We start from the raw sequence: 72,089 nt of genomic DNA on the forward strand, positions 1-72,089 counted from the left end.
GTCCAATATCCTGTCTAGGTTGGATGGTCCGTCTCGGTTCGCCTTGAATGGCTTTTTCCGCTGACCGGGTTTGTGATTGATGAATCCGGCGTTGACCGTTGTGTCGCGTGATCTTTCATTATCATTGCGACTATTGTGTTTGCTTCGTCGTGGCTTGCCATTACTGTCTCGGATTTCGGAAGTGCCCGAGTCGCTGGCGCTGTTGCTTCTACGAGCGAGCCAGCTGTCTTCTCCTGCTCAAAAGCGGGTCATTAGAGCGGTAAGGGCTGTCATGGATTTAGGTCCTTCTTGACCAAGGTGGCGTGCAAGCCATTCATCCCGGATGCTGTGTTTGAAGGCCGCGAGGGCTTCCACGTCCGAACAGTCGACGATTTGGTTCTTTTTAACTAAGAACCTAGTCCAGAGCTTCCTGGCTGACTCTCCAGGCTGTTGGACAATGTGACTTAAGTCATCGGCATCCGGTGGCCGGACATATGTTCCTTGGAAGTTGTCGCGAAAGGTGTCTTCCAAATCTTCCCAGCTGCCAATAGAATTTTCCAGTAGACTGCTTAACCAGTACCGAGCTGGTCCTTTGAGTTTTAGTGGTAGGTATTTGATGGCATGAAGGTCATCTCCGCGGGCCATGTGGATATGGAGGAGGAAGTCCTCGATCCATACCGCGGGATCCGTTGTTCCGTCGTATGATTCGATATTCATGGGTTTGAACCCGTCTGGGAATTCATGCTCCATTAATTCGTCTGTGAAGCAAAGAGGGTGTGCGGCGCCTCTATGTTGGGCCACACTGCGACGTACCTCCGATAGAGTCCATTTGCGGTTTTCGACCCAGGCGTGGCTAGGTTTGTCACGTCTGAATAGGTAGCCGTCGTCACGTGTCGAGGCACGTCCTCGTGATCCGTAGATCGATCATGCATGTCCTGCTCTACTGTCCCAGTCCTGTCAAAGGGCATATGTACAACCCCGAGCTGTTTTATTCTTGCCTTTACGGTGAGGTGGGGCGGACTGATGTTTGGCTTGAGTTGCCGCTTTATCCGGGCCAAGTTGTGGTCGGCCTGCCGCATTGTGCGATGATAGTACGGGCTCCAGTGCCTCGTCATCGAACTGAGGTAGCAATCTACGCTTCGGGTAGCTTTTGGATGGGCCACTAAGGCCATATTCTTCGGCGGCCGGGACTTCGGTCCATCTATCATTGAGCAGATCTTGGTCTGCTTGAAGCTGCAGCTGCTTCTTTTTCAGGCTTCTTGCAGTGGCTATTAGCCGGCGTTTGAAGCGCTCCTGCTCGAGAGGTTCCTCAGGCACGATGAAATCCTCATTGCCGAGGCTCTCCTCTTCCTCGGAGAGCGGAAGATAATTACTGTCCTCCGAGTCTCCGTGTATGGCCTGTTCATCAAGGCTAACTTGCCCATTTTCCCGTTCCTCCTGTTCGGAGGTTACCTTGACGGGGTCTTCATTGTTTTCGGCATCGTCCGGAATATTATTTTTTCCGGTGCCCGTATTGCAGTCTTTGGAACGACGTGACTTAGAGCGGCGTCGAGGAAGCTGGCGCTTGGGCTGTCTCTCAGGAGGTTTATCCTCAACTGGATCCTCTTTGTCATCGTCGTTAGTTTTTTCAAGAGTGTCCACCATGTATACATCGTAGGAAGGAGTGGCCGTCCATCGTCCAGTGAATGGCGGGTTTTGGACGTGCTCCTTGCCGGCATCATCGTCCGTACTGATGATGTCTTCGGAGCCGTAGTCAAGCATGTTGGTTAAGTCCTCGACAGTGGCTATGAAGTGGGTGGCGGGTGGGAAGCGAAATTCCCCATCATCAGCCTCTAGTTCGAATCGTACATAGTTCCGCTATGAGTCCCCCGCCAAGGACAAGTTCTTTAATGAGTTCAGCACATCGCCCAAGGGCGAGTGCTGGAAGATGTCTGCGGCGCTGAACTCGAAGATCGATAAGCGATCAAGTTCGGTATCCGCGGACTCACATGGTTCGGAACTTATACCCGGAGAAGAGTCCGTAGTTCCGGTGACACGAGTATTGCGTGAGGTTAAGTCTATGTGCGGCTCCAAAGTCGGGGAACCTGTGGCCTCCGTGGTGGGGTTGAGCCTCCAATCCTTGGGTGCCACAGTGTGCTCTGGATCTAAGGCCAGAGTGGTCACAGGAGCTATCTCCGGGGTGTGGTCCGACGACAGATTTAGGCATGTTCATCAAGGTGACCAGGAGCGATCGTTGTGGTCTCGAATCCGGCGAAGATCAAATCTCCACGGATGTCCACAACATAATTCAAGCTCCCAAATCTGACCTGATGGCCAGGGGCATAGCTATCGATCTGCTCCAGGTCGCCAAACGAGTTGGCCCATAGCGCGAAGCCGCCGAACACGAAGATCTGTCTGGGGAGGAAGGTTTCTCCTTGGACAACGTCATTGTCAATGATTGGAGGGGCCATCGAACCTCTCGTCGACGGCACAGTGGAACTCTCAATGAAAGCACCAATGTCGGTGTCAAAACCGGCGGATCTCGGGTAGGGGGTCCCGAACTATGCATCTAAGGTCGATGGTAACAGGAGATAGGGGACACGATGTTTACCCAGGTTCGGGCCCTCTCTATGGAGGTAATACCCTACTTCCTGCTTGATTGATCTTGATGGATATGAGTATTACAAGAGTTGATCTACCACGAGATCGTAATAGCTAAACCCTAGAAGTCTAGCCTGTATGACTATGGTAATGAGTCTCTCCGTTTCCAGACTAAGTCCTCCAGTTTATATAGACACCAGGAGGATCTAGGGTTACACAAGGTCAGTTACAAAGAAAGGAATCTACATATTTGGTCGCCAAGCTTGCCTTCCACGCCAAGGAGAGTCCCATCCGGACACGAGTGCAGTATTCGGTCTTCGTATCTTCACAGCCCATCAGTCCAGCCCATGACCCCTTAGTCCAGGACTCCCTCAGGGGGATGCACAACCAATCATTGTTTGGGAGGGTGGGGACAAATATAATGTTCAAATAATACAATCTAAACAATCCTAAACAGAGCTTCACAATTTTTCTCTACTCTTATAAAAAACAGAGTTGGTGATGATGGTGTGCCTGCCATCCTACAATATAGGCCGTCCGATTTATATCCGAAGGATAGGAAGGAAACTTGGCAATTTTGCAAAAAGATGCCCACACCCCTCTACACATTTGCAAATAAGGCCTTCCCTCATTCATCCTTTTCTCCCACAAGATAAACTACTCATACAAATGCATCTTGATGTTACGTGCAATGCATGGACATCTTGCTAGTAATGTTCAAATAGTACAATCTAAACAATCCTAAACAGAGCTTCATAATTTTAACTAAGGTCGAGGGTTTGACCCCCGACAATCTACATAGCTCCGCCTAAACACAACATTTGCATGTATGTAGTACTAGACTTAATATTCATGTTTCAGTTTCCTGTTCATTTTAAATATTGAATTGAGGACCATGCATGTCTTACATTTTACTCCCTTCATTCCTAAATATTAGTCTTTTCAGAGATTTCAAATGGACTGCCACATACAGATGTATATAGACATATTTTAGAGTGTCAATTCACTCATTTTGCTCCGTATGTAGTCACTTGTTGAAATCTCTAAAAGACAAATATTTAGGAACAGAAGGAGTATTTTTGAATTCGTGTCATACATGCATGGTTTGGAAAAAATAGATGCACTATACTTATTGGATTGTTGTTGTATTCGTGTGTGTGTGTGTGTGTGTGTGTGGTCATATGCTTGATACATACAAAGTTTTCTCACCACCATACCGTTCATCTTTTAAATTTGAATTTGCAATGAAAAACTTACTAGGGATACCATGAAATGTGAAATCCACGTTGAGATCACTATATCACAAACTCACTCTAATTCAAGAACTCGTCATAAATCAATTATCACGTTGAGATTACTATTTGCAAGGAAAATATGGGCATTGTAATACACATAGATTCGTTTGGCAATTTAAAAGATTCCTTTCGTATTCTCGAATGGTAGGACCCAACGGCGTACCAGCCAGACCCTGGCTCGTGTTGATCCTAAAAACAAACCGGCTTGAGTCCTTCTGGTGGCGTGCTGGTAGGCACATTAGCCAACCACAACCGGTCGAGCCTCCACATTTCGAGTCGAAATATCTGGCGGCCAGAATTCCAGCCCTAGGAAATTCCCCACATGTCCCCAGTCCATAATGACTACCCATGAACAATGGAGGGATGCTTTAGTAACTAGGCAACGTTACCTACCGTGCCGAGCATGGTTCAATTCCCTCAGTCACCGCTACCCAAGGTCACCCGTCAACTCCATTGCCTAGTACTAATAGGAGTACTACACCAGGATGAGCATAGAATTGAGCCGGTTTGTTCGTGCCTAGTACTTGAGTTAATATATCAGGAAATGCACTAGTACCGAGGGATTATCCTTTTACTCTGCATATATAACTTGTCTGAAGTCTAACTAAGCAAAATGTTTGACCAAATCCTTTCTTAAGAAATACAACAAGAAAGATGTATCGCTTGAAAATTTATTGCATGATGCAGGTTATGATATTGTTTCGAATCCTGAATTTTAAATTTCAAAAAATCCAAAAGTAACAGGAAATTCATGAAACTCAGCATGGTCTCATGATATGGCACAAATATTCCTACGTGTGCCAGAAACATGGAGAGAAAGAATGAACATGTGTCAGAAACTGATAGCTTCCTAAGGTGGTTAGGAGAGGAAGATTGACCGATATAGGAAGTATGTAGCATGTGTGCCGGGGGGTGGGGCTAAAAACTACATTTGAATGTAGATAGTACGAGACTTAATATCGATGTTTCAATTCGGTGTACATTGTAAGATTTGAACTAAGGACCATGCATATGGGTAATTATTTCGAATTCGTGCCATACTAGGTTTGGAAAAGTTGACATTGACTCGATTGTTGTGCTATTTTGTAGGTCATATGTTTGAATCCATCCAAAGTTTTCTCACTACCATGGTGTTCATCATATAAATATGAATTTGTATTAAAAAAGTAGCGTGGATACCGTGAAATGCGAAATCCACGTTACAATTGGAGATCTCTATGTGACACACACTCTAATTCAAATAACTAATTATGTGACACACACTCTAATCCACGTTAGCGTGGATACTGTCTCAAAAAAATCAAATAACTCCTCATTAATTAATTTATGGTATCTCGTTTCGAATGACTAATTATTTGCAAGGAAAACACGGGCATGGTAATACATACAGATTCGTTTTCAAATGAAAGAAGATTCGTTTGCATTCTCAAATGTAGGCGCACCAAGCAGACCAGGGTCGTGTTGTGGTGGTCGCGTGTGTCGTACAGACGCTTAGCACCCAGCCACCCACCCCCCTCCGCCCCCCCAAAAGAACGACGACAAAATAAGTTCGCGCTTCCATGTTTCGGATTGAAATATTTAGCGGTCCCAATTCCAGCCCTGCAAAATCTCCCTTCTCCACCGTCCCCTTTCGCACCCAGATTGCTCAAATCCCTAATTCGCCGCCAACCCAAGCAAAGTTCGAATAGCCCCTCATCTCGTCTCTTTCCCCATCTCTGTGCCGGACGACAACGACGATGACGACGGTCGCCCTTCACCACCGCAACGGAGCTACCTCATCTACGCCCTCATCCACCGCACTGGGTGGTCCACCGACAACGTCGGCCGCCGCAACCGACGTGCCTCACAGACACCGACTTCCACCGCATCAGGTGCGCTTCATCGAAGTCGTCTCGCACCTCAACGGGGCTACTTCACCGAGCACATCATCGCACCTCCGCCCCCCAAGGCCGTTGGGGCTTCACCAACGGTCTCGTCCACCACATCGTAGCGCTCTGCTGCCACTCAAGATCTGCATCCGTGCGCGGCCAGCCAGTGCATCACCCTAAACGGCTCTGAAGTGACCCGCACTCTAGCTAGGCGAGCATGCCCAAACGCCGGCCTGAACTAGGTATCCACACATCACTCCCTTGTGCACTGTTCCGACGATGTTTGGATATCCTTTCACTGCTCTCTTAGCTTATGCGCCTATGCAACTCTGACTTCAACTCTTATTTCTTCTGGAGATATCATCTGAAACAAGCAAGACCATTTTTTAGCGAAGCATGACGGCGCTACGGGATCTAGTACACATCATGCACACCCGTATAACCTTGTAAGTATCTGTCCTCTGGTACAACAACAAGGTCGATTCCTCTTATTTGATCAACCGTTCGCCATGTCAAAAATGCAGAGCGGGATGCAAGGAGCACAAGGCCTGCACATCCAAGCAAGTGGTAACATGGACTTGTACATGGAACATCCCAAGCGCAAGCAGAGCTGCAATGAGCCTGTACAACGAGCTAGTGTAAGTCCATGCATTTCATTTAATTTGTACTGGCCTGCGTGTATGATTTGTGTGCAGTGGCGGATCCACGAATTCAAGTTACCAGGGGCGAACATTTAACTTAAAAAATACGAAGGCACTTGCACTCCGGAAATCAACATAACTTGAGAAATGTGAAGCTACATGCACTTTGAAAACCAGCTAATGATCCAAAGTAGTTTAGATTATAAAACACTAAATGATGTAAGCACCAAAAAACACAAAATGCAACATGGTGTACAAGGACTACTAACATGGTATGTACCTGCTTGAATTATTCCTTCTCTGGCTGCAAATATCGAAGTGTAATTGCACCTATAACCAGTGCGCAAACTGCATATCAATATATCTATCCTGCGCAAGTATGCCAATAGTTTCAAACAACAGATTAGAAAAGTATTTATGCTACGTTGTCATGATACAGGGACTTTCTGGTAGATGGCCTCGACGTTTCCTCAAGCCATGAAAATGTACTATAATTTGCTTGTCATCAATGCCTGCAAATCTCTATGTCTCTCTCAACATAGCAGATCATCATTAGACACTAAATCCTTCAATGGGAGCTTGCAAAATGCTTGTGTTAGATCCCTTGTTAGACACTATATGTTCATCACCAGGAGCATGTAAAATGTGTGCATCAAATCCTTCATTAGCAGTCTATTCATTAGACACTTCAGGCACAAGAACAACATGAGCTTGTATGTTTGCACCGGAAACTTGATTAGATACATCAGGTTCAGCCAGTTCAGTATTGATTGGGGGAGTTATAAAATAAGCAGAAATTGGTTTCATTTTCTCATAGATTCCCTACATACAAGCAATTTTACAACACCGTCAGGTTTAACTATTGGCCAGAAATTGAATAGTTGAATTAGATATAATCAGGGATGTGATGTACCTGCTCGTTGCACATGCTTCCCTTGCAAGTTGTGACTGTCCGGTTACGCAAGCTCGATGCCATGCCCGTGTTGCCGCCGCTGCCTCCCATGCAGGCTACACCCAGGGTTGGATCTTCATCTTCTTGTCCTTCCGTTCGCTTGAAGACGGCGACCGCCTTCCAACGAGGGCGTGAGGAAGTGATGTGTCGGTCTGTCCAGCGGCGGCTAGGTTAGGAGCGAACCAGACTGGAGGCTGAAGCGAACGAATTGGGATTTTTCCTATTGTCGATCGATATGGGAGGCGCTCGTTTGGGCCGCGAGCCTGCTATAGGGCCTGCCTTGCACTTACGTTATTGGCCCATCCAAATTGAAACATTTTTATTCATTTTTTACATTCCCTGCTCGTGCGTTGGGACGAACAAAACTAGCCTGGGCCAACCTGGACGACTCAAACTAGGTGCACACTTTCCAGCCACCCGAGGCAGCCGCCCATACCAGCCCCTACGGTAGCGTCGCCCCTTTTTGCGTGTATGATTGGGGTAGTGAAAAATATTCTAGTGGCGCTTTTGATTTACCCACAGAATGGTTGAATTGCTTGTTTATATGAACTGAGTTCGCCAATAATGTGAAGGATGCCAGTCTTTTCATCCTATTGTAGATTGCTTATATCTCGATATGCCAAATGTAATCGCATGAATATACAGTAAAAGCCAGTGTGATGTGTGTGGCTACAACTAGTTTGACAACCCGTCCTCATATAACATATCAAGGACGCACCATCTTATCAGATTAACCATTCGACTTACCAATGCAGTGTGGGAAGAAAGAAGTATTGGGACTGCGTATCCAAGCAATTGATGCCATGGACTCCTTCGTAGAACCTTGTAAGCGAAAAAGAAGTTGTAGTGTGCCTCTACAAAGAGCTAGTGTAAGTTCAGTTACCTGCTTCTCGGAATTTTAGTTAGCTACTTATTGCAAAATTGTTCAATTACGTTGCTTGGCTTAATTTAGTTTGCTACTGATTACACAATCCCATAGCCTGTTAATCCTATTATAGACTGCGCCTATCTATGTGTTTGATACTTACTATTAAGAATTACCTGTTTGCCTGAACTTAAATAGCTACTTAAGCACGTAGATAACTGGTCATATGTACTTCTAGGGTGCAGCAGAATTCACGTGTAATTTACGTTCTGATACCCTGTTTGTTTAAATGGTTTGCTGTTATCACTTGTAGCACTAGTAATGTTTGCATGTTCATAGATAGACAACTGTCAGATTTATATGAGAGACACCGTCTTTTAAACTTATATATGTGTTGGAATCATTTTGCTTACATCAAAGAAATTTACAGATGTTTGTGTTGCTGGTAAACGGTACCGACTTGTTACTTTAATACGTTGCCAAGAACTTGTTAGTTTTACTAGTTCATGTGTAATTAAATACGTTGCCAAAACCGGTTAGTTTTACTAGTTTGATGTTAGCTTCTTGTGGCTCTTGCAACACTTTATTTATGATTGCTAACATTCAAGTTTGCAGGATCCAACTGAAACTCCATTGGCACAACAGGTATGTTTTCAGAAACTTCCTTGTTTACCTGTTTGCTGATGTAACTTGTTGCTGTAATCATCGTACCAACTTCAAGTTTTCAGGATCCAATTAGAAGTCCAATTGCACAGCAGGTACATTTTCAAAAATATATTTGTGTAACAGGTTTGCTGTTGTAACTTGTTGCTCTAATCAAGTTAATGACTACTCAACTTTTCAGGATCCAAGAGAAACTCCAATGCCACAACAGGTTCCTTTTGCAAAACTTGTTTGTTTAACTGCTTTGCTGCTGCAATAGTTTGCTCTAATCATGTTACTGGCTACTCAACTTTTCATGATCCAAGAGAAACTCCAATGCCACAACAGCTACCTTTTGCAAAACTTGTTTGTTTAACTGCTTTGCTGCTGCAACCGGTTACAATGATGTTAATAACTACTTTTCATCATCCAATTGAAACTCTTTAATTCCTTGTTTGTTTAACTGGTTTGTTGTTATAACTCCCAGTTGAGATGTTTTGTTAACTTCAACCTTTTGGAATCCAATCGGAACTTTAATGGCAAAACAGGTTAGCCCAAGATCAAAGAGCGAGGTCCCCATGGACGTTGTATCATCCCACAGCAGTGGCACCGGCCCAATCGTGCATCATGAATTGCCAACTGCGGATGCTCTAGAGGCTAAACTAGTGGTAGAAAGAGATTCTGCTTCTGCACTTAGAGATGAAGTTGACATGTTGAGGAAGCAAACGGCACAATCAGTAGCAGTACTCAAGACAACCATTAAATATTTGGTGGATTTCAAAACGAAGCAAGCTGAGACTGACCACATTGTTAAGGTCCTGAAGGAAAAAAGGAAATTAAATTCCCACTTGGTAAATCATAGGTGAAATGTTCTTTCCACCGTTGAATAACCTTTGTGTTGTTTGTTCATGTAATCAATCAAACCATTTTTTTAGAGATCATGTAATAATTGTTTTTTGTTTTTTGGTTTGTAATTTTTTTTAGCACAAGTCTGTATTAATTGATAAGACTCTGAGACATTTCATTTTGATTGTGGTGCCAGACCTACAAATATGCCAATCGGGTTGAATGTGCATTCAACAATAATGGTAGTATAGATGGACCGTAAGTGGCACGCATCGGAAAGGGCCAAGATGTTGTACTAGCTTCGCTAAAAAGAGGATGCTCTTCTAGCAAAAACAAGTACAGCGGCCTGGCTTATGTATGTTAGTTGATATTATTGATCCATATACTCTATAAGTGTTTATATGTCTGTTAATTTTGTACATTATTGGTTGATGGACTCGGTATTTGAATCTTGATACATCGCTTGTGTACATATCTAAATGGGAGTACACATTATGCTACGTGTGACACTTGAGTTGGACATAAAGTGGTTTCAAATATTTGTATTCACCTTAAATTGGATTCTAGCTTCTGAATTCGAGTATCGGCATTTGTAAATCATATTCATATATGACAGTGGAATACATCTTTGTCGTGCTTTTGAAGATATATAAAAACACATAGAATGATTTATAAAGATTCATATAGGAATACAAAATGAATTCGAATTTAGTTGCCAGGGTAAACGTGGATGCTTATTGTCCCAAAATTCGAAAGAAGCGGCAAAATGTCCACTCCCACGTTGGCTGCCCAAAGCCAAGTGTTTGGGAGATGGAAATTACTGTCTACCCCTTACACGGACAATCCATCGGCCCGATTTCCACTGCTCTCAATGGGGGTAGGTTAGTAACTTCAATTAGACGTGACACGACCGCCTCTGAGCCCATTCCGACACGGTGGGGGCCAAACGTGGGCGGCAAAACACATTTGATTCAAGCTCGTCCGAAAGACATGTGTCTCTCCCTCCATTTCCCCATTCATACACGATGGGAGGCAAAACAAACTCTCCTCGTCCGAAATCGACGTAGGCAAATGTTTTAAATAGGGGCAGATGTGTAACTTCCCTCAGACGTGACACAACCGCCCTACCTGTCAGCCCCGTTCATACACCGTGAGCACCAACCGTGGGCGGAAAAACACCCTCTCCTCGCCCGAAATCGCTACCGGCAAATATTTGGGAGATGCGAGATAACCGTCCTATCCCCAGCCGATGAGACGTCCAAATTTTAAAAGGGGGCTAAGTTCGTAAGTTTCCCATATTTTAGACAGGCGCATCCCAAAAACATGGTTCCCTGTACCTCTCCCTCCATTTTCCCATTCATACACCGTCCGCACTAGAACACCATCCCCACACCAGCCTCCTCCATCCGCCACCCCATCCATCGTCGCCGTCCTCCACCCCATCCATCACCGCCGTCCTCCACCATGCCGGAGCACCTACCAAGACCGTGTCGTCCACTGCTAGAGATGGACGTTTCTCATCCACGGCGACGGACCAAGAGCCTTGCATCGCGCCCTCTCGCTTCATCGGCGCCGTCGTCCTCTTTGCCGGGGCCTCTCACACGACCTTCTCGTCCACCGCAACGGGACTTATCCCCCGATGCACCCATCTACCATTGCAGATCTGCTTCAACGCACCGACAGCCATCGCACCCCCGATGCCTACACGGCGCCGCAAGAGAGGTGGTACTTCATATCTCCTCAACTTTTTGATCTCAACCAGAAAATAGATTGTAACTTGATTACTGTACTTTCTTTTCAGCTCTTAGAATTTAGTTCTTAGTTCGAAGCAAAGAATGGATGCTAAACAGCATTTCTCTGTTTGCAGCTTTAAATCTGCCATGGCACAGTCATAATAGGGTTTAATTGATCATGCTTAGGGTTTAATTGATCATGTTGGTTCTGTGGTGGTATCTTTAATAGAAATCGGAGGGGAAACCCTCTTTTGCTAAAAAATGCTTAGGGTTTCCCCCTTTTATGATCACTATATGATCAACATACGTGCTTTGTGTCATAATAGCACTGCTCCACCCATCAAGCTAAACAAGCTTAGTTGTTCAAATACGAATATGATATTATTAAAATAGAGTCGTTTAATTGGTCAGCTAAATGTTCCTAATTTAGTTTCGAAAATGCATGTTCGCCGCTCGGGTGTGTATCTCTAGAGGGTGCCCACGGTGGGCAGCAGCCCACCCTGGGATTTTGGGTCGGCCCAGGCCCCGATTCCCCTCTGTTCTGCTGCGCTTCCGATCTCTACTCGCCCCCAGCTGCCTGCCTCATCGGTGACTTGCCATCCCCGGACGGCATGACTCTAGGAGGAGATGCCGAACTAACATGAGGTCAGGAGCCGCTCGCCCAACAGCGTCACCGCTGCCCGGGCACGCCGCCGTGCCTACCTTCCCAGTCCGTTCAGGGCTCAGGCGTGCAGCAGCCACTAAGCCAACCCGATTTATCCTGAGATACATCCTCAACACTCAGCAGCCACTCCTCATCACCCATTCTCTAATTGATTCATTACTCATTGGGCAGGACTGTCATTAGGGTTTGTTGTGTGCTGAGTGCTACCTACACTTAATGGTTCAGATGTATTTCAGTAATCTTTAGTACCTGTAAAATTCACAGGGTTTCAAATTTTGGCCCTAGGAACAGACACTAGTCATTTTGGATTGTTGGTCGTAGTGACATTGACCCAGATTACTACTGCAGGCCAGGTTTGTTGACAATTTTACTCATCTTTCTTACTCATTCGATATGATATACAATTATTCACGTCGATTAGTTGCAAACAATAAGTGCTAGACCAACTTCTTGATTTAGATTTTGGACGTTCTCTTACTGCAGTTACAATTCTGCATACTTGTCCTAGTAGGCTCACAAGTAAATGATTGATTCACTACATCTATGCTTGCCTTGTCATATTTGTTGTCAATATTCTTTCAGGGTGGACCACCCTGTTTCAAAATACTGGAACCGCACACATGAGTGAATAGTATTTCTCTGTGTGATCTCTTCCATCATGTGTGAGCAACGAACACTACATTGTATAGAAAGAAAGTGTCATTTCCACCTTTTACATAGACTACGATCTTTTACATGGAATACAATCTGCCTACTTGCTTTGTGTCGCACTACCAGCACTCCACCCTTGAAGCTAAACATTATGCCACTCATAATTCCTTAGTTTATTTGTTCAAATACGAATTTGATATGATTCTAATGTTCCTACTTCAGTTTTGAAATGTGTGTCTGCCTGTTATAGAGACATAAGAGGTTTGTATTTCTGTGTGTGGTCTGGTCAGCACAGTTGGGGGGTGAACTTTGCATATGCAGGGGTTTATAGGGAGACACTCTTCGAGTTGAATCTGCAATGCATTCCATAGATAATCGGACTATTTTTTATGTTTTCATGAATGTCAGATTCTGAACAGCATCATAATGATTATGAGCTTGCGCGCATGAAAAGAATAAAGCAAAACAATGCCATGGCTGTGAAACTTGGCATTAAGGGACTGAAATCAAGTCTGGATGCAATGCAATGCAAACGCTCTCCACCTACAGATTCATGCTCAGAATATGATCCTAACAGTGATTTTGAGCTAGAGGGAGACCTAAGTCAATGTAGCTCCCTAGTGGAGGAGTCAGAGGCAGATGCCCTATCTTATTCACCCATCAAGGTGCTTACTCTAACTTTCCAAGGTTATATTGGTCGCACATATCTTGCAACTGATGCTTTGCATTGCTTCTACTTTGTTGCACTGCCATTAGCTTAGTTTACACATCGTGTATGTGAATACGCCCTACCTATCTTTTAGTACATATTGCATCTGTCATCATACTATATTTATCCATTCAAATGTTGTTCTTGTGTATCAGACGTTCAAAAGGAAGAGGGCGATTGGAGATCACGGAGGAGCATGAGCAAAGTATTTGGAAAAGGTAGTGACACCTGATAAATCAAATAGCCCATTAGGTGTAGTTGCAATATCACCTGACCCACAAAACACGGCTCCAACTCTAGCAGACTCTAGCCCTACTACACTGGTCATCTCTGATGCCCCAACTCAGCAAACCCCAACAGCAGCAAACAGTATGATGATGCCAGTTGACATAGCACCAGCTCTACGACGCAAAAACCCCATTCCAGCAAAGGATACACCAAATCCGGTTGCCAAATCCCTTTTCAAACCAGAGAGAGACCCAATTGCAGCAAATAGGACCCCTGTTCCATTTCTTCCTAGTTTAGAAGACGAAGCTTATATTGTTGTCAAGAACTTTGTGCGCATCTTTCCTTCATGGAAAGATTATACCGTAGACACAGAACAATTTCCAGTCTTCCTCCGCAACTTACGCGTAAGTAATGTACTAATGTTATTCATGGTAATTACTGCATATGTTTCTGCTGACAGAAGACACAAGATTTCATTCTTTTAAATAGGCGATGACCAAACTGGATTGTGAAGACGAGCAAGGGTTTGTTGCACTTTTCAAGCACTCGTTGATGAAGTATCGTTCCTACCTGAGGCAAGCGCACTTCGATGGAGAGCCTCTAAACGAAATTTCTGTAAAGTCTCCGGTGCTACATTTATCCGACGGTGACTGGAATAATCTTGTTACACATTGGTCTCGGCTGTAGCGTAAGGTACTATCTATGATATCACATCACAATTTTGAACTACATTTCTGAATTTGCCTTAATGTCTCACTTGTACGAAAACTGTTAGCAGAAGAACATTCATTCTCAAGGGAACACAGAATCTCGCAACTATACTGCACAGTGCATTGCTCTTGTGAGTACCTCTTGCCCTGTATGACCATACTTACTTTCATAGTTGTTTGATTATGTAGCATCACTGCACATGTTAGCCTCGTTATCGTCCATTTGGTGGACATTATAAGATCTGTATGGATTCTTACATAAATTTAGAATCAACGCAATGCTTTTGAAGAGGTTTAGCTCTGCAGTCCTCTTGTAAGGACTGAACGTCGTCTATCACTGTACTTACATTAACAGCTACTCCCTCCGTCCCATAATATAAGAACGTTTTGTACAGTACACAAGTGTTCAAAACACTCTTGTATTATGGGAAGAGGGATTGGTTCATTGTGTAGCATTCTGCATCTTATCTCCCTCGCCCACCATTTACTAAAAAAGATCAGACCTATATTTAATCTTACCAAAAAGTAGAATACACAGACAATGCCAGTGCAGAAGTGTAGCCCATTGCTCTTGTCAGTACATTTTGTCCTGTAATGCTTGTACTTCCAGGGATTGGTAGTTGATTATGTAGCATCAATCTGCATCTTATCTTCATTATCCTCTATCCCTTCTAGTATTATCATATCTATAATTACTCTCTACAAAATGTAGAGTACAGGCAATGCTTATGAAGAAGATTATGTGCTGAAATTCTTGAGTTATCCTTCCCTTGACATGGAGAAGGGCATTATAAAGCTGGTGTTAACTATTAATGTAATTCGGTCCTTCTAAAGCCTTTATCCTCAACTGCTGTTTAATTTGCTCATACTCCCTATCGTTAACTGCTGTTTATTTTGATGTTTCTATCAAAATGCATGTTCGCAACAACCGTAAGTTCCAAGTTTTACTTATAAAACCAAATTCCTTATTCATACCATGCACATTACTCAATACTCCCTATATGTATGCTTGTTTTTGTGGAACTATAATCCAGTGTGTGGTGACGCAGCCCGCGTTTGCACCTTGTCATCTCCTATTTTATCTTACTGAAGTGCACAATAACCAAAATAGATACAATGATTGTCTTTGCCCTTCATCTATGCTTGTTATGTTGACATGGTAATCCATTAGTGTCGTGAAGCTCCCCGCATTATGAACAATGCCAAATTATGCTATTGCTATTTTGAACTTACTCTTTATTTTTTAATTTGAAATTGGATGGAATTGACAGCACAGTTATCATCTTTGTTTATACACGTGTAAAACCTGTCATCTCTCTGCTTGTTTCAGGGTGATATGCCTGATGGCATGCACAAGTCTGCTGAAGGCTGTGAGACAAACCCAACATATATTGCAGCAAAGAAGGCAAAACATCTTGAAGATAGCGAGACAACCCCAAAGTATTGTCTTGATGCAGTGTTCAAGTTACTTGAGACTAGCGGTCAGACAAGCTCAAAGAATTTGCTGTCTGAATCAGTTCGACTTCTTCAGTCCCAAGTTCTAGTAGAAAGGCATTCTGCAACTCAACTTCGACTTGAAGTCCTATCTCTAAGAAAGATTGCGGAGAATACCAATGAGAACCTCATTGCTAAACAGGTACACCTGGAAGCTATGACCGACATGCTAGGTTAGTCTCACAGCCTTGCTTAGCACCTTGCGCAGCAGTTCCCGCGCAAGGCTAACCTTTCTTGAACTTTCTTGGAAGTGGTCTGCAATGGTGCCCAGTTTTTGTAATCTGCTTCTTCGTTGCGCTTTATGATCACTGGTGGCGAACTTCGATGCCCAGTGGATGTAATATACCATAAATCCTTTATTGTATAGTGTAGGTTTATTCTAAGTTACTATGCCGTAATTTCTTTATTGTATAGAGTAGGTTTGTTCTTAATTCCTACTAGTTACTGCCATCATTCGCTATCTGAAAAAAAATCTGATGTAGTCGACCGGGCCGAAACATTCGCCTCTAACGGGCCTGGTTTTTAGCGGGCCACAATTGGGCTGGCATGCAACTTTCTTGGGCCCGAAAGGCCATTGGGGCCTTCACACTTTGCGCCAGGCCCACAACTTACTCCGGCCTATATTCGGCCCAAATTTTAGTTGGGCCTTTAGTGGACCCAGCGCTTAGTTGGGTCCATGTAGCTTTGGGCCATTAACAGGCTGAATATTCTGCTAGCCTGTTACGGCCCAGAAGAAACCATGAGCCTTTAGCAAGTCAAAATGCATGTTGGGCCTCAATTTTCACTAGTCGTCAACGGGCCTTCAGCAGGCTGAAATGTAGACCGGGCCTTTTTTGGCCCAGTAATATGACGGGCCATTACCAGGCCGAAACATATCTCGGGCCTTAGTTGGACCACTGATATCATGGGCCTTTAAGAGGCCGAAAGCTTAGTACAGGAATCAATGGGCCGAATTATATGACATGCCTTTAACAGGCCCAAAGTCACGTTGGGCTGACTATTGCCACCTTTATCACGGGTCGTTAGTGGCCCGGATGTCGTGTCGGACTTTATATGGCCCATGGGCAGCACGGGCCATTCCCAGGACGAAAGACACACCGGGCTGAAATGGGCCCATGTGTACATCGGGCCTCTAACAGGTCAAAAGTCACTGGGTCGTAATTGGGCCCAAATATTCAGCGAACGATTAACGGGCCAGATCTGGCTTCGGGCCCTAAATGGGCCATGTTTAAACAGGCCGTTATTGGGCTGGCCCACTAGTACCTGAGTAAGTACTACAGGTCTTTGACTGGGTCAGCCTTTTTAACCTATATGGGCCTCTGTTGGGCCCTGCCACGTGTCGACATATCATAGGCCTGTCTCCTCCATTGGACGGGCGACATCTGGCCCACCGAGGAGCAGACACGTGTTTCCTCTAGCCAATGATGATTTTACACGTGGAAAATCCCCATTGGTCCGGGTTGTTAACGGGTTATCGGAACCAAACCGGAACTCGATAGCTTAACGGTGACTCGTTACGATGGATGCCACGTGTTGGTTACCCTTGACGAAAGCATTTCCATGACGCGCCATTTATCGTCGTGGAAGTGGACACTTCCATGATGATAATTTTGGTAATGTCATGGAACACTTCTACGACAGCACATGTATGACTATCTTGATTCTGTCATAAAATCATCATGGATGTACATGCATGACAAAAAACGTGACCTACTATGACAAACACGTATCATCACGGAAGTGTATTTTTTTGTAGTGAGGCACCCGAACACCCTCAGCTCCTCGGCAACCAAATGAAGCAGTTGATGGAGCTGCACCGGATGGCCGAACCAGCTTTGAAGGACCTTTGTGTCCGGCTGTGGCGTAATTAGCCTATTACGAACAGCTACTTTAGCTTGGTGCAGAGGCTGCGTGAAGCACTGGCGCGGATCGGTACCGTAAAGCGATCCGCGTGCCTTGAGGGTGCGAGGCTGTCCTTCGCGAAGACCATGGTGCATTGGCCAAGGATCAAGCCGTTGGATATGGCTGTTGGTCCTCCGTCGGCTGGAAAGGAGCACCGCCGCCCTGAGATGTACTTCGCCCAAGTTATGGAAGGTGCTCGGGCCATAGAGGGTCAGTGTTTGAAGGATGTAATCACTGAATAATTTTGTGTCTAGTTGCCATCCGAACATGTTGCTTTATGCTACCTCTTGAGCTTGCGTTGGTTTTTCCCTTGAAGAGGAAAGGGTGATGCAGCAAAGTAGAGTAAGTATTTCCCTCAGCTTTTGAGAACCAAGGTATCAATCCAGTAGGAGACAACGCAACAAGCCACCGAATACCTGCACAAACAAACACCAACTTGCACCCAACGCGATAAAGGGGTTGTCCATCCCTTCATGGTTATTTGCAAAGTGAGATCTGATATATATGGATAAACGGTAAAGTAATATTTTTGGTATTTTTGGTTTATGAAGCGGAAAGTAAAAGATTGCAAAGAAAGTAAATAGGAAACTAAAATTGTAGATCGGAAACTTATATGATGGAAAATAGACCCGGGGGCCATAGGTTTCACTAGAGGCTTCTCTCAAGATAGATAATATTACGGTGGGTGAAAAAATTACTGCTGAGCAATTAATAGAAAAGTGCATAATCGTGACGATATCTAAGGCAATGATCATAAATATAGGCATCACGTCCGTGTCAAGTAGATCGACTCCTGCCTACATCTACTACTATTACTCCACGCATCGACCGACTCCTGCCTGCATCTAGAGTATAAGTTCATAAGAACAGAGCAACGCATTAAGTAAGATGACATGATGTAGCGGGATAAACTCAAGCAATATGATGAAAAACCCATCTTGTTATCCTCGATGGCAACAATACAATACGTGTCGGTTCCCCTTCTGTCACTAGGATCGAGCACCGCAAGATTGAACCCAAAGCTAAGCACTTCTCCCATTGCAAGAAAAGCCAATCTAGTTGGCCAAACCAAATCGATAGTTCGAAGAGACTTGCAAAGATATCAAATCATGTATATAAGAATTCAGAGGAGATTCAAATAATATTCATAGATAAGCTGATCATAAATGCACAATTCATCGGATCTTGGCAAACACACTGCAAAAGAGTATTAAATCGAATAGATCTCCAAGAACATCGAGGAGAACTTTGTATTGAGAATCAAAGAGAGAGAAGAAGCCATCTAGCTACTAGCTATGGACCCGTAGGTCTGTGGTAAACTACTCACTCTTCATCGGAGAGTCAATGGTGTTGATGTAAAAGCCCTCCGTGATCAAATCCCCCTCCGGCAGGACGCCAGAAAAGGCCCCTAGATGGGATCTCATGGGTACAGAAGGTTGCGGCGGTGGAAAAGTGGTTTCGTGGCTCCCCTGGAAGTTTTTGGGATATTTGAGAATATATAGGCGGAAGAAATAGGTCGGTGGAGTCACGGGGGGCCCATAAGGGTGGGGGCACGCCGTACCCCCTTGGGCGCGCCTCTCGACCTTGTGGCCGCCTCGTGGCTTTCCTTACGTGCACTCCAAGCCCTCTGGATGTCTTCTGGTCCAAGAAAAAACATCGTGAAAGTTTCATTCCGTTTGGACTCCGTTTGATATTCCTTTTCTGTGAAACTCTAAAACAAGGAAAAATAGGAACTGGCACTGGGCTCTAGGTTAATAGGTTAGTCCCAAAAATAATATAAAATAGCATATTAATGCATATAAGACATCCAAAACAGATAATATAATAGCACGGAATAATCAAAAATTATAGATACGTTGGAGACGTATCACTTTATTGTGCGGTCTGTTTTGTATGCACTGTTTAATTTTGCCTCCTGTGCAGCTGTTTTATTATTCTGAAAGTTACCAGTCGTCGGCTTCAGCCCCAAGTTAATAAGACGAGGGGTGTTTCGTCTCCGCACTGTTACCCTTAGCCAACGTCTTGGTGCCCGAAGGCGGTAGTGCGAGAGAGAGACCAGGCAATCGGACTATGCGGTTTTATTGCTTTTACTTTGCCATAGGAGCTTGACGGCGGGGACTAGTGACTAGCCCCAGGGTTTTGCGGTGTACAAGGGGGCCGAGGCCTGCCCGAGTGACCACTTGGTTTGTGCTAGGACGAACCCTGCGTATGACACGGATAAATCGCCAATGATATTTTAGTTGTAACACTTGTCATCGGATCGCTGACCAGTTCTCGCTTACTATGACAGTCAGTTTTCGGCTTTTTCCCCTGAGGTACTTAACTAGACTAACAAGAAATACAATCGCAGGGGTGCTCCCTTTGCCTTCTTAGCCGAACATGTGGAAAGTAAGGAGGCAAGCACAGGAGCCGGGCAACCCAACTATTGACCCAAGACATAGTTCGGTACCGATGCATATAATGCAATATCCGAGACGCCGAGCACACTATGAGAAGTGGTGCCGGACTTGGTATGTTAGGTTGATTGGAAAAAATCAAGCCCTCGGTTGATTAGCCGAGTTGTATTTACTACGCATTGTGTGCCTGCCTAGTTGTTCGAAGAGCGGGAGAAAAAGGGAAAGGAGAAAGAAAGGCTGGATGATTCTGTTGCCTTAACACTTTAAAGGTGTTTTTAACTTTCATAGGCTCTAGGTGTCAATCCGTACAATTCGAACTGTTGTGGCATTGTACAATAAATGAAAAAAGAAATTTTACAGAAAAAGGTTTACACAAGGCCTTGATTCGTGGGTTGAAGCCTCAACTGTGCCCTGCTGCACGTTTGCACCTTTACTTCTGCATGATGGATAGGTTTGAATTGGTCATCCGTGAACATTGCGTGCGGGCGAGGGATGCCTGCGGTAGGGACTGTGAAGATGTAGCCCTGCCGAATATAGCTTCATGCTGAGTGAGTCTGGAGCCGTGCTCTTGTAGGGATGTCGTAGTTCGGTTGACCCGAATACGTGGGGATATGGGTTCGACATCGGTCCCCACGGCCGCCCAAGGTATCTCGAGCGCGAAGTTGTGCTGACGAGGCACGTAGAGCGCGACGGCGCGCAGATATTTTGGCCCATTGGCGACGGCTTGGTCTTCGGCTGCCAGGGCCATGGTGTGTTCCTCGGTCCGAAGTGAGCGCTCCGTGTTGCCATTGATTGTTATGACGCCCGAGGGGCCGGGCATCTTCAGCTTGAGGTAGGCGTAATGCGGGACGGTGTTAAATTTGGCGAACGTCGTTCGACCAAGGAGGGCATGATAGCCACTGCAGAATGGAGCGATATCGAAGATCAACTTCGCTTCGGAAGTTATCCGGTGACCCAAGCACCACTTCAAGAGTTACCGTGCCTGAGCATTGGGCTTCTATGCCCGGAATAACCCCTTTAAAAGAGGTGTTACTGGGTTTGATCCTTGATGGATCGATCCCCATTTTTCTCACTGTGTCTGCATAGATCAGATTAAGGGTGTTGCCCCTGTCTATTAGGACACTCATGAGGTGGTACCCATCGATAATGGGGTCCAGTACCAAGGCCGCTGATCCTCCGTGCTGTATACTGGTCGGATGGTCTCCGCGGTCAAAGGTGATCGGGCAAGCCAACCACGGGTTAAATTCGGTGCTACGGGTTCGACGGCGTATACGTCTCGCAGCGCACGCTTCCTCTCCTTCCTTGGTATGTGGGTGGCGTAGATCATGTTCACCGTCTTGACCTCAGAAGGGAAAGGTTTTTGGCCTCCATTGTTTGGCCTACGGGCCTCTTCAGTCCTCGCTTCGTGGGCTTTTGCCCGAGTCTTCGGCTTGAAGCTTGCCGGCCTGTTTGATCACCCAACAATTGCGGTTGGAGTGGTTGGCGGGCTTCTCCGTGGTGTCGTGAATCTGCAGGGCCTGTACAGGATTATGTCCAGCTTGGTTGGGCCGTCTTGGTTGCCTTTGGAGGGCCTTTTCCGTGACCCATACTTTTGATTACGGAATCCGACATTTACTGCCATCTCCTCAGTTTCGCCGTTGTTGTGGCGGCACTTGTTCTTATTCCTTCGGGGCTTCCCGTTCCCGTTCCAGACTTCTAAGGTGCCGAGGGTATCTGGATTGGTGCCTCTACGGGCCAGCCAGCTATCCTCTCCAGCGCAGAAGCGGGTCATCAGGGAGGTAAGTGCGGCCATCGTTCCTGGCTTGTCTTGGCCGAAATGTCGTACTAGCCATTCATCCCAAATACTGCGCTTAAAGGCGGCTATTGCTTCAGAGTCCGGACAGTCAACGATTTGATTTTTCTTGGTCAAAAACCGGTTCCAAAATTGCCAGGCTGACTTGCCGGGCTGCTGGATTACGTGGCTCAGGTCATCGGCGTCCGGGGGTGATACGTCTCCAACGTATCTATAATTTTTTATTGTTCCATGCTATATTATATTCTGTTTTGGATGTTTAACGGGCTTTATTATACACTTTTATATTATTTTTGGGACTAACCTATTAACCGGAGGCCCAGCCCAAATTGCTGTTTTTTTTGCCTATTTCAGTGTTTCGCAGAAAAAGAATATCAAACGGAGTCCAAACGGAATGAAACCTTCGGGAACGTGAATTTCGGAACGAACGTGATCCAGAGGACTTGGAGTCTATGCAAAGTAATCAACGAGGAGAGCACGAGGCAGGGGGCGCGCCTACCCCCCCCCCCCCAGGGGCGCCCTCCACCCTCATGGGGCCCATGTTGCTCCACCGACATACTTCTTCCTCCTATATATACCTACGTACCCCCAAACTATCAGATACGGAGCCAAAAACCTATTTCCACTGCCGCAACCTTCTGTACCCGTGAGATTCCATCTTGGGGCCTTTTCCGGCACTCCGCCGGAGGGGGCATTGATCACAGAGGGCTTCTACATCAACAACATAGCCTCTCCGATGATGTGTGAGTAGTTTACCTCAGACCTTCGGGTCCATAGTTATTAGCTAGATGGCTTCTTCTCTCTCTTTGGATCTCAATACAAAGTTCTCCACGATTCTCGTGGAGATCTATTCGATGTAATCTTCTTTTGCGGTGTGTTTGTCGAGATCCGATGAATTGTGGGTTTATGATCAAGATTATCTATGAACAATATTTGAATCTCCTCTGAATTCTTTTATGTATGATTGGTTATCTTTGCAAGTCTCTTCGAATTATCAGTTTGGTTTAGCCTACTAGATTGATCTTTCTTGCAATGGGAGAAGTGCTTAGCTTTGGGTTCAATCTGGCGGTGTCCTTTCCCAGTGACAGTAGGGGCAGCAAGGCACGTATTGTATTGTTGCCATCGAGGATAACAAGATGGGGTTTATATCATATTGCATGAGTTTATCCCTCTACATCATGTCATCTTACTTAAAGCATTACTCTATTCTTATGAACTTAATACTCTAGATGCATGCTGGATAGCGGTCGATGTGTGGAGTAATAGTAGTAGATGCAGGCAGGAGTCGGTCTACTTGTCGTGGACGTGATGCCTATATACATGATCATACCTAGATATTCTCATAACTATGCTCAATTTTATCAATTGCTCGACAGTAATTTTTTCACCCACCGTAATACTTATGCTATCTTGAGAGAAGCCACTAGTGAAACCTATGGCCCCCGGGTCTATTTTCCATCATATTAATCTTCCGTCAACAAGCTATTTCCATTACCGTTTATTTTGCTTTCTTTACTTTTACTCTTTACCATAAAAAATACCAAAAATATTATCTTACATCTCTATCAGATCTCACTCTTGTAAGTGACCGTTGAGGGATTGACAACCCCTTTATCGCGTGGCGAGGTTCTTATTTGTTTGTGTAGGTGTGAGGGACTCGTGCGTGATCTCCTACTGGATTGATACCTTGGTTCTCAAAAACTGAGGGAAATACTTACGCTACTTTACTGCATCACCCTTTCCTCTTCAAGGGAAAACCAACGCAATGCTCAAGAGGTAGCAAGAAGGATTTCTGGCGCCGTTGCCGGGGAGATTCGCGCCAAGTCAAGTCAAGTCAAGACATACTCCCTCCGTTTCTTTTTAGTCCGCATATAAGGTTTGGTCAAAGTCAAGCTTTGTAGAGTTTGACTAACTTTATATTAAAAAATATAAACATTCACAATATGAAATCAATATTATCAGATGCACTATGAAACGTATTTTCATACTATATAATTTTAGTATTGTAGATGTTCATATTTTTTATATAAATTTGGTCAAAATTTTGTGTAGTTTGACTTTGACCAAATCTTATATGCGGAGTAAAAAGAAACGGAGGGAGTACCAAGTACCCATCACAAACTCTTATCCCTTGCATTACACTATTTGCCATTTGCCTCTCGTTTTCCTCTCCCTCACTTCACCCTTGCCGTTTTATTCGCCTCTTTTCCGTTCGTCTTCTTCGTTTGCTTGTGTTGCCATGTACCTTCTTTTTGCTTGCATCTTCACTTGCTAAAAGTTTATGGATCCTCATCCACTTGCTAATCTCTTTAAGAGATCCAATTATGATGAACCTATTGCTAGTGAGTTGAGTGCACTAGATTACCTTTATGAGGTTTTGCTTGAAATTCGTGAATCTGAAAATTGTGATGAAGTACTTTATGAAGCGATTCAAGATAGATCTTTGAATAAAGAGCATGATTGCAATGATTTTACTATAAATTCTCTTGATGTCAATTGTGCTAATAATATGCAAAACCCTAAGCTTGGGGATGCTAGTTTTGCTATGTCTACTACTTGTTGCAATGATCATGATTGGGGTGATTCTTCTTATGATCTTGAAAATTTATTTAATCCCCATGATGAATATGAGATTGATAATAATATTTGCAATAATATTGAAAGTGGGTTTGGAAGAGTGTCAACTTTAGATCCCACATATTCGGAGAATGTTCAATCTTATGAAGTTTTTGATAAAAGTGGGTTTGGAGAGGTCATGACTTTAGTTAATGTTAATCCCACTATTTTGGAAGAGTGTCAACTTTGCATGCATGTGGATCATGTTGAATATATTTTATGTGATAGCTATTTTGTTGAATTTGCTTATGATCCTACATGTAATTATTATGAGAGAGGAAAATATGGTTGTAGAAATTTTCATGTTACTAAATTACCTCTCTTCATGTTGAGATTGCTATCGTCTCTTTCTTCTTCCTTGCATATGCTAATTTTTGCATGCTATGATAATTTGTTTGCTTATAAAATGCCTATGCATAGGAAGTATGTTAGACCTAGATGTGTTTATCACGTGTTTCATGATGCTCTCTTTGCGCTTCAATTCTTGTCTTTCTTGTGAGCATCATCAAAATTATTAATGCCTAGCTAGGGGCGCTAAACGATAGCGCTTGTTGGGAGGAAACCCAATTTTATTTTTGTTTTTTGCTTTTTGGTTCTGTCTAGGAATAAATAATCCATCTAGCTTCTGTTTAGATGTGGTTTTGTGTTTAATTTAGTGTTGTGCCAAGTTAGACCTATAGGATCTTCTTGGATGATAGTTATTTGATCTTGCTGAAAATTCCAGAAACTTTCTGTTCACAAAAACAATTGTTACAAATCACCAGAACATGATAAAATACTTATTCCAATTGCAGAAGATCAATAAACAAATTGTCTAGGTCTTCCTATTTTGGTAGATTTTTTGGAGTTCCAGAAGTTTGCGTTAGTTACAGATTACTACAGACTTTTCTGTTTTTGACAGATTCTGTTTTTCGTGTGTTGTTTGCTTATTTTGATGAATCTATGGCTAATAAAATAGTTTATAAACCATAGAGAAGTTGGAATACAGTAGGTTTAACACCCATATAAATAAAGAATGAGTTCATTACAGTACCTTGAAGTGGTGTTTTGTTTTCTTTCGCTAACAGAGCTCACGATATTTTCTGTTAAGTTTTGTGTTGTGAAGTTTTCAAGTTTTGGGTAAAAGATTTGATGGATTATGGAACAAGGAGTGGCAAGAGCCTAAGCTTGGGGATGCCCATGGAACCCCAAGATAATCTAAGGACACCAAAAAGCCAAAGCTTGGGGATGCCCCGGATGGCATCCCCTCTTTCGTCTACTTCCATCGGTAACTTTACTTGGAGCTATATTTTTATTCACCACATGATATGTGTTTTGCTTGGAGCGTCTTGTATGATTTGAGTCTTTGCTTTTTAGTTTACCACAATCATCCTTTCTGTACACACCTTTTGAGAGAGACACACATGATTCGAAATTTATTAGAATACTCTATGTGCTTCACTTATATCTTTTGAGCTATATAGTTTTTGCTCTAGTGCTTCACTTATATCTTTTAGAGCACGATGGTGGATTTGTTTTATAGAAACTATTGTTCTCTCATGCTTCACTTATATTATTTTGAGAGTCCTACAAAACAGCATGGTAATTTGCTTAAGTTGAGAAATTAGTCCTAAAGTAATAGGCATCCAAGGTTAGTAAAAATTATCTTATGAGTGTGTTGAATACTATGAGAAGTTTTGAGATATGAAGATGGTGATATTGGAGTCATGCTAGTTGAGTAGTTGTGGATTTGAGGAATACTTGTGTTAAAGTTTGTGATTCCCGTAGCATGCACGTATGGTGAACCGTTATGTGATGAAGTCGGAGCATGATTATATATTGATTGTCTTCCTTATGAGTGGCGGTCGGGGATGATCGATGGTCTTTTCCTACCAATCTATCCCCCTAGGAGCATGCGCGTAATACTTTGCTTTGATAACTTGTAGATTTTTGCAATAAGTATATGAGTTCTTTATGACTAATGTTGAGTCCATGGATTATACGCACTTTTCTTCCTTCCACCATTGCTAGCCTCTCTAATACCGCGCACTTTTCGCCGGTATCATACACCCATCATATACCTTCCTCAAAACAGCCACCATGCCTACCTATTATGGCATTTCCATAGCCATTCCAAGATATATTGCCATGCAACTTACCACTCTTCCGTTTACTATGACACACTCCATCATTGGCATATTGCTTCGCATGATCATGTAGTTGACATCGTATTTGCGGCAACGCCACCGTTCATAATTCTTTCATACATGTCACTCTTGATTCATTGCATATCCTGGTACACCGCCGGAAGCATTCACATAGAGTCATATTTTGTTCTAAGTATTGAGTTGTGATTCTTGAGTTGTAAGTAAATAAAAGTGTGATGATCATCATTATTAGAGCATTGTCCCAAGTGAGGAAATGATGATGGAGACTATGATTCCCCCACAAGTCGGGATGAGACTCCAGACGAAAAAATAAAAAAAAAGAGAAAAAAAGAGGCCACAAAAAAAAGAGAAAAGGCCCAAATAAAAAAATGAGAGAAAAAGAGAGAAGGGACAATGTTACTATCCTTTTACCACACTTGTGCTTCAAAGTAGCACCATGATCTTCATGATAGAGAGTCTCCTATGATATCACTTTCATATACTAGTGGGAATTTTTCATTATAGAACTTGTCTTGTATATTCCAATGATGGGCTTCCTCAAAATGCCCTAGGTCTTCATGAGCAAGAGAGTTGGATGCACACCCACTTAGTTTCTTTTGTTGAGCTTTCATATACTTATAGCTCTAGTGCATCCGTTGCATGGCAATGCCTACTCACTCACATTGATATCTATTGATGGGCATCTCCATAGCCCGTTGATACGCCTAGTTGATGTGAGACTATCTTCTCCTTTTTTTGTCTTCTCCACAACCACCATCCTATTCCACATATAGTGTTATATCCATGGCTCACGCTCATGTATTGCGTGAAGATTGAAAAAGTTTGAGAACACCAAAAGTATGAAACAATTGCTTGGATTGTCATCGGGGTTGTGCATGATTTAAATACTTTGTGTGGTGAAGATAGAGCATAGCCAGACTATATGATTTTGTAGGGATAACTTTCTTTGGCCATGTTATTTTGAGAAGACATAATTGCTTAGTTAGTATGCTTGAAGTATTATTAATTTTATGTCAATATTAAACTTTTGTCTTGAATCATTCGGATCTGAATATTCATACCACAATTAAGAGAATTACATTGAAAATTATGCTAAGTAGCATTCCACATCAAAAATTCTGTTTTTATCATTTACCTACTCGAGGACGAGCAGGAATTAAGCTTGGGGATGCTTGATACGTCTCCAACGTATCTATAATTTTTTATTGTTCCATGCTATATTATATTCTGTTTTGGATGTTTAACGGGCTTTATTATACACTTTTATATTATTTTTGGGACTAACCTATTAACCGGAGGCCCAGCCCAAATTGTTGTTTTTTTGCCTATTTCAGTGTTTCACAGAAAAAGAATATCAAACGGAGTCCAAACGGAATGAAACCTTCGGGAACGTGATTTTCGGAACGAACGTGATCCAGAGGACTTGGAGTCTACGCAAAGTAATCAACGAGGAGAGCACGAGGCGGGGGGGCGCGCCTACCACCCCCCCGGCGCGCCCTCCACCCTCGTGGGGCCCATGTTGCTCCACCGACGTACTTCTTCCTCCTATATATACCTACGTACCCCCAAACTATCAGATACGGAGCCAAAAACCTATTTCCACCGCCGCAACCTTCTGTACCCGTGATATTCCATCTTGGGGCCTTTTCCGGCGCTCCGCCGGAGGGGGCATTGATCACGGAGGGCTTCTACATCAACACCATAGCCTCTCCGATGATGTGTGAGTAGTTTACCTCAGACCTTCGGGTCCATAGTTATTGATGGCATGGAGGTCGTCTCCGCATGCCATGTGGATGTGCAATAGGAAGTCTTCGATCCATACTGTAGGATCTGTTGTCCCATCACAGGGCTCAATGTTCACAGGTTTGAAACCTTCTAGGAATTCATGTTGCATCACTTTATCTAGGATGCAAAGGGGATGGGCGGCGCCCCTGACTCGGGCTACGTCACGCCGGAGGTCATCTGCCATCCGGGCTCGTTGCAGTTCCCGAGCTCTATCGTTTTGGTCTGACCAGGATTTGTATCCATCCTGTCTAGCAGGAGGGTCCCTTTTGGGATCGTAAATGGACCTTGTCAGGCCTGCCCGAGCATCTAGGTCCCGGCGGAGGTCGTACTCATAGCCTGACCGTAATGGTTCCTTGCCTTGATGGTGAGGGTGGGTGGCAGGTTTTTCGACTTTGTCAGCTGTCTGATCCCGTCCTCGAGGGGGCAGTCTGGTTGGTCTGCCTCAGTGTACCTTGGAGGTGCTGGCTCTACGGCCTTGTCGTTGAACTGTGGCAGTAGCTTCCGCTTCGGGTAGCTTTTCATCTATTGCTTGTGGTCGTACTCCTCTTCGGCGTCCAGGACTTTAGTCCACCTCTCGTTGAGCGTGTCCTGTTTGACCTTTATTTTCTGTCGTTGTTTCTTCAGACTACGTGCGGTGGCGATGAGCTGCCGCTTGAACCGCTCTTGATCCAGCGGGTCTTCGGGGACGATGAAATCTTCGTCACCCAGACTCACCTCCTCCTCTGAGAGGGGGAGGTAATTGTCATCTTCGGAGTCATCGAGATGTTTTGGGTCGAGTAGATCCTCGTGCTCGTCATGCTCCTCACGCTCCTGGTGGTTGACTTGTGGTTGCTCGTTGGCTCCGGGGTCGAGGTTGTCCGCATTATTCGGGGTGGCATTTTCTCCTGTGTCCGTGTTGCTCGTGTGGCTTCGATGTGCCTTGGAGCGGCGGCGCTGTCTGCGGCGCTTCGGTGGCTCCTCGCTAGGCGTGACATTATGCTTCCCGGGGGTGCCTTCGTCTCCCTTCGGGGTGTCTACCATATAGACGTCGTAGGTGGATGTGGTCGTCCAGTGGGCGGTGATGGGGGGAGCTCCATCAATGCTGGTCGTGGCTCCACTATCCTCATCCATGTATTCGGTATTTTCCGAGGTGTAATCCAGCATGTCGGTTAAATCTTCGACGGTGGCTACTAAGCGGGTGGTGGGTGGGTGCAAAATTCCCCAAGATATGCCTCGAAGGGCTGTTACACGCGATCTAAGGACAGGTCCTCCCAAATAACCATCTTCTGGATTCAGTTCAGCGCCACGTTTAACAAGGCGAGGGTCGCCGAGCTTGTGAGCGGTGGGAGTTCGGGACCGAACTCCAGCGTAGTGAGGCAAGGGATAATTTGTGCCCTAACTGGGTTTTGGTTTTCAAGGGCCGAGTTGAGCTCGAGGCTCGGGACTGGACCATCATCGGAGACTGAAGGCGGGCCCTGGTCCTTGAACGTTGTTTCCATGCTGAGGCTCGAGGCCAAGTTGATTTGGGCCAGGGGTAATTAATGTCTGCTATAGACTACGTCGGTATTTTCCCAAAGAGGAAGGGATGATGCAGCATAGCGACGGTAGATATTTTTCTCAATGATGAGACCAAGGTTATCGAACTAGTAGGAGAACCAAGCAACACTACATAAACAACACACTACTAGGAAAACCCCTATAGATAGACATTTAGTAGTAGTGTGGGTTATTTGACCCGCGCTATTGCTACTTAGTAGTAGCGCGTCAGAAAAAACGCGCTACTGGTATGACGTGGTAGTAGCGCAGGCAAAAAAATATACGCTACTAAATGATTTTCATCCTGCCCCCTCATTAAACAATAGTAATAGAGTGGGGTATAAAACGTGCGCTACTGCTAAGTGAATAACTATAGCGGGGGCGAGACAACCACGCTACTACTGAGCATGTCCACTGCCGCACCACCCACCACACCAAACTCTCTCTAGCGAATCCCTAAAAAAACTCTCTCTCGTGACCCTCACCCCCACCCCGAGCTCCTCTCCGCCACGATCCCCTTGCCGTCGCCACCACACACGCCGGCTGGTTCTGGCGAGCTCCGCCCGCGCACAATGCGCCCCCAAGCTCCGCCCTCCCTCCCCTCCGTCCAGATCCATGCCTATGGGCCTACACCTTTGCCCGCGGCTAGGGTTTCGGGCGCCGACCCCCTGGCTGCAATCACCACCACTGGTCTGGGCGAGCCGATGTTTCTGCCGGTGGCCGGTGGAGCAGAGGTCTCCCGGAGCCGGAGCCGGCGACAGCGCCATACCTACCAAGAGCTGGAGTTGGGACACCATCGCTGCTTGATATGTAAGTGTTGGATCTGTAGCTACAAGCTAGGGTTATTGATTCCTGCTGCTATCGAGATTCAGGCGGGGATGGTCCTAGATTTTCTTTGCCGCAATATAGTCTAGTGCGGAGTACTCCTTTCTCCAACAAAAGGATAGCATCAACCATTGGCAGCGTCTCCCTCCGTCCTCTGCTCTGTAGGAGCAAGATGGAGTCGCTGGAGCAGAGGAAGGAGTCTGCATTTTCCTCTTCTGTCAGACAGACATCCACTTGCTGTACCAATTATTAGTTCAGAGATAGGGATGTATAAGCGGTTGCCGATCTCTCTGTGCATGGAACAGTAGCTTTTTACTATATAGGATCCATTCCGCATAGATGATTGGCAACACTGATTGCTTAGTCCATTCGGAAATCAATAAATAAATAAACTCTGGAAATGTTGGAACATATAACATTGTCAACAACATACAAATAGATGTTTCTGTAACTGTAACTGAATGAAGGATCATGATAAAATTCTATTAATTTCAGACACGTGAAAGTCAACTGGGACCAAATATATGAGAACATACATTAGATTGTGAGCTTTGTTATGGCAGAGAGCACGCCAAATTGGGATACATGAAAACAAGCTCATTTACTGGAAGCAAAAGTAAAGGGAGGAAAAACTTGTTGGTAGAACTTCATCATATTCAAGAGACAGAGTCCATAGCCATAGCGGTCTGTCTGGGACAAATAGTCCATATTCCATAACTTCATCATCTTGAGGAGATAGCCCATATCCCATCTTCAGGAGACAGAGTCCAATTCATCATTAGAAACTGACAACACAGGTTCCTGATAGTCCAAACTAGAGCAACTTCTCCCAGAACCGTCAAATTTCTAACATTCTCCAGCAAACTTCAGAAATCCAAATGGACAAATCATTGAAAGAAGCAGAAAACAACCTGAATGTTTTTAGACACACTCCGCAAATATTCAGAAACAGGGTGCAAAATGAATTAGTGGTCCACTATTTCTGAAGCACAGCAAGCACATATATTTTGGTCTACTTCCACCAGGGGAAACATAATTAGATCTACTTAAACAAGCTTCATTGAAAGAAATGGGACTTAACAACACTCCACAAATATTCAGCTTTCATATCACTTTTCAATTGAATAGATTTATTTAACTCTCCTAACTTTACCTCAGTTTTAATGGCTACACTAATAGGAGGGCACTAGAAGAATTTAAGACAATTGGTTTGTGTAAATTACCTGCGAGCCATCTTCCATCCACTGATCTTCTTAAACTGCCACCTCTTCCATCTGCTAATTATGTTTGTCTCTTGAGGTGTAGCGCTTTCCTTTGCGTTTGCTCTGTTTTCTCAACTCTGAATACTTTCCTGTAGCTTAAGGTTTCAGGCGTCAGGTCAACTTGGGAGAGACAAATTGGGCAGTACTGTACTTGGCAACGAATTGAGAGTGCATTGAAGGATATGGAAACTATACTGAAACAAGCAAATCAGGCTGAAGAGGCCATTGAAGCGATAAGATCCTTCCGTGACTGTTGTCCAAATGAAGCTCAGGAGTCTCTTGACAATATTCTTCTTGGCCTATACAAGGTATCTCGGGCCTGTAAATTCATGTATGTAAGCTAAACGTTTCTTCGTAAGCCCACTTTTGACGTTTGATTATACTAGTAGATCCTGAACACATTTAATATATTGCGCAAACCCATATGAAAATGTCATGACCTAATAATAAACCCATATCTCATTCGTGTATGAATTGTTAGCCTAGTATTGATAAAAATCTTCGTCTGTGTTACTTAGTGCTCTATAGGTTACTTGCACTGTATCCTTCACTTGTGGTCGTACGAAGATGTCGAAATCTCATTTCACTTGTGGTCATACGAAGATGTGTAAATCTGATTTCACCTCTAGTCATGCCTAGCACTGTATCCTTTTTAAGTTCGGTTTTCCCCAGTTTCTAGGATTGGTATGTTTGGTACTGCTTATAATTCATTTATACTATTCTGCTGCTATATGCTTTTGTTTCTGCTATTGTTACTTAGTGCTCTATAGGTTACTGTTATATTGTACTAATGCTTCAGGTTCTTTTAGAGTTCCTAGTAATGGTCTTGGTTCATTGTTTAATTCCAGGATTTGTGAGTTCCTAGTAGGGAACACATGGACATGAAGTTGCGGCGGCGACAAAGGCGATATCGACATGGGGCTGTGGGGGCGACGACAACATCGACATCGACACGGGGCTGCGGCGGCGGTAGCGACAATGACGACATTGACATCAACATGGGGCTGTGGTGGTGGCGACGATGACGACGACATCATCACGGTGCTGCAGCGGCGAGGACGACGACATCATCATGATGCTGCAGCGGCGGCGACTACGACGACATCAACACCATCAACACGGGCTTGTGGAGGCGCCGACGCCGACGACCTATACGCGTGGCGTATATTGTGTGTGTATATATATATATATATATATATATATATATATATATATATATATATCTATGTATGTATGTATGTATGTATTAAATATCTATTTTAGTTATGTATGATTGACTGTAACATGTATGTATTATGAAATGCATGTATGTGAGTACTATGAAATGTATGTCTAAACTGGAATATGTAGATTCGTTTTAAATCCTAATTAGTTACTAGTAGCGTGGGGCATTATAGAAGTGCTACTACTATTCCATTAGTAGTAGCGTGGGTGTGGAATACTAGTAGCGTGGGGCACCAGCGCTATTGGTATGTTTGTTTAGCAGTAGCGTGGGGTAAAACACACGCTACTGCTAAAAAATAGTTGTAGCGTCATAGCAGTAGCATGGGAACCTACGCTACTGGTAGTTCAAAAACACACGCTGCTGGTAAGGTTTTTTCTAGTAGTGGCACCTGCACACAAATAACAAATACTCGCAACCCGACGTGTTAAAGGGGTTGTCAATCCCTTTCGGGTAACGGCACTAGAAATTGGCAAACGGACTTGAGAAAGTTGTAATAATTTGATAGATAGATCTCACGGGAACGCGAGATAAAATAAATTGCAGCAAGGTATTTTTGTATTTTTTGGTTTAATAGATCTGAAAATAAAAGCAAATAAAATAGATCGCAAAGGCAAATATAATGAGAAAGAGACCCGGGGGTCGTAGATTTCACTAGTGGCTTCTCTCGAGAAAAATAGCAAACGGTGGGTAAACGAATTACTGTTGGGCAATTGATATAACTTCAAATAATCATGACGATATCCAGGCAATGATCACTATATAGGCATCACGTCCAAGATTAGCAGACCGACTCTTGCCTGCATCTACTACTATTACTCCACACATCGATCGCTATCGAGCATGCATCTAGTGTATTAAGTTCATGGAGAAACGGAGTAATGCAATAAGAACGATGACATGATGTAGACAAGATCTATTTATGTAGAAATAGACCCCATCTTGTTAACCTTAATAGCAACGATACATACGTGTTGGTTCCCCTTCTGTCACTGGGATCAAGCATTGTAAGATCGAACCCATCACAAAGCACCTCTTCCCATTGCAAGATAAATAGATTAAGTTTGCCAAACAAAACCCAAATATCGGATAAGAAATACGAGGCTATAAGCAATCATGCATATAAGAGATCAAAGAAGACTCAAATAACTTTCATGGATAAAAACATAGATCTGATCATAAACTCAAAGTTCATCCGATCCCAACAAACACACCGCAAAAAGAGTTACATCATATGGATCTCCAAGAGACCATTCTATTGAGAATCAAAAGAGGGAGAGGAAGCCATCTAGCTACTAACTAGGACCCGTAGGTCTACAAAGAACTACTCACGCATCACTGGAGAGGCACCAATGGACATGATGAACCCCTCCGTGATGGTGTCTAGATTGGATCTGGTGGTTCTGGAACTTGCGGCGGCTGGAATTGATTTTCTTCCACTCCCCTAGGGTTTTTGGAATATTGGGGTATTTATAGAGTAAAGAGGCGGTCCAGGGGGCACCCAAGATGGGCACAACCCACCAGGGCGCACCTGGGCCTCCAGACGCGCCCTGGTGGGTTGTGCTCCCCTTGGAGCACCCCGCGGATGCTTCTTCGGCCCATTGGATGTCTTCTGGTCCATAAAAATCCATAAAAAAAATCGTTGCGTTTGCACACCATTTGGTATTGATTTCCTGCGATGTAAAAAATATGCAAAAAACAACAACTGGCACTTGGCACTATGTCAATAGGTTAGTACCAAAAAATGGTATAAAATGACTATAAAATGATTATAAAACATCCAAGAATGATAATATAACAGCATGGAACAATCAAACATTATAGATACGTTGGAGACGTACCAGTAATCCCTGGCTACCGATCGTCGACTCGTCGCAAGGGCTCGAGGCCAGAGGAGTGTCGTGAGGAGATTGTTTGGCCAGGAGTGACTCTCGGCGTCTGAACCTTGCTTCCGCATCGAGGCCCGAAGATGGGTCTTCGGCGGGTATTGTGAGCTTGGCTGGAGGGGATTATGTTGGGAATCTTGCATGGAAAACAAAAAAAAAATTCTACGCACACACAATGATCTATCCATGGAGATGCATAGAAACAAGGGAAGAGTGTGTCTACGTACCCTCGTAGACTGTAAGCGGAAGCGTTTCACAACGCGTTGATATAGTTGAACTTCTTCGCGCTTCAACCGATCAAGTACTGAACACACGGCACCTCCGCGTTCTGCACACGTTCAGCTCGGTGACGTCCCTCGCCTTCTTGATCCAGCAAGACGTCGAGGTAGTAGATGAGTTCCGTCAGCACGACGGCGTGGTGACGGTGATGGTGTATTAATCCTCGCAGGGCTTCGCCTAAGCACTACAAAGATATGACCGGGGGTGTAAATGGTGGAGGGGGGCGCCGCACACGGCTAAACAATTGTCTGATGTGTGCTAGGCGCCCCCTCCCACATATATATAGGTGGGAGGGAGGGAGGAGCAGCCAAAGGAGGCGCCCAAGTAGGAGGAATCCTACTTGGGGTCCCTCCCAAGCCGCGCCCCCTTCTTTCCTTATTTGGAGTGCGGGGAAAGGCAGGGGAGGGTGGCGCCCCTCCCTTTCCTTTCTCCCATGAGAGGGAAAGGCACGAGGGGCTAGCCCTCCCCCTTTTCCTTCCCTAGGGCTGTCCAAACATGTGGAGGGGCACACCAGCCCCCTAGTGGGCTGGTCTGTCCCTCCCTTTGGCCCATTAAGCCCATAATTTGCCGGGGGGGGGGGGGGTGCCCGGAACCTCTTCCGGTGACCCGATTCCTTCCTGGTACGTCCCGAAACACTTTCGGTGTCCAAATACCATTGTCCTATATATCGATCTTTACCTATCGACCATTTCAAGACTCCTCGCCATGTCCGTGATCTCATCAGGGACTCCGAACAACATTCGGTCACCAAATCATATAACTCATATAACACTATATCGTCAACGAACGTTAAGCGTGCGGACCCTACGGGTTCGAGAACTATGTAGACATGACCATGACACCTCTCCGGTCAATAACCAATAGCGGAACCTGGATGCCCATATTGGCTCCTACATATTCTATGTAGATCTTTATTGGTCGAACCGTTATGACAACATCCGTAATTCCCTTTGTCTATCGGTATGTTACTTGCCCGAGATTCGATCATCGGTATCTTCATATCTAGTTCAATCTCGTTACTGGCAAGTCTCTTGAATCGTTCCGTAATGAATCACCTCGCGACTAACTCCTTAGTCATTTGCTTGCAAGCTTATGATGTGTATTACCGAGAGGGCCCAGAGATACCTCTCCGATACTCGGAGTGACAAATCCTAATCTCGATCTATACCAACTCAACAAACACCTTTGGAGATACCTGTAGAGAATCTTTATGATCACCCAGTTACGTTGTGACATTTGACAGCACACAAGGTATTTCTCCGGTATCCGGGAGTTGCATAATCTCATAGTCGAAGGAATATGTATTTGACATGAAGAAAGCAATAGCAACAAACTGAACGATCATTATGCTAAGCTAACGGATGGGTCTTTTCCATCACATCATTCTCCTAATGATGTGATCCCGTTATCAAATGACAACTCATGTCCACGGTTATGAAACCTTAACCATCTTTGATCAATGAGCTAGTCTAGTAGAGGCTCACTAGGGACACGGTGTTTGTTTATGTATTCACACATGTATGTAAGTTTCCGATCAATACAATTCTAGCATGAATAATAAAACTTTATCATGATTTAGGAAATATAATAATAACCATTTTATTATTGCCTCTAGGGCATATTCCCTTCAGTCTCCCACTTGCACTAGAGTCAATAATCTAGTTCACATCACCATGTGATTTAACACCCATAGTTCACACATCGCCATGTGACCAACACCCAAAGACTTTACTAGAGTCAATAATCTAGTTCACATCGCCATGTGATTAACACCCAAAGAGTACTAAGGTGTGATAATGTTTTGCTTGTGAGAGAGGTTTAGTCAACAGGTCTGTCACATTCAGATCCGTATGTATTTTGCAAATTTCTATGTCTACAATGCTCTGCATGGAGCTACTCTAGCTAATTGCTCCCACTTTCAATATGTATCCAGATCGAGACTTAGAGTCATCCGGATTGGTGTCAAAGGTTGCATCGACGTAACTCTTTATGACAAACTCTTTATCACCTCCATAACCGAGAAACATTTCCTTAGCCCTCTTTAGGTACCTAAGGATAATTTTGACCGCTGTCTAGTGATCTACTCCTGGATCACTATTGTACCCCTTGCCAAACTCATGGCAAGGCACACAACAGGTCTGGTACACAGCATGGCATACTTTATAGAACCCATGACTGAGGCATAGGGAATGACTTTCATTCTCTCTATATATTTTTTGCCATGGTCGGGTTTTGAGTCTTACTCAACTTCACACCTTGTAACACAGGCAAGAACCCTTTCTTTCACTGATCCATTTTGAACTTCTTCAAAACTTTATCAAGGTATGTGCTTTGTGAAAGTCCTATCAAGCGTCTTGATCTATCTTTATAGATTTTGATGCCCAATATATAAGCAGCTTCACCGAGGTCTTTCATTGAGAAATTCTTATTCAAGCATCCTTTTATGCTATCTAGAAATTCTATATCATTCCCGATCAACAATATGTCATCCACATATAATATCATAAATGCTACAGAGCTCCCACTCACTTTCTTGTAAATACAGGCTTCACCATAAGTCTGTATAGAACCATATGCTTTGATCACCTCATCAAAGCGTATATTCCAACTCCAAGATGCTTGCACCAGTCCATAGATGGATCGCTGGAGCTTGCATAGTTTGTTAGCATCTTTAGGATCGAAAAAACCTTCTGGTTGCATCATATACAACTTTACTTTAAGAAATCCATTAAGGAATGCAGTTTTGACGTCCATTTGCCAGATTTCATAATTATAAAATGCGGCAATTTCTAACATGATTCGGACTGACTTAAGCATCGGTACGGGTGAGAAGCTCTCATCGTAGTCAACCCCTTGAACTTGTCGAAAGCCTTTTGCGACAAGTCAAGCTTTGTAGATGGTGACATTACCATCAGCGTCTGTCTTCTTCTTGAAGATCCATTTATTCTCAATGGCTTGCCGATCATCGGGCAAGTCCACCAAAGTCCACACTTTGTTCTCATACATGGATCCTATCTCAGATTTCATGGCCTCAAGCCATTTATCGGAACTAGTAAGATGCCCGTGCGTTGCATGGAACACCGAAATGCATTGATCAGGGACTTGTTGTTTATTTGAGAAAGTATATGGGGGTCATCTCATGTGTAACAAATATCGATAGGTTTCTTCGGATATTCATTCTTCTCTAGAGCTCACAAGCATCCGGGTGAATAGTAAATGTACGCAAGATAGATAAAAAATATCTTTTGCAAATAAAAGCGTTTAAGTGTTCATCTTGCATCCAAAACTTCATGAAGAAATAACACTTGTTGTGCTTTGCAAAAAATGATCTTTCAAAATTATTTTTTGGGTATCGATTTTGTTTATTTTTCTAGACCACCATGAATATAACTCGGGGTGACTTGGAAGGGGACGGAGGAGATGGCGAAGAGGAGGGGGTCGTGGTGGTGGTCAGAAATGCGGCCTGAGAGAAGGCATGAGAGGCATTGGGCAGACGGTGCCGAGAGCAGCGACCTCCTCAGATTCTTCTTATTTTTTCCTAAGATGGCTAGATATGTGAGAGGGAGAGGTGGCTGAACTTGAGAGGCAGGGGGTTATCTACAAACGTGGAGTGGAGTGCGGGGGTCTTTTTGCAAAATTGACATAGTTTGTCTCAGATGCGTTGGATGTAGATCGAACGATTGTAAATGAAGGATGGCAGGCACACCATCATCACCAACTCAGGTTTTTATAGGAGTAGAGATCTGGGCTCATCATAGCTTCTTCATAGTTCGTAGGTTCGTCATGGTTTAGTAACATGATTTCCAGGACAGGATTATCGTACCACTCTGGTGCGGAACATGCTCTGTTCGACCTACGAGGTCCAGTAGTAACTTGATCTGAAGTTTCGTGATCATCATCATTAGCTTCCTCTCTAGTTGGTGTAGGCATCACGAGAACAGATTTCTCTGATGTGCTACTTTCCAAATTGAGAGAAGGTACAATTACCTCATCAAATTCTACTTTCCTCTGTGACGCCCGGATAATTAAGCTACAGTGAACCTCTGCTAATGATGCCATGTCACTGCGATTACTGTTATTAATCTAGCGATGGTTCAAAAACAATTCAAATTCAAATTTAAAATAAAGGCAAACAACAAAAGTTTTCAAAAATTAGAACTAAAATGTCCGAGAGGTGACATATAATGCATGGGTAATTATGGTGATGAAACCACATTTTTATAAAAGGTTTAAATGCACTAAAGTAATTAAAATCGTAGGAAAACAATTAAATAAATACCTTTTGTATTTTGTAAAATAACAAACTATTCATTTAGTTGCCCAAAAGTTGATGGGGCAGTACATAATTATTAGTACTAAATTGTGAACTATTTTTATACTTTATAAAACTAAAGGAAAACAATTAAACAAGAGCTATAAAGAATAAACAAGAAAAGGAAAAGAATTAATAAAAATAAGTGAATCTCCCCCTCTGCCCAACTGGGCTTTAGCCCAGCCGATCGGCCCACCCCCGGCCTACACATACCCCCCACTACCCGAAACCCTAACCCACCGACACCCCACTCCCCCCACTCTCCCATGTCTCTCCCCCACCTCTCGATCCCGTTCTGGATCGGAAGGGGAACGCCCACGACGCCGTCGGACCTCGTCGTCGCCCACGCGCTCTCCGTCGTCCTCGTGCCCCGCTGAGGCGCCCAGAAGCTCCGCCAGCGAGCGCTACGTCCTCCTCGACCACCCGTTCGAGCCGGAGAGCCCCACCTCGAGCAGATCGAGCGTCGCCTTCATCTCCGTCTGCTTCGGCCGCCGCCACTGCCGCGCTGCCGTCCCGCTGCATCGGCACCTCTTCGGCGCCTCCCGAGCCTCTTCGACCACCCCCCGAGCTCACTGTGAGACCCCTCCTCCGTTCCCCCTCATTTCCCCCTTGATTCCATCGCCGTAGCCACCACACCCCTCGCGTCCGAGCTCTTGACGAGCTCATGCTCGTCGCCATGCCCCCTGCCCCCCTATCGGTGTCAAAATCGGTGGATCTCGGGTAGGGAGTCCCGAACTGTGCGTCTAAGGCGGATGGTAACAGGAGGCGGGGGACACAATGTTTACCCAGGTTCGGGCCCTCTCGATGGAGGTAATACCCTACTTCCTGCTTGATTGATCTTGATGATATGAGTATTAGAAGAGTTGATCTACCACGAGATCGTAGAGGCTAAACCCTAGAAGCTAGCCTATGGTATGATTGTTGTTGTCCTACGGACTAAACCCTCCGATTTATATAGACACCGGAGGGGGCTAGGGTTACACAGAGTCGGTTACAAGGGAGGAGATCTACATATCCGTATTGCCAAGCTTGCCTTCCACGCCAAGGAGAGTCCCATCCGGACACGAGACGAAGTCTTCAATCTTTGTATCTTCATAGTCCAACAGTCCGGCCAAAGGATATAGTCCGGCTGTCCGAGGACCCCCTAATCCAGGACTCCCTCAGTAGCCCCTGAACCTGGCTTCAATGACGATGAGCTCGGCGCGCAGATTGTCTTCGGCATTGCAAGGCGGGTTCCTCCTCCGAATACTCCATAGAAGATTTTGAACACGAGGATAGTGTCCGGCTCTGCAAAACAAATTCCACATACCACCGTAGAGAGAATAATATTTCCACAAATCTAATCTGCCGACACATTCTGCAGCATGACATCATACTATGGCCCGGTCATTATTCGAACCGTTTTTCTCAACCAACCACTGCACATATTGTGAGGCGGTTTTCTTGGCACGTCTTGTCGAAGCAGAGATCGTGTCCCCTTATCACGGGATTCTCATCAATACGGGTGTGGGTAACCCAACCGCGCCATCAATTACGGCACATGGGGAATAAGCGGTTTTACCAGGCAAGTGGGGAGGCGCAGAATCCCTGCTGCCTTTATAAGGGGATAAGGACTCCCTTTCGCACCCACGCTTTCTACTTCCTGAGTCATTCCCCTCCGCCCAAGCTCCAGCGCCCAAGCGTTCATCTTCCCTGCCCACAAAAGGCCTTCCAAAGATATCCGGATCCGGAGCAGGAGGCAAATGGATGGCCTCTACCGTCCGAGAGAAGGATATCAAAAAGCTTCGGGAGGCCGGGTACCTGGCCAAGAAAATCAGCCACCGTCTCCCGGCGGCGGGACAGATCGTCCCTACTCTGGAACCCCACAAGAGGGTTGTATTCCTCCCTCACTTTGTCCGCGGGCTAGGGTTTCCCCTCCACCCGTTCGTTTGCGGCATCATGTATTACTATGGGATCGATCTTCACGATCTGTCCCCTAATTCCTTCCTCAACATCTCGACATTCATTGCCGTGTGCGAGGCTTTTCTCCGCATCTCGCCGCACTTCGGTTTATGGCTGAAGATTTTTAATGTGAAGCCCAAGGTGGTGGGTGGAGAGCACGCTGAGTGCGGGGGCGCTATGGTGAGCAAGATGCCCAATGTCATATGGCCAACGGGAACCTTTAATGATTCTGTCAAGGAGTGGCAACAGCAGTGGTTTTATATCACTGAGCCGCGCGGCACGGAATGGGCCGCCTCTCCCGAGTTTCGATCCAGTGCCCCCCTGCGGCTTACATCCTGGGTCAGGAAGGGCCTGGACTGGTCCTCGTCCGATGAACTGTCGGTGCTCCAGACGCACGTTAAAGATATGGGAGACAAGAACATTGAACTTGTCAATGTGGTCCAGGTGATATTAGTTCACCGGATCCTGCCTTGTCAGCACCGGACTTGCAATCTATGCGAATTCGATCCGGCCAGGCACCAAACCTTGCGAGAGCTTTTCGGCTCCTCGCACAAGGACATCTGTAAGGTGATTTTCAAGTCCAGCAAATCATGGCCGGACTCCGCCGAGGATCGCGGGTACCAACTGTCCCGCCCTGCAAGTTCGGTAAGTCATCAAACTTTTTGTCCGCATAACCCAAAGGAAACACTTAACGTGTTTTATACAGCTCTCCCAGGGCTAGACGAAGAAGGCGGAGCGGATCCATTGTCCGGCCCCGCTGCCCGAAGAACCGGCCGTCCCACTTCTGACGAAGATGCTGGTCCCGGCGCCTTACAAGGTGCCGAAGAAGACGGCCGAGAAGGAGGCCAAAAATACCCGGGGCGGCCTTCGTCGCTGCGGCACTTCGGACACAATATCCGAAGGCTCTGATGCCCGTTCCGCCTCCGAAGAGGACGAGGAGGAGGAGGAAGATGAATCCCCTGCGGGAGGAAGAAAGAAGAGGACGGCCTCCGTACACTTGGAGGCCGAGCTGCCCAAAAGGGGAAAGGCTCCTCTTCCGGAGGAGTCTACTGCCGCCGCCGACAGCGGCCCGACATGGGATCCCAGGGCCCAGCCCCTGGTGACCTCGTAAGTATATAAAATCCGAGTATGTTTTAGGTGTCCAGACTCATCATGGCATAGTATTTTAACCTAAGCCATATTTTTTGTAGTCCGGCGAGGTCCCGTACCAAACAATCCTCATCATAGGATTCGCTGAGCTCGGACGCAATGGAGAGCGGGACGCCCCCAAAGACCCCTTCCTCCAAACAGGTGCATAACACCGAGGCTTTGTCTCAGAAGGACCCCGACCAAGGAGGAGAGGAAAAGACTGTGAAGGCGGCGCCTGGAAGTCAAACTTCAGGGGCCGAACACATGGGGGAGAAAATTCCCATGGGAGCTGACGACGGGGGCCGTCTTGAATTCGGTTCCCAGCCGGGTGCAGTTCCGGAGACCAATACGGCTCCAGAATCAGGCAGGCGGCCTCTCCCGGCTGGAGGAGGCATACCGGCAACCTCTGCCCAACCAGAGGTGTCAGATGCCTTGTTGGTGGCGCTGAAGAGCGCCTCCATCGACGATGAACACCGTGCCCTTATGGGTGCGGTGATTGAGAAGATTCAGTCTGCTGAGAATGGACTGAATGGAGCCTGTATCAGCCTTATAAAAGGCTTTGAGGTATGTTTTATGAGTTTTCGAATAGTGTCATAGTATAGATAGTAGCCCCTGATACACTGTTCGGTGAAAGAAAGAACCGGACAGAGGATCAAATTTATGTTCGTAGGAAGACTCATTGAATGACATCTATTTCTCTTCTGTGATAAGCAGGCGTCTGTAGCGGCTGCTGCCTCTCATACTGCGGAGATCTCCGGACTGAATCAAAGTCTGGAGTGGGCCAAAGAAGAACTTGGCCAGTTGAAAATGCAGTTGAGAGATAAACAAGGTATGCACCAGTCTTGTTCGCGTTTATTGCGAATGAATTTTCAGTATGAAATAAGCTTCATGATTTGCGCTAGGGATTGTGACCGAAGTCGAGGCCCTTAAGAAGGTTGTGGCCGAGGGCGAGAAAAAGGGAGCCACAGAGTAGGCTCTTCGTGGGAAGCATGAGGCCAGGGTTATTAAAGCTGAGCAGGAGCTGCAAGAGGCCGTGAGGAAATGCGAGACCTTGGAGCAGAGTTTAACGGAGAAAGAATCCGAACTCACCAAGGCGCATCAGGCCACGAGCAATGCCCGGGGGGAAACCCAAAGCGCCCTGCAGGGGATCCAAGAGGCGAGAGAGATCGCGGCGGGTAAGGCTTTTTCCATGTAAAGCAAGTATTTGAGGGGAAAACTATGTTTCTAATTTTGAATCCGGATTTCTCAGGGGTATTTGCCGAGCTACCCCGCAGCATATCAGACGCCGACCAATTCTACCGAGCCGAAGAAAGGAACACTGCAGATAAGCTCTTCTGGTCGCAGTATTTGGCACCGAATTATCCGGTGCCTTTTGCCAATCAACTGAAACAGCTGATCGAACTGCATAAGGCGGCGGAACTAGCCATGAAAGATTTGGTTATCCGGCTATGGCCTGCCGAGCCGATTCCAAGCAGCTACTTCGGGCTCGTGAAGCGGCTTGTAAGCGCTTGCCCTCGACTTGACGTCATCAAGCGGTCGGTCTGTATAGAAGGTGCGTGAATGGCCTTCGCCCACGCAAAGGTGCACTGGGGAAGATGGATGCTGAGAAGGTGATGACCGAAGGGCCGCCAGAGGGTAAGGAGCACCGCAAGCCCGAATTATATTATGAAAGTGTCCTAAAAGGATCCTACCTTGCAGCAGAGCTATGCACCAAGGACATTATATTTCCATGAATGCTAATCATGTTGTCCTTTGTAATGTTTTAACAAGGTTATCTATTTATTGCCTGTTATATAAAAGTTTACCCTCCTGTGCGGCCGTTTTATATGTTAAACCTGAGAGTTGGCCAGTCGTCGGCTTCTGCCCCCACGTAAGAAGTACGGGGGTGTTCGGGATAAACCTGAGCACTCTTTATCCTAGTTTTGGGTCCTTCGAAGGAGGTGCTTAGCACAACAAACCAGGCAATCGGACTATAGGGCTTTATCACTCTCACTTAGCCATAGGAGCTTTAGTAAGGTAGGCGCAGCCCCTGGTGTTCGGAAGACCGTACTAGGGGCTCTATGAGCACCTGATCGGAAGAAAAACTGATCCATCGCACGCTGCATTGGTTATGGCATTATGCGGGAGAAATCCTTAAAGATTTTGTGACCTCTCGAACAGCTGACCAGCTCTCGCCGTATCATGACAGTCAGTTTTCGGCTTTCTCTACTGAGGTGCTCGTCCGGAAGAACCGGGACACAATCGCAGTAGTTCTCCCAGTGCTACCTTAGCCGATATAGCGGAACGTAAGGTACCAAAACATGGGAGCCGGGCAAACCCAACTATTGACCCAAGACATGATTCAGAGCTGATGCATATAATGCTATAGGTTCGGGGTGCCGAACTTCCATGAAGGTGTTCGGACTTTATTGCCGTGTTATGGGTAAAATGAAGCCCCTGGCATATTTTAAGGCATATCGCTGTGTACGGATGCCACTTGACAAAAGAATTTCAATAAGAAATAACAACAGGTAAGCGTCATATAAATCCACATGTTGTATTTGAATAGTACGTCTATGCGTATGAGTACAGGTAATGTGATAAAAAAAGGAATATGGTTGCGGAACCTGCTGAGACCAGGGGAGAAGAAGCTGAGTGCGGATCCGTAATATAGCCGGATGGTCATTGCGGGGAATGTCTAAGGATTCCCTTGCACGTTCAAGCTGCCTCCGTATAGCCCGTCCTGGTCGGCGCGAAGGTGATCCTGCGAAGGAAATGTAAGAAATGTTTGTGTGCCGGAGAGCAGTTGAGCCGCTGAGTGCAGCCTGTCCTGGCCTTCGCTGGAGTGTTTAGTTGAGCTCTGGACGAGCCGGGCTATCACTCCGTGAAGTAGTTCGGAGTCCCTTGACGGTGTCCGGGAGCCTGGACGTCGACTCGAGGTTCGGCTGCAAGGTGCTGCTCGTTACTTCTGCTGCTAAGGCAGTGGTGTACTTGTTGGTGCCGAGGGAAGGTTCGGCCTTCCCATTGACCGTGATAACGCTGCGTGGACCGGGCATCTTGAGTTTACAATAGGCGTAATGTGGCACTGCATTGAATCGAGCGAACGCGGTTCGTCCGAGCAGTGCCTGATAATCACTGCGAAAAGGGACGATTTCGAAGATTAACTCTTCGGTACGGTAATTTTCTGGTGATCCGAAGACTACCTCAAGGGCAATGGAGCCTGTACAACTGGCTTCCACACGTGGTATAATGCCTCTGAAAGTGGCTTTAGTGGGTTTGATCACCGAATGATCGATGCCCATCTTGCACACTGTGTCCTGGTAAAGCAGATTTAGACTGCTGCCTCCGTCCATAAGGACATGAGTGAGGTGGAACCCGTCAATTATTGGGTCGAGGACTAGTGCGGCTGGATTGCCCTGATTGGCGTTAACCGGACGATCCGTGCGGTTGAAGGTGACCGGCCCTAGTTTATATTGTGGGACGACTAGTTCCCTTAAGTCGGCATCCCTAAGGGTGCATATCCTGTCCGAGTTGGGAATTTGTGTGGTATTTACCACATTCACCGATTGAATATGTGGGGGAAATTTCTTTTGCCCTCCTGTATTCGGTGATCTGGGCTCTTCGTCGCCATCATCGCTTTGAGACCCCCCTTCTCCATTTTTGGCGCCTGCCCTACCGGCTTGTTTGAAGACCCAGCATTCTCTGTTGGTATGGGTGGCTGGCGTTCCTTGGGTGCCATGAATTTGGCATTGGCGATCGAGTATGCGGTCTAGACTGGATGGACCTGAATTGTTATTTTTGGGTGGCCCTTTCCGCTGACCGGATTTTGAGCCCCTAAACCCGGCATTAACTGCCGTATTTTTGGCGTTTTCACCATATTTGCGGCACTTGTGTTTGTTGCGTCATGGTTTTCCGTTGCTATCCCTGGCCTCTGACGTGCCAGGTTTGTTTGTTGTATTGTTACTACGAGCCAACCAGCTATCTTCGCCCATGCAAAAGCGGGTCATAAGTGTCGTGAGGGCTGCCATGGATTTTGGCTTCTCCTGGCCGAGGTGCCGGGCGAGCCACTCGTCATGGATGTTATGCTTAAATGCCGCTAAGGCCTCTGCATCCGGACAACCGACAATTTGGTTCTTCTTAGTTAGGAACCGGGTCCAGAATTTCCTGGCCGATTCCCCTGGCTGCTGAGTTATATGACTTAAATCGTCAGCATCCGACGGTCGCACATAAGTGCTTTGGAAATTGTCCAGGAATGCATCTGCCAGGCTCTCCCAGCTTCCGATGGAGTTTGCCGGCAAGCTATTGAGCCAATGCCGAGCTGGCCCTTTGAGTTTTAGTGGGAGATACTTGATGGCATGTAGATCATCCCCGCGGGCCATGTGAATGTGGAGGAAGAAGTCTTCCATCCATACCGCAGGGTCTGTAGTACCATCATATGATTCAATGTTTACGGGTTTAAAACCCTCTGGGAATTCGTGATCCATTACTTCATCAGTGAAGCATAGGGGGTGTGCGGCGCCTCTGTGCCGGGCTATATCACGACGCAGTTCATACGAGTCTTGTCTGCTGTATTCGGCCCGGCCGGATTTGCTTTTAGTATATCCGGCGTGACGGTCATCGTCCCGCGTTGGGGCGCGCCCCCGTGATCCGTAGATCGATCTTGCATGTTTTGCTTTGTTTTCCAATACGTCTCGCAGGTTCCGCGTGTTGCCCCGAGCCTTGGTATTTTTGTTTGAATGGCGGCGGGGTGCGGGCTGGACTTCGGGCTGATATGCCTTCCTGTCTCGGCCGCGAGGTGGCCGAGCAGCCGCATCATACGCTGGTGATGTGGGTTTCAATGCTTCCTCCTCGAGTTGGGGTAGCAACCTACGCTTTGGGTGACTCTTGGTTGGGCGCCCAAGTTCGTATTCCTCGGCCGCCAGGACTTCAGTCCATCTATCCGCTAGCAGATCTTGATCAGCTCGAAGCTGTTGTTGCTTTTTCTTTAGGCTGTCTGCTGTGGCTATAAGCCGGCGCTTGAAGCGCTCCTGCTCGACGGGATCCTCAGGCACGATAAATTCTTCGTCGCCGAGGCTCACTTTGTCTTCGGAGAGATGCATGTAATTGTCATCCTCTGATTCTCCGTTTGCTGCCTGTTCCGGAGGGCTAGCTTGTTCATCCACCCGCTCGAGGTCTGGCTGGAGGGGATTGTCGTTGTCTTCGGCACTATCTGGAGCGTTATTGTCTCTTGTGCCAGTATCGCTGCTTTTGCTATGGCGGGACTTAGAGCGGCGCCGCTGACGTCGGTGCTTGGATTGCTTCTTGGAGGGATTATCCTCCGTTGTCTTATCGCCATTGCCTTCTTTGGGGGTGTCCACCATGTATATATCATACGATGAGGTGGCAGTCCAGCGCCCTGTGGGCGGTGGTTCTTGTTCGTCTCCTGCATCGTCGTCCATACCGTCGATGTCTTTGGAGCCGAAGTCGAGCATGTCGGTTAAATCATCGACAGTGGATACTAAGTGGGTGGTGGGTGGGGAGCGAATTTCTTCGTCGTCCGCACCCCATTCTAGCCGGACATAGTTCGGCCAAGGGTCTCCTGACAGGGAGAGAGACTTCAACGAGTTTAGCACGTCGCCAAAAGGCGGGTGCTGAAAGATATCCGTGGAGGTAAACTCCATGATCGGTGCCCAATCGGATTCGATGGGCACGGACGCAGGCGGCTCGGAGTCCATGGCCGGGGACGAATCCAACGGTTCGGCAACACGGGTCTCGTAGGAGGTGAAGTCAGTATTCGGCTCTATCGCCACTGAGAGTGCGGCCTCCGTGGCGGGGTCCATCCACCCATCCTCAGATGGCGCAATCTGCTCCGGATTGAGGGCCGGAGTGGTTGCAGGTGTGATCTCCCGAACACTGTCCGACGGCAGAGCTAAATCATGCTCGTCGTGATTGTGCAGCGCACCTGACATGGGCTCGAATCTGTCGAAGATCAAGTCTCCGCAGATGTTGGCAGTATAGTTCAAGTTTCCAAACCTGACCTAATGGCCAGGGGCGTAGCTCTCGATCTGCTCCAGATGGCCAAGTGAGTTGGCCCGCAGTACGAAGCCGCCGAATACGAAGATCTGTCCGGGGAGGAAAACCTCACCCTGGATCGCATCGTTGCCGATGATCGAAGGAGCCATCTAGCCTTACGGTGACGGCACAGTGGAACTCTCAATGAAAGTACCAATGTCGGTGTCAAAACCGGCGGATCTTGGGTAGGGGGTCCCGAACTGTGCGTCTAAGGCGGATGGTAACAGGAGGCGGGGGACACAATGTTTACCCAGGTTCGGGCCCTCTCGATGGAGGTAATACCCTACTTCCTGCTTGATTGATCTTGATGATATGAGTATTAGAAGAGTTGATCTACCACGAGATCGTAGAGGCTAAACCCTAGAAGCTAGCCTATGGTATGATTGTTGTTGTCCTACGGACTAAACCCTCCGGTTTATATAGACACTGGAGGGGGCTAGGGTTACACAGAGTCGGTTGCAAGGGAGGAGATCTACATATCCGTATTGCCAAGCTTGCCTTCCACGCCAAGGAGAGTCCCATCCAGACACGGGACGAAGTCTTCAATCTTTGTATCTTCATAGTCCAACAGTCCGGCCAAAGGATATAGTCCGGCTGTCCGAGGACCACCTAATCCAGAACTCCCTCACCCCCCACCCACGCGCTCATGACCGCAGCCCCGCCCTGTCACCCCTGCTCACTGGGCCTCGGCCTGGCACGTGCCCACGTGCGCCCGACCACCCGCTACGTGCTCACCCGCCCGCACATCTCGCCACCGCCGCCTTGCGTGCAGCTGCCGCATCTGCTCTACTTTCCCGTGCTGCCTGCTGCCGCCGCTTCGCTCGAAGCCCGCCGCACGCTTCCGCCGTGGCTCACTCGCATGCAGCGCCGCCGCCGTCATCTCGCGCGCTCATCCTCGCAGCAACCGGCGCACCGCTCCGCGCCCTGGCCGCGCCGGCTCCGCCCGGCCGTGCCTGTGCTAGGCCCGCGCGCGCCCCAGCCGCCCAGCCCCGGCGCCGCCCCGTCGTGGCATCGCCGCTGCCATCTCCGGCACCCGGCGCCCCTCCACGCCCACTGGCCCTCGCCGGGGTCTCGCACCTGCAGCGCCCCATCGCCCGTACCCGCAACGCCCGTGCGCCCGTTAGGCCCCGCTGGGCCTTTGACATATGGGCCCCAGCGCCCTAAAATAATAATAATAATAATAATAATAATAGCCTTAATTAATTAGTAATTTAATTAATCACCTAATTAACTAACTAATTAGTTAGTTAACTTAATCAAACTAATATATTAGCCTAATCAGTCAATGACGGGGGGCCCCACCCCCTGTTGACCAGTCAAACATTGACTAGTCAACTAGGTCCCCCTGGCCCACATGTCAGCCTCTGTGTACACTATTGTGTACACAAGGCTGGGTACATTTAGCATTTACTATTTGATTTCGAATTAATAATAATTTCAGAAAAGGATTAAATCTTTAAAAATTAATATAAAATAATCCGTAGCTTGGATGAAAATACTTTGTACATGAAAGTTGCTCAGAACGGCGAGACGAACCCGAATATGCAGTCCGTTCGTCTGCCACGCGTCCTAGCATAGTGAACATGCAACCTTCCCCCTCCAGTTCGACTGTCCGAAAACGTCAAACCCTAGGAATACTTTCCCGGATGTTTTTCCCCTTCGCCAGTATCACCTAGTATTGCGTTAGGTCACCCCTAGCACCGTGTATTGCCATGTTATGCTTTGTGATGCTTTGATTGCTCTGTTATTTATTGTGTTCCCCCTCCATTACTTCTTTCCGGTAGACCCCAAGACCGCTGCCGATACCCATGTGATCGACGACATCGACGATGACCCCTCCTTCTTACCAGAGCAACCAGGCAAGCAAACCCCCCTTGATCAACCAGATATCGCCCACTCTCTTCTCTCTTATTCTTCCATTAGGTTTGCTACTATTGTTGATTCCATAGCTCCTATTTTGTTGCATAGACTGTCATTGTTGCTACTGTTGTTACCTTTACCTACAATCCTAAATGCCTAGTATAGGATGCTAGTATTCCATCAGTGGCCCTACATTCTTGTCCGTCTGCCATGTTATATTATGGGGTCGTGATCACTCGGGAGGTGATCACGGGTATATACATACAAGCATACTATACTTATACATGTGGTGACTAAAGTCGGGTCGGCTCGTAGAGTACCCGCAAGTGATTCCGATGTGGGGGCTGAAGGGGCAGGTGGTTCCATCTAGGTAGTGATGGGCCTGGGTTCCCAACGGCCCCCGACTGTTACTTTGTGGCAGAGCGACAAGGCAGGTTGTGACCACCTAGGAGACAGGTGGGCCTGATCCCTGGTCGACATCCACGAATACTTCAAATAACACGCTTAACGAGATCTAGATATTTGATCTGAGTCTGGCCACTGGCCTATAAGCACTAACCAACTACGTGGGAACAGTTATGGGCACTCGACGTCGTGGTATCAGCTGAAGCCTTCTTGATGTCAGCGACTGAGCGGCACGCGCCGGGTTGGACCATGTAACGCAACTTCCTTTGTAATGGAGGTTGCTAGGTCTGCTCACTGGCCGTGTTCGCAACGTGCGGGTGTGCGACGGGCGATGGGCCTAGACCCCTGCGCGCTTAGGATTTAGACCGGCGTGCTGACCTCTCTGTTGTGCCTAGGTAGGACTGCGACGTGTTGATCTTCGAAGGCCGGGCATGACCCAGGAAAGTGTGTCCGGCCAGAGGGATCGAGCGTGTTGGGTAATGTGGTGCACCCCTGCACGGAAGTTTATCTATTCGAATAGTCGTGTCCCTCGGTAAAAGGACGACCCGGAGTTGTATTTCGACCTTATGACAACTAGAACCGGATACTTAACAAAACACACCCTTTCAAGTTCCAGATACAACCCAGCGATCGCTTTCCCATAGGGCGACGAGGGGAGGATCGCCGGGTAGGATTATGCTATGCGATAATACTTGCTGAACTTACCAGGTACTTGATACGCCTCCAACGTATCTATAATTTTTTATTGTTCCATGCTATTATATTATCTGTTTTGGATGTTTAATGGGCTTTATTATGCACTTTTATATTATTTTTGGGACTAACCTATTAACCGAAGGCCCAGTGCAAATTGCTGTTTTTTTTCCTATTTCAGTGTTTCGCAGAAAAGGAATATCAAACGGAATCCAAACGGAATGAAACCTTCGCGAGGATCATTTTTGGAACAACCGCAATCCAGGAGACTTGGACTAGACATCAAGGAAGCAACGAGGCGGCCACGAGGTAGGAGGGCGCGCCCAAGGGGGTAGGCGCGCCCCCACCCTCGTGGGCCCCTCGTGGCTCCACCGACCTACTTCTTTCGCCTATATATACTCATATACCCTGAAAACATCAGAGAGCACCACGAAACCCAATTTCCACCGCTGCAACCTTCTGTACCCGTGAGATCCCATCTTGGGGCCTTTTCCGGCACTCTGCCGGAGTGGGAATCGATCACGGAGGGCTTCTACATCAACACCATAGCCTCTTCGATGATGTGTGAGTAGTTTACCACAGACCTTCGGGTCCATAGTTATTATCTAGATGGCTTCTTCTCTCTCTTTGGATCTCAATACAAAGTTCTCCTCGATTCTCTTGGAGATCTATTCGATGTAATTCTTTTTGCGATGTGTTTGTCGAGATCCGATGAATTGTGGGTTTATGATCAAGATTATCTATGAACAATATTTGATTCTTCTCTGAATTTTTATATGCATGATTTAATATCTTTGCAAGTCTCTTCGAATTATCAGTTTGGTTTGGCCTACTAGATTGATCTTTCTTTCAATGGGAGAAGTGCTTAGCTTTGGGTTCAATCTTGCGGTGTCCTTTCCCAGTGACAGCAGGGGCAGCAAGGCACGTATTGTATTGTTGCCATCGAGGATAAAAAGATGTGGTTTATATCATATTGCTTGAGTTTATCCCTCTACATCATGTCATCTTGCTTAACGCTTTCCTGTGTTCTTATGAACTTAATACTCTAGATGCATGCTGGATAGCGGTCGATGTGTGGAGTAATAGTAGTAGATGCAGAATCGTTTTGGTCTACTTGTCACGGATGTGATGCCTATATACATGATCATGCCTAGATATTCTCATAACTATGCGCTTTTCTATCAATTGCTTGACAGTAATTTGTTCACCCACCGTAGAATTTGCTATCTTAAGAGAAGCCACTAGTGAAACCTATGGCCCCCGGGGTCCATTTTCCATCATATCAATCTCCCGCCAACGTGCTATTTCTCTCGCCGTTTATTTTTGCAATCTTTGCTTTATAATCTATACAACAAAAATACCAAAAATATTTATCTTATTATATTTATCAAATCTCACTTTTGCAAGTGGCCGTGAAGGGATTGACAACCCCTTTATCGCGTTGGTTGCAAGGTTCTTGATTTTTTGTGCAGGTACGAGGGATTTGCGTGTAGTCTCCTACTAGATTGATACCTTGGTTCTCAAAAACTGAGGGAAATACTTACGATACTTTGCTGCATCACCCTTTCCTCTTCAAGGGAAAACCAACGCATGCTCAAGAGGTAGCAAGAAGGATTTCTGGCGCCGTTGCCGGGGAGATTTGCGCCAAGTCAAGTCAAGATTTGATCTCCCGACAACTAGCCATTTCTGGCGCCGTTGCCGGGGAGATCTACGCACAAGTCAAGACATACCAATTACCCATCACAAACTCTTATCCCTCGCATTACATTATTTGCCATTTGCCTCTCGTTTTTCTGTCCCCCACTTCACCTTTGCCGTTTTATTCGCCCTTCTTCCGTTCGTCCTTTTGTTTGCTCGTGTTGCCATGTGCCCTCTATTTGCTTGCATCTTCGCTTGCTAAAAATCTATTGTTATGGATCCTCATCCTCTTGCTAATCTTTTTAAGATATCTAATTATGATGAACCAATTGCTAGTGAGTTGGTGCACTAGATTATCTTTATGAGGTTTTGCTTGAAATTCGCGAATCTGAAAATTGTGATGAAGTGTTGAAAGAAGAAACTTATGAAGTGATTCACGATAGCTCCTTGAATGAAAAGCATGATTGCAATGATATTATTATAAATTCTATTAATGTCAATTGTGTTAATGATATGCAAAACCCTAAGCTTGGGGATGCTAGTTTTGCTATGTCCACTACTTGTTGCAATGATCATGATTGGGGTGATTCTTCTTACAATCTTGAAAATTTATTTAAGCCCCATGATGAACTTGAGATTGATAATAATGTTTGCAATAATACTGAAAGCGGGTTTGGAAGAGTGTCAACTTTAGATCCCACATGTTTGGATAATGTTCAATCTAATGAAGTTTTTGATAAAAGTGTGTTTGGAGAGGTCATGACTTTAGTTAATGATATTCCCACTGTTTTGGAACAGTGTCAACTTTGCATGCATGTGGATCATGTAGAGAAAATTTTATGTGAGAGCTATATTGTTGAATTTGAATATGATCCCACATGTAATTATTATGAGAGAGTAAAATATGGTTGTAGAAATTTTCATGTTACTAAATTACCTCTCGTTATGTTGAGATTGTTATTGTTTCTCACTTCTTTCTTGCATATGCTAGTTTTTGCTTGTCTTGATAATTTATTTGCCTATAAGATGCCTATGCATAGGAAGTATGTTAGACTTAGATGTGTTTTTCATATGCTATATGATGCTCTTTTTGTGCTTCAATTCTTGTCTTACATGTGAGCATCATCGAAATTATCAATGCCTAGCTAGGGGCGTTAAACGATAGCGCTTGTTGGGAGGCAACCCAATTTTTTTTTCTTGCTTTGTTTCTGTTTAGTAATAAATAATTCATCTAGCTTCTTTTTATATGTGGTTTTATGTTTTAAATTAGTGTTTGTGCCAAGTAGAACCTTTGGGAAGACTTGGGTGAAGTCTTTATGATCTTGCTGTAAAAAACAGAAACTTTAGCGCTCACGAGATTAGCTGCCATGTTTTATTGGAGAGTGATTTTAGGTTGATTCTTTTTGCAGATGATTAATAAACAAATTACTCATGTCCACCAATTTATATCAGAATTTTTTGAGTTACATAAGTATACGTTTGGTACATATTACTACAGACTGTTCTGTTTTTGACAGATTCTGTTTTTTGTGTGTTGTTTGCTTATTTTGATGAATCTATGGCTAGTATCGGGGGGTATGAACCATAGAGAATTTGGAATACAGTAGGTTTAACACCAATATAAATAAATAATGAGTTCATTAAAGTTCCTTAAAGTGGTGATTTGTTTTCTTATACTAACGGAGCTCATGAGATTTTCTGTTGAATTTTGTGTTGGGAAGTTTTCAAGTTTTGGCTAAAGATTTGATGGATTTTGGAATAAGGAGTGGCAAGAGCCTAAGCTTGGGGATGCCCAAGGCACCCCAAGGTAAAATTCAAGGACAAACAAAATCCTAAGCTTGGGGATGCCCCGGAAGGCATCCCCTCTTTCGTCTTCGTCCATCGGTAACTTTACTTGAGGTTATATTTTTATTCACCACATGATATGTGTTTTGCTTGGAGCGTCTTGTATGATTTGAGTCTTTGCTTGTTAGTTTACCACAATCATCTTGCTGTACACACCTTTTAGAGAGACACACATAAGTCGGAATTTATTAGAATACTCTATGTGCTTCACTTATATCTTTTGAGCTAGATAATTTTGCTCTAGTGCTTCACTTATATCTTTTAGAGCACGATTTTATAGAAATTATGGATCTCTCATGCTTCAATTATATTATTTTGAGAGTCTTTTAGAACAGCATGGTAATTTTCTTTGGCTATAAAATTAGTCCTAATATGATAGGCATCCAAGATGGGTATAATAAAAACTTTCATAAAAAGTGCATTGAATACTATGAGAAGTTTGATACTTGATGATTGTTTTGAGATATGAAGATGGTAATATTAGAGTTGTGCTAGTTGAGTAGTTGTGAATTTGAGAAATACTTGTGTTGAAGTTTGCAAGTCCTGTAGCATGCACGGATGGTAACCGTTGTGTGACAAATTTGAAACATGAGGTGTTCTTTGATTGTCATCCTTATGAGTGGTGGTCGGGGACGAGCGATGGTCTTTTCCTACCAATCTATCCCCCTAGGAGCATGCGCGTAATGCTTGGTTTTTGATGACTTGTAGATTTTTGCAATAATATGTGAGTTATTTATGACTAATGTTGAGTCCATGGATTATACGCACTCTCACCTTTCCATCATTGCTAGCATCTTCGGTACCGTGCATTGCCCTTTCTCACCTTGAGAGTTGGTGCAAACTTCGCCGGTGCATCCAACCCTCGTGATATGATATGCTCTATCACACATAAAACTCCTTATATCTTCCTCAAAACAGCCACCATACCTACCTATTATGGCATTTCCACAGCCATTCCGAGATATATTGCCATGCAACTTTCCACCGTTTCCTTTATTATGACACGCTTCATCATTGTCATATTGCCTTGCATGATCATGTAGTTCACATCATATTTGTGGGAAAGCCACCATGCATAATTTATCATACATGTCATTCTTGATTCATTGCTCATCCCGGTACACCGTCGGAGGCACTCATATAGAGTCATATTTTGTTCTAGTATCGAGTTGTAATCATTGAGTTGTAAATAAATAGAAGTGTGATGATCATCATTAATAGAGCATTGTCCCAAAAAAAGAGAAAGACCAAATAAGAAAAGGCCCAAAAAAGAGAAAAGAAATAAAAGAGACAATGCTACTATCCTTTTTTTCCACACATGTGCTTCAAAGTAGCACCATGATCTTTATGATAGAGAGTCTCTTATTTGGTCAGTTTCATATACTAGTGGGAATTTTTCATTATAGAACTTGGCTTGTATATTCCAACAATGGGCCTCCTCAAATGCCCTAGGTCTTTGTGAGCAAGCAAGTTGGATGCACACCCACTTAGTTTCTTTTGTTGAGCTTTCATACATTTATAGCTCTAGTGCATCCGTTGCATGGCAATTCCTACTCCTTGCATTGACATCAATTGATGGGCATATCCCTAGCCCATTGATTAGCCGCGTCAATGTGAGACTTTCTCCTTTTTTGTATTCTCCACAAAACCCCCATCATTATATTCTATTCCACCCATAGTGCTATGTCCATGGCTCACGCTCATGTATTGCGTGAAAGTTGAAAAAGTTTGAGATTACTAAAGTATGAAACAATTGCTTGGCTTGTCATCAGGGTTGTGCATGATGAGAGCATTTTTGTGTGACAAAAATGAAGCATAGCCAAACTATATGATTTTGTAGGGATAGGCTTTCTTTGGCCATGTTATTTTGAGAAGACATAACTGCTTAGTTAGTATGCTTGAAGTATTATTATTTTTATGTCAATATTAAACCTTTATCTTGAATCTTTCGGATCTGAACATTCATGCCACAATAAAAAGAATTACTTTGAAAATTATGTTAGGTAGCATTCCACATCAAAAATTCTGTTTTTATCATTTACCTACTTGAGGACGAGCAGGAATTAAGCTTGGGGATGCTTGATACGTCTCCAACGTATCTATATTTTTTTATTGTTCTATGTTATTATATTCTCTGTTTTGGATGTTTAATGCGCTTTATTATGCACTTTTATATTATTTTTGGGACTAACCTATTAACCGAAGGCCCAGTGCAAATTGTTGTTTTTTTGCTTATTTCAGTGTTTCGCAGAAAAGGAATATCAAACGGAATCCAAACGGAATGAAACCTTCGCGAGGATCGTTTTTGGAGCAAACGCAATCCAGGAGACTTGGAGTAGACGTCAAGGAAGCAACGAGGCGGCCACGAGGTAGGAGGGTGCGCCTAGGGGGGTAGTCACGCCCCCACCCTCGTGGGCCCCTCGTGGCTCCACCGACCTACTTCTTTCGCCTATATATACTCATATACCCTGAAAACATCAGAGAGCACCATGAAACCCAATTTCCACCACCGCAACCTTCTGTACCCGTGAGATCCCATCTTGGGGCCTTTTCCGGCGCTCTGCCGGAGGGGGAATCAATCACGGAGGGCTTCTACATCAACACCATAGCCTCTCCGATGATGTGTGAGTAGTTTACCACAGACCTTTGGGTCCATATTTATTAGCTAGATGGCTTCTTCTCTCTCTTTGGATCTCAATACAAAGTTCTCCTCGATTCTCTTGGAGATCTATTCGATGTAATTCTTTTTGCGGTGTGTTTGTCGAGATCCGATGAATTGTGGGTTTATGATCAAGATTATCTATGAACAATATATGATTCTTCTCTGAATTCATATATCCATGATTTAATATCTTTGCAAGTCTCTTTGAATTATCAGTTTGGTTTGGCCTACTAGATTGATCTTTCTTGCAATGGGAGAAGTGCTTAGCTTTGGGTTCAATCTTGCGATGTCCTTTCCCAGTGACAGCAGGGGCAGCAAGGCACATATTGTATTGTTGCCATCGAGGATAAAAAGATGGGGGTTATATCATATTGCATGAGTTTATCCCTCTACATCATGTCATCTTGCTTAATGCGTTACTATGTTCTTATGAACTTAATACTCTAGATGCATGCTGGATAGCGGTCGATGTGTGGAGTAATAGTAGTAGATGCAGAATCATTTCGGTCTACTTGTCATGGACGTGATGCCTATATACATGATCATGCCTAGATATTCTCATAACTATGCGCTTTTCTATCAATTGCTCGACAGTAATTTGTTCACCCACCGTAGAATTTGCTATCTTCAGAGAAGCCACTAGTGAAACCTATGGCCCCCGCGTCTATTTTCCATCATATTAATCTCCCGCCAACGTGCCATTTATGTTGCCATTTATTTTTGCAATCTTTACTTTCCAATTTATACAACAAAAATACCAAAAATATTTATCTTATTATCTTTATCAGATCTCACTTTTGCAAGTGGCCGTGAAGGGATTGACAACCCCTTTACCGCGTTGGTTGCAAGGTTCTTGATTATTTGTGCAGGTAGGAGGGATTTGCGTGTGATAACCCACAAGTATAGGGGATCAATTGTAGCCTCTTTCGATAAGTAAGAGTGTCGAACCCAACGAGGTGCTAAAGGTAGAACAAATATTCCCTCAAGTTCTATCGACCACCGATACAACTCTACGCACGCTTGACGTTCGCTTTACCTAGAACAAGTATAAAACTAGAAGTAGTTTGTAGGTGTTGTTGGATAGGTTTGCAAAAGAGCACGTAAATAAAAACTAGGGGCTGTTTTAAGTAAAGAAGCAATAAAGTTAGTATAGCGAGTGTGGAAAAGTGGTGGTAGGAGTTGCGAAATTGTCCCTAAGCAATTGACTACTTTACTAGAGCGATAGCAAGTTTTATGTGGGAGAGGCCACTGCTAGCATGTCATCCCTGACTTGGAATTCTATGCACTTATGATTGGAACTATTAGCAAGCATCCGCAACTACTAACGTTCATTAAGGTAAAACCCAACCATAGCATTAAGATATATTGGTCCCCCTTCAATCCCGTATGCATCAATTTCTATGCTAGGTTGAAGCTTCTGTCACTCTTGCCCTCCAATACATAGTCCTATCAACACACAGCTAACCCTATGGTGTGAACCACGCGCGCGCTCATATGATGGGCACCAAAGGACAGCAACATAACCACAAGCAAATTAAACCAATCATAGCAATTCACCAATTACCGATAGGACAACGTAAATCTACTCAGACATCATAGGATGGCAACACATCATTGGATAATAATATGAAGCATAAAGCACCATGCTTCAAGATTTCATACGCCTCAACCCAACCATCTACCGCAGCTCAACTCAGCCTCTGGATGCTGATGACTGGCTCCGTGACATCACCTATGAGATGGAGTCTGCTGATGTAGCCCCTGCCAGCTATGTCAACTTTGCTTCCTTCTTTCTGAAGGGACCCGCAGCTCAGTGGTGGGACAGCCACAGGCGTACTCTGCCAGCTGGAACAATCATCACCTGGCCAGACTTCCAAGCTGCTTTCCGTGCCCGCTTCATTCCTCAGGGAGTCATGGACCGGAAGAAGCGTGAGTTTCGCAACCTCACCCAAGGCAACAAAATTGTCGAAGCTTATCAGCGGGAGTTTCTGGACTTGTCCCGCTATGCTGAAGAAGACATTGCAACTGATGCACGCAGACAGGAGAAGTTCCGTGATGGACTACAAGCTGACATCAAGCTCGCACTTCTAGTGCATGACTTCGCCGATTTCGCCACCTTGGTGAATAAGGCCATCAATGTCGAGACTGGTCTGCAGGAATACCAGAGCTCTCAGAGGCGCAACCGTGACACGGGCTCATCTTCGGGCTCGCCCTCACAGAAGCGTAAGATATGGATCCCGAACAGCATGTATCGTCCAAATGCACCTGCTCCCAGGAAATCTTATGCTGCACCGCGTCTGCCTCCTCCACCATCTAGGCAGTCAAAGCTACCAGCTCCCCCACCTGGGGCTCCTGTTCCCACTCCCGATAATGGTCTGTGCTTCAAGTGTGGTCAACCGGGTCACTTTGCCAGGAACTGCTATCAGAACCAGAATCAACTGGCCCTTCCAACAGCTGGCCGTGGTAACAACCAGCCCCGCAACAACAATGCTAAGTCTTATGGTCGTGCTCATGCCAACCACGTTGATCTCAGCGAAGCTCAAGACCAGCCTGCTACTGTGATGGGTACACTCCTCGTAAATTCAGTACCAGCATCCGTTTTATTTGATACAGGAGCATCCCATTCATTCATATCAGCAGAATTTGCATTCCTGCATGGCATTAATTACGAAGAGATAAACACTCCGCTAGTGGTACACACCCCTGCGGGCCAATGTCAAACCTCTATGGTTAGTCACGATGTTACTGTTGAAATTGAAGGACTGGAATTTCTTGTCTCTCCCATCGTACTGAAGTCCTGTAGCATTGATCTCATTCTGGGAATGAATTGGTTAAAAGCGCATACTGCTTCAATCGTTTGCACCACTAAGACCGTCCATCTGCTACACCCTTCAGATGAGATAGTTACTTACCAAGCCCATCTGGTGCAAAATGCCGAGGCAAGGCTCTATGCATTGAATGCATTGAACGCTGCACCACTCGAGGGCATTGAAAACATTCCCGTTGTGCGTGAATTCCTCGACGTCTTCCCTGAAGAACTTCCGGGGATTCCCCCTGCTAGAGCTGTCGAATTCATCATCGACTTGAAACCAGGCACCACTCCTATAGCCAAGCGACCCTACAAAATGCCGCCGCATGAACTCCTTGAGCTTAAGGATGAAATCGACAAGTCTCTTCGCAAAGGATTCATTCGCCCAAGTTGCTCTCCTTGGGGAGAACCTTCTCTCTTTGTCAAGAAGAAGGATGGGACAAACCGGTTAGTTCAAGACTACCGTCCTATAAACCAAGCTACCATTCAGAATAAATACCCTCTTCCTCGGATCAATGATCTGTATGATCAACTGGCAGGTTCGTCAGTGTTCTCTAAGCTCGACTTGAGGTTGGGCTACCACCAGATCCGTGTTCGCGAAGAGGATATCCCAAAGACCGCCTTCGTGACTCGCTATGGTTCATACGAGTACACCGTCATGTCTTTCGGTTTAACCAATGCTCCAGCCACCTTCTCTCGTCTGATGAACTACATATTCATGGATTACCTCGACAAGTTCGTCGTGGTTTATCTGGATGATATCCTGATATTTTCCAAGAACGAAGAAGAACATGCGGAACATCTTCGACTTGTGCTGGAAAAGCTACGAGAACATCAACTATATGCCAAGTTCTCCAAATGTGAATTCTGGCTACCGGAAGTAACCTATCTTGGGCATGTCATCTCTAAGGATGGTATTGCCATCAACCCTGAGCGAGTTCAGGCTATTCTTGATTGGACTCCTCCCAAGAACGTTAAGCAAGTCAGAAGTTTTCTCGGTCTCGCCAGCTATTGCCGTCGATTTGTCGAGAACTTCTCCAAGATCGCCAGGCCTCTGACTAACCTGTTGCATAAGGGTGTCAAGTTCCAATGGACAGACAAATGTCAGGAAAGTTTCCAGGCACTCAAAGACAAGTTGACTTCTGCCCCAGTTCTAGCTCCACCTGATACTAAGAAGGACTTCGTCATTTACTGCGACGCTTCCCGTCAAGGATTAGGCTGTGTCCTAATGCAAGACCGCAAAGTGATTGCTTATGCCTCTCGACAATTGCGCCCTCACGAAGAGAACTACCCAGTTCACGACCTCGAACTTGCTGCTGTCATTCATGCGCTGAAGCAGTGGCGACATTACCTTCTCGGTAATCGTTGCGAGATCTTCACCGACCACCAAAGTCTGAAGTATCTGTTTACTCAGCCAGATCTGAACCTCCGTCAGCAGAGATGGATGGAGCTTGTTGCAGACTTTGACTTGGGTATTTCCTATACGCCAGGCAAGGCTAATGTAATGGCTGATGCCTTGAGCCGCAAGTCTTACTGCAACCACCTCCAGGTTCACAAAGTTCAGCCCTCGCTTGTTGAAGAATTCAGGAAGCTGAACCTCCATATTGTTCCTCCGGGTGCACTCGCTCCCCCTCCTAAGGAGTTTGGCAAGGTGAACCTCCACGTTGTTACCCAGGGTTCCCTCAATACCCTAGTTGCTAAACCAGATCTCGAGGACAGCATCAAAAGGCTACAGAAGTATGACTCTGAAGCCCACAAGATTAAGCGCTACCTCGCAGAAGGAAAGCCCTCATTCTTCACCATTTCTGAAGATGGCACCCTATACTTCAAGGGCCGCCTAGTGGTGCCATGTGCAGAGAAAAACTTGGATATGACACAGGAAGTTATGAAAGAAGCTCATGATACGCCTCTGTGTATCCATCCTGGTAGTACAAAGATGTATCAAGACATCCGACAGAGATTCTGGTGGTCTAATATGAAGCAAGACATTGCTCGTTATGTTGCTGAGTGTGACGTTTGCCGTCTTATCAAAGCAGAACATCAAAGGCCTGCTGGAACTCTGCAACCTATCTCTATTCCTGAATGGAAATGGGACCATGTTGAGATGGACTTCGTCACTGGATTTCCCAAATCACCGAAAGGTAATGATGCTATTCTTGTCGTCATTGACCGGCTTTCCAAAGTTGCACATTTCCTGGCAGTCAAGGAAACGATCACTGCTAGCCAGTTGGCAACGCTCTATATGTCCAGGATTGTTTCACTCCACGGTATTCCATTGGTTATCAGTTCAGACCGTGGTAGCTTATTCACTTCAAGATTCTGGGCAAGTTTCCAAGAAGCTATGGGAACTCATCTGTCATTCAGTACTGCGTTTCATCCTCAATCGCAAGGACAAGTTGAACGCGTCAATCAAGTTCTCGAAGACATGCTTCGAGCTTGTGTTATTTCCTTCGGCAAGAAATGGGAGGAATCTCTCCCGTATGCTGAGTTCTCTTATAATAATAGCTATCAAGCTAGTCTGAAGATGGCCCCCTTCAAAGTGTTATATGGACGAAAGTGTCGAACCCCTCTGAACTGGTCAGAAACTGGGGAACGTCCACTCTTCGGTCTGGATATTATCCCAGATGCCGAAGAACAAGTCCGCATTATTCGCGAGAATCTCAAGACTGCTCAGTCACGTCAGAAGAGTCAGTATGACCGTCATCATAAAGACATGGTCTATCAACCTGGCGAAAAGGCTTATCTTCGAGTCACACCTATGAAGGGTGCTCACCGCTTCGGGATCAAGGGCAAACTAGCTCCTCGCTATATTGGCCCATTCACTATTCTCGAAAGGCGTGGAAAAGTGGCATACCAACTGGAGCTACCGCCGAACCTTTCTCAGGTTCACGATATGTTCCATGTGTCACAGCTCTGCCGTTGCTTCAAGGATCCAATCTGAGCTGTGGATCATGAAGTGCTCGAATTGCAGCAAGACCTCTCCTATAAGGAGCATCCGGTCCGCATTCTCGACCAAGCTGAACGCCGCACACGTCAGAAGGCGATCAAGTTTCTCAAAGTCCAGTGGTCGCACCATTCTGAAGATGAGGCCACTTGGGAACGAGAGGATCGTCTGCGCGAAGAATACCCCGCACTGTTTCCTTCTACCTCCTAAATCTCGGGACGAGATTTCTTGTAGTGGAGGAGATTTGTAACACCCTGGGAATCATGCTACAGTAACTCCCTGTGATTAAGCTAATCATGTTGCTAAACAGGGCTGATCACATTTGAATCACCTTCCTTTTCAAACTCCTAGTTCAAACTTCAAATATAATTAAAGTGAAAAATAAAAGTTTTCAAAAACTCAAACAAAAATGTTCAGTGGGTGCCAAATATTACACTGGTAATTATGGTGGAGAAAACACATTTTTATAAAATACCTAAATACTTTTAAATGAAATAAAACAGAAAAGAAAATAAACAAATAAAAGGAAAACAGAAAACAGAACACAGTCAGAGAAAAGAAAAAAAAGGAGAAGCCCACCCCCCACTGGACCCGTGGCCCACCTGGACCGAACCCCCGGCCCAAACTGGGCCGCACCCCCGACCCCCCGGCCCAGCCCACCTCTCCCCCGCGTCCCCTTCCCTGTTCCCCCGACCGGGGTCGGAACAGGGGCGCGCTCCCGCCCGACCACCTCGCCGGCACCGACGCCGGAGAGGATAAGGGCGCCAGCTCCCCCCGCCTCCTCGGGCCTCTCTCCCACTCGCCCCCGCTCACCCTCGGCCTCTGCGCCTCTCCCCCCGCCAGATCCACCTCCCTCTCCCCTTCGATCCCCTCTGCCCGCGCGTGCTCGCCGCCGTTAACCGGCGCACCCGCGGCCACCGTGCCCCGATTGCCCCGACGACGTGCCCGAACGCCTCCCCGCCGTCGACTACGTCGACTACGCCATCGGGAACGAGCCGAGCGCCACTGCACCGACCTCCCCGAGCGCGTCTTCCCCGCACGGCCGCCGTCGATCGTCGCCGATTCCGGCTACCCCGCGCCCTCCCCGAGCTCACTGCCACTCCCTACGGCTCCGCTGTGAGCTCCCGCTTCTCCTCCCCCTCTCCGTTAGCTCGCCCGCGTTCCGTAGCTGCTCCCCCACGCGCGCCCGAACGCCGCGCCGCGGAGCTCGCCGCCGGCGGGTCTCCGGTGACCAAATGGTCACGGGCGTAGGCCCGCTAGCCCGACCGCACCGTGCCGCACCCGCCTAGCTACTTAGTTCGGCCGTTCGCGCGCTCTAACGCAGCCTCCGTCGGACGCCCGTAGCACCTCGCCGCCGGCGAGCTCGTAGCGGTCGTCCCCGGCCGTTCCAGCCCCTCCGACCACCGCAGTTGGACGCGCGGCGCCGAGCCGCGTCGAACGCGCCCAGCCACGCCCCCGAAGACCCCCTGTACGTGAAACCCGTACCCCTCCCGAGCCGCGCCGCCGTGCGTTTGGTCGCCGGCGTTGCTCCGGCGCCGGCCGCCGACGTGGCTGGCCTGGGGCCACCCCAGTGCCCCTGCCAGTGGCCCCCACGGGCCCCAGTTGACTGGGTTGACCCAGTCAACTGCTGACTGGGCAGGCCCAGTCACTGACATGCGGGCCCCGCCGCAAAATATAAAAAAGAAAAGAAAAAGAAAATGTTTTATAAATAAAAATAATTAGTTTAACTAAACACTCACTGACATATGGGGCCCACCCCTCTAATTATACTGTTAGATTAGTTTAACTAAATATTAGACTAACAGAGGCTGACATGTGGGTCCCACTGGACCCACCTGTCTGGTTTGACTGGTCAGCCGACCTGTTGACCTGCTGACGTCAGCATTACCTCATGCTGACGTCATAATTCATTTTTTGCTGAATATAAATAATTCCAGAAATTCAAATAAACTTTGAAAATTCATATCTTTTAAACCGTAACTCGGATGAAAATGTTTTCTATATGAAAGTTGCTCAGAACGACGAGACGAATCCAAATACGCAGTCCGTTCATCCACCACACCTCCCTAACCTATCGAACTAGCAACTTTCCCCCTCCAGTCCGTTTGTCCGAAAACGCGAAACATCGGGAATACCTCCCGGATGTCCCCCCCTTCACCGGTACCACCTACTGCCGCGTTAGGACACACCTAGCACCGCTCATTGTCATGTCACGCATCGTCATGCTTATGTTTGCATTGTATTTACTGTTTCTTCCCCCTCTTCTCTTCGGTAGACTACGAGACCGACACTGCTGCTGCCCAGTTCGACTACGGAGTCGACGACCCCTCCTACTTGCCAGAGCAACCAGGCAAGCCCCCCCTTGATCACCAGATATCGCCTACTCTTCTCTATACTGCTTGCATTAGAGTAGTGTAGCATGTTACTGCTTTTCGATATCCTAACCTGATGCATAGCCTATCCTTGCTACTACTGTTGTTACCTTTACCTGCAATCCTACATGCTTAGTATAGGATGCTAGTTTTCCATCAGTGGCCCTACATTCTTGTCCGTTTGCTGTGCTATACTATCGGGCCGTGATCACCTGGGCGGTGATCACGGGTATATACTTATATACTATATACATGACACATGTGATGACTAAAGTCGGGTCGGCTCGTAGGAGTACCCGCAAGTGGATCTTTGTGGCGGAGCGACAGGGCAGGTTGAGACCGCCTAGGTGAGAGGTGGGCCTGGCCCTGGTCGGCGTTCGCGGATACTTAACACGCTTAACGAGATCTTGGTATTTGATCTGAGTCTGGCCATTTGGTCTATACGCACTAGCCATCTACGCGGGAGTAGTTATGGGTATCCCGGCGTCGTGGTATCAGCCGAAGCCTTCGTGACGTCAGCGACTGAGTGGCGCGCGCCGTGTTGGACCGCTTTGACGTAACCGCCGTGATCGTGTGGGTTGCTAGGTCTGCTCGCGGCCGCGTTCGCAACGTGCAGGTGTGCATAGGGCGATGGGCCCAGACCCCTGCGCGCTTAGGATTAGACCGGCGTGCTGACCGCTCTGTTGTGCTTAGGTGGGGCTGCGACGCGTTGATCTTACGAGGCCGGGCATGACCCAGAAAAGTGTGTCCGGCCAATTGGGATCGAGCGTGTTGGGTTATGTGGTGCACCCCTGCAGGGAAGTTTATCTATTCGAATAGCCGTGTCCCTCGGTAAAAGGACGACCCGGAGTTGTACCTTGAGCTTATGACAACTAGAACTGGATACTGAATAAAATACACCCTTCCAAGTGCCAGATACAACCCGGTGATCGCTCTCTAACAGGGCGACGAGGAGGGGATCGCCGGGTAGGATTATGCTATGCGATGCTACTTGGAGGACTTCACTCTATTCTCTTCTATATGCTGCAAGATGGAGATGTCCAGAAGCGTAGTCTTCGACAGGACTAGCTATCCCCCTTTTAATTCTGGCATTCTGCAGTTCAGTCCACTGATATGCCCCTTTACACATATACCCATGCATATGTAGTATAGCTCCTTGCTTGCGAGTACTTTGGATGAGTACTCACGGTTGCTTCTCTCCCTCTTTCCCCCCTTCCTATCTACCTGATTGTCGCAACCAGATGCTGGAGTCCAGGAGCCAGACGCCACCGTCGACGACGACACCCACGGCACTGGAGGTGCCTACTACTACGTGCAGGCCGCTGACGACGACCAGGAGTAGTTAGGAGGTCCCAGGCAGGAGGCCTTGCCTTTTCGATCGTCGCTACTTTTGTGCTAGCCTTCTTAAGGCAAACTTGTTTAACTTATGTCTGTACTCAGATATTGTTGCTTCCGCTGACTCGTCTATGATCGAGCACTTGTATTCGAGCCCTCGAGGCCCCTGGCTTGTATTATGATGCTTGTATGACTTATTTATGTTTTAGAGTTGTGTTGTGATATCTTCCCGTGAGTCCCTGATCTTGATCGTACACATTTGCGTGCATGATTAGTGTACGGTCAAATCGGGGGCGTCACAAACATTGTCCCTTCTCTCTTTTCTCTCATTTTATTATTTTTTTCTCTTTTTTTGTAGGCTTCTTTGGCCTCTCTTTCTTTGGGGCTTCTTTGGCCACTTTTATTTTGATAACCTCACATGGGACAATGTTCTAATAATGATGATCATCACACTTTTATTTACTTACAACTCAATATTACAACTCGATACTAGAACAAAGATATGACTCTATATGAATGCCTCCGGCGGTGTACCGGGATGTGCAATGATCTAGCGTAGCAATGACATAAAAAAGGGACAAGCCATGAAAACATCATGCTAGCTATCTTACGATCATGCAAAGCAATTTGACAATAAATTCTCAAGTCATGTATATGATGATGATGGAAGTTGCATGGCAATATATCTCGGAATGGCTATGGAAATGCCATGATAGGTAGGTATGGTGGCTGTTTTCAGGAAGATATAAGGAGGCTTATGTGTGATAGGGCGTATCGTATCACGGGGTTTGGATGCACCGGCGAAGTTTGCACCAACTCTCGAGGTGAGAAAGGGCAATGCACGGTACCGAAGAGGCTAGCAATGATGGAAGGGTGAGAGTGCGTATAATCCATGGACTCAACATTAGTCATAAAGAACTCACATACTTATTGCAAAAATCTATTAGTCATCGAAACAAAGTACTACGTGCATGCTCCTAGGGGGATAGATTGGTAGGAAAAGACCATCGCTCATCCCCGACCGCCACTCATAAGGAAGACAATCGAAAAATACCTCATCCTCAAACTTCGTTACATAACGGTTCACCATACGTGCATGCTACGGGAATCACAAACTTCAACACAAGTATTTCTACAATCCACAACTACCCACTAGCATGACTCTAATATCACCATCTTTATACCGCAAAACTATTGCAAGGAATCAAACATATCATATTCAATGATCTACAAGTTTTATGTAGGATTTTATGACTAACCATGTGAATGACCAATTCCTGTCAACTCTCTAAATAGATATAAGTGAAGCACGGAGTTTAATTCTTTCTACAAAAGATATGCCCACGCTCCAACAAATATTAGTGAAGCAAAAGAGCATTCTACAAATGGCAGTTTTCTATGTGAAGAGGAACAGGCAATCCAAACTCCAAATGATATAAGTGAAGCACATGAAGCATTCTATAAAGCCATACTCAAAAGATATAAGTGAAGTGCAAAGAGCATTCTATAAATCAACCATGGACTATCTCATACCAACATGGTGCATAAAAGAAAAGTGAAAACTAAATGCAAAAGACGCTCCAAGATTTGCACATATCACATGAACGAAACGAATCCGAAAACATACTAATTCTTGTTGAAGAAAGATGGGATGCCTTCCGGGGCATCCCCAAGCTTAGACGCTTGAGTCTCCTTGAATATTTACTTGGGGTGCCTTGGGCATCCCCAATCTTGAGCTCTTGCCTCTCCTCCTTCTTCTCACATTGAGACATCCTCGATCTTCGAACACTTCATCCACACAAAACTCAACAGAAAGTTCGGTAAGATCCGTTAGTATAATAAAACAAATCACTACTCTAAGTACTATTTCAAACCAATTCATATTTTGTTTTTGAATTTTAGCTACTGTAATATAAATTTTCCATGGCTTAATCCACTAATATAAATCGATAGTTTCATCAAAACAAGCAAACAATGCATCAAAAACAGAATCTGTCTTAAACAGGACAGTCTGTAATAATCTGAACATTCACCATACCTCTGGTACTCCAAAAATTCTGAAATAATTAGGAAAAATAAAAAGTTTGTATATAAAGATAGTGCAAAAAGTTTCAGATCCGTTTGACGTTCCAGTAAAAAATGTAAAATCGCGCACTACAGCCAAAGTTTCTGTCTTGCACCGCACAAAACAACAAGTATTGTAAACATCCTAAAGGCAAACCTTGGCACATTACTTTTATAATACAATGGAATTGTACAAGGGGATAATTATTTTTGTTGAAAAGTTTCTGTAATCAAGATTCACAAAGTTTCCGTGAGCATGAACAAAGTTCAAGGAGCTCCCCCACTTCAACAATGCTTGTCTTTCTCACTTTCACTTTCCTTTTTGAAAAGTTTTGGGTTCCCCTCTATTTTTTTTTATTTTTAAACTTTATAAAAGCACTCAACAGAAATAAATGACTCTCTAAAACTTCCGGGTTGTCTCCCTGGCAGCGCTTTCTTTAAAGCCATTAAGCTAGGCATATAGTGCTCAAGTAATGGATCCACCCGGATCCCAAGGTATATCAAAGCCAATTTTAATTAACAATGATTTGTGATTTAGTAGTGAGCAAAATAACATATATCATGCAACAACAAAGTCTAACTCTCTTCCTATGCATCGGCATGTCATAAAAGAACAATTCATGCACATATAGTAAAGGCCAATGCATAGTATAAACAGTTTCTTGCAATTTTATCATGTTGGAAACATAGAGAGGCAGAGATGTAGTTCCTCTCTCATAATAATTGCAAGTAGGAGCAGCAAGCACATGCATATTATATCTATCAAAATCATCATGTGTAGTGGTAAAACGCAACCCATCAATATAATCCTTAATAAGGGCAAACTTCTCTGATATAGAGTAGTCGGGAGAATTCAAAAACATAATAGGACTATCATGCGTCGGTGCAATAGCAACAATTTCATTTTTAACATAAGGAACTATAGCAAGTTCATCCCCATAAGCATAATTAATATTGGCATCTTGGCCACAAGCATAGCAAGCATCATCAAAAAGGGATATTTCAAAAGAATCAACGGGATCATAACAATCATCACAGCAATCATCCTTCGATAAGCACGAAGGGAAATTAAACAATGTATGAGGTGAAGAGTTACTCTCATTAGAAGGTGGGAACGGGTAGCTAATCCGCTCTTCCTCCTTTTGTTCTTCGCTCTCCTCATCATCTTTTTCATCCAATGAGCCCACAGTTTCATCAATTTCTTCTTCCATAGACTCCTGCAAAATATTAGTCTCTTCTTTGACAGCGGAGACTCTCTCAATAAAATCATCAATATCAGAATTGAATTCATAATTCTCATAGCAATATTTAAGTATAGCAAAAAATTTAGGTCTATAAACAGCATCATCAAGATTTTCACTCTTTAAACAAAGATTCAATTTCATAAGCACCCATAAAAGCAACAAATTCTTCTATTTGTTCCACATCATAGTAATCATATATACCATTAGCATAAGAAGCCAAGGTTTTATCATCATTAAATTTGCATGAAAAGGGAAGGTGTGGAGCCTTCATCCTAGAGCAACAAGTATAATCATATCTCAAGCATAGTTGCCGAGCATACCAATGCAACATATGAATTTGATCCCATAATAGTTTCCCTTTTGAGTCAAGCGATAATCCCTAAAGTATTCACGTTGATCCAACGTGTCTCCCATTATATAATTGAATGGGGTTTTCTCAAGATTATTAAAGTAGTATATAATACCTTTCACATAATGAGCATCGAGGGTTTTAGGAGGTTCCCCATCTCCATGAGTAGCAAGTAAACCTAAATTTTTTGGTATTTCGTGTTCCATATCCATAACTAAAGATAGAGAACAACTTAGAACATCAAATAAAATTACTTAGTGATAAAGCAAACAAGCACACATGAGAATATTCACCCCACGCTATAACTCCCCGGCAACGGCGCCAGAAAAAGGTCTTGATAACCCACAAGTATAGGGGATCAATTGTAGCCTCTTTCGATAAGTAAGAGTGTCGAACCCAACGAGAAGCTAAAGGTAGAACAAATATTCCCTCAAGTTCTATTGACCACCGATACAACTCTACGCACGCTTGACGTTCGCTTTACCTAGAACAAGTATAAAACTAGAAGTAGTTTGTAGGTGTTGTTGGATAGGTTTGCAAGATAATAAACAGCACGTAAATAAAAACTAGGGGCTGTTTTAAGTAAAGAAGCAATAAAGTTAGTATAGCGAGTGTGGAAAAGTGGTGGTAGGAGTTGCGAAATTGTCCCTAAGCAATTGACTACTTTACTAGACCGATAGCAAGTTTTATGTGGGAGAGGCCACTGCTAGCATGTCATCCCTGACTTGGAATTCTATGCACTTATGATTGGAACTATTAGCAAGCATCCGCAACTACTAATGTTCATTAAGGTAAAACCAACCATAGCATTAAGATATATTGGTCCCCCTTCAATCCCGTATGCATCAATTCTATGCTAGGTTGAAGCTTCTGTCACTCTTGCCCTCCAATACATAGTCCTATCAACATACAACTAACCCTATGGTGTGATCCACGTGCGCGCTCATATGATGGGCACCAAAGGACAACAACAT

At 45.5% G+C, this 72,089-nt stretch overlaps 1 long non-coding RNA gene across 2 annotated transcripts; it reads left to right on the forward strand.

Moving 5' to 3' along the window:
- Positions 1-30,407: 30,407 nt before the first annotated feature.
- On the forward strand, positions 30,408-33,440 carry LOC123078080 (uncharacterized). 2 transcript variants are annotated; one of them, XR_006437058.1, is made up of 3 exons: positions 30,408-30,820; positions 32,193-32,428; positions 32,946-33,440. It is a non-coding gene; the product is annotated as an uncharacterized lncRNA (long non-coding RNA). The 2 variants fall into 2 exon arrangements; XR_006437057.1 differs by having other exon boundaries at positions 30,410-30,820; positions 32,193-32,405.
- The last annotated feature ends 38,649 nt before the right edge of the window (positions 33,441-72,089 follow it).

This window comes from Triticum aestivum, chromosome 3D (genome assembly GCF_018294505.1).
Source record: "Triticum aestivum cultivar Chinese Spring chromosome 3D, IWGSC CS RefSeq v2.1, whole genome shotgun sequence".
Lineage (NCBI taxonomy): Eukaryota > Viridiplantae > Streptophyta > Magnoliopsida > Poales > Poaceae > Triticum > Triticum aestivum.